General features: G+C 37.4%; 1 pseudogene; it reads right to left on the bottom strand.

Moving 5' to 3' along the window:
* Positions 1-45,066: 45,066 nt before the first annotated feature.
* On the bottom strand, positions 45,067-65,337 carry LOC115899609 (annotated as a pseudogene).
* Between the last annotated feature and the right edge of the window lie 6,752 nt (positions 65,338-72,089).

The raw sequence follows: 72,089 nt of genomic DNA, 5'->3' as shown, positions 1-72,089 counted from the left end.
AGCACTTATGTGTGCTTACAGATTCAGAGCAGTCTTCACAGAGGTGGTAGCGCTTATTTTCTCATGTAGAAGGTTACACCTTTTCTAGCTGACAGGAATGAAAGGCATTGTGAACAGAAAGATTAGACTTTCCAAAGGTCTAAGGAAGCTGTAAGTAGTTCTGTATAATTACAAGGGAGTTATGTAGGTTTCATGTCAGGAAAAAAAAAACAGGCCACATTAAAAGTTCAAAGTTTTTCCTGAAAGTAATGGGTAGCTAAAATCTAATTCTGAGCAGGGAAGTAATATAAATATGTATTTTTACAGGAACACTCAGACAAAGTACTCACTGTAATTGTTCTCAAACTGTAGTGTGCATATGAACCACCGGAAGGGCTAGCTAACCCATGGTTTGCTGAGCCTTACTCCCAGGATTTCTGATTTGCTGTGTCTGAATGAGAACTGAGAAAACAATTTGTAACAAATTATTAGGTGATGCTGATGTTGCACGTCTCAGGACTATACCTTGAGAACTCCTAGAAAAGAAAATAGAATGGAGGCAGGCAGGACCAAACCAGAGGCTATAACTCAAAGTCATCTCTCCTTTTTATAGAAAATGTTTACTTAATCCCCTCAATAACCTTTAACAAAGTTAGGGTGTGCCATCAATGAGTTTTTTACATTATTGTTCCTTTTCTTTTTTTTTTTTTTTTTTTTTTTTTTTTTTTTTTTTTTTTTTTTTTTTTTTTTTTTGAGACGGAGTCTCGCTCTGTCGCCCGGGCTGGAGTGCAGTGGCCGGATCTCAGCTCACTGCAAGCTCCGCCTCCCGGGTTTACGCCATTCTCCTGCCTCAGCCTCCCGAGTAGCTGGGACTACAGGCGCCCGCCACCTCGCCCGGCTAGTTTTTTGTATTTTTTAGTAGAGACGGGGTTTCACAGTGTTAGCCAGGATGGTCTTGATCTCCTGACCTCGTGATCCGCCCGTCTCGGCCTCCCAAAGTGCTGGGATTACAGGCTTGAGCCACCGCGCCCGGCCTATTGTTCCTTTTCTAAAGAAATATATCATCTACTTCTTTTTTTTTTTTTTTTTTTTTTTTCGAGATGGAGTCTCACTCTGTCAGCCAGGCTGGAGTGCAATGGTGCGATCTCTGCTCACTACAACCTCCGCCTACTGGGTTCAAGTGATTCTCCCTGTCTCAGCCTCCCAAGTAGCTGGGATTACAGGCGCCCCAGACGCCCATCACCATGCCTGGTTAATTTTTGTATTTTCAGTAGAGATGGGGTTTTGCCATGTTGACCAGGCTGGTCTTGAACGCCTGACCTCAGGTGATCTTCCTGCCTCGGCCTCCCAAAGTGCTGGGATTACAGGCATGAGCCACTGCGCCTGGCCCATCATCTACATTTTTAGAGGTTAGGGTAAAAGGGGAATTTTTTTCAAAAAACATATATATAAACGTGTGTGTGTGTGTGTGTGTGTATTCAATTCGTTTTTCCTTTTTTTTTTTTTTCACTATTAGAAGTGAGCACCACATGGGTGAAAGTAAGGACCAGGGTTATAAATGATGTTTCCTTTATGGCCCATGAATTCCCTATATGCTTCAATACACCTTTTAGCTTTCTGGAGGGTTAACTGTGCTTAAACTATGAAGTCAGGGAATGATGTCACCCTAAGCCCACCCCACCCCCACCCCAACACACATACAAAAACCCAGTGTGCACATGATTCCTCTGCTCTCATCTGTCGGGGAACCTAGAGAAGCCTTTGTTCTTCTGAGTGGGTGGGCTCCTTGAAGGTCATTAAACCTTAATGACCTTTGTTTCCATAGACGAGTATAACCTGCCAGGCTGTCAGACCAGGACACATGCTCCCTTACTTCCCATCTGCAAGGACAGTCCTGGTCCCATGAGCCTGGAGTACATAGCTGCTCCTTATATTACTTGAAAGGGAAAGAATGACGAAAACCACTTGTACCAGATGCGGTTCAGCCCTGACAATCTGGCTTATGGAGTCTGGTCCTTGCCTGGAAGATTCTGCACGCAAATGCTTACTGGACTTTTCAATCTCGCTGTTCAGGGCTTACACATGAACCACATTCAGTGTCTTTTTGACTGCTTCTGGATGTTATTAGCTGAATCGTTTTTAATCAGATATTGGCAGGCGTCTTACCAGAACTCTGCCAGTTAGAAACTGGTTAAACGCTATAAAGCAAAAGACAGTTATCTAATGCAGCTGTGATGTGGTAGAAAAAGTACTGGAATTGCAGTTTTAAAAAGCTGGTTGTGAGTCCTCAACCTGCCCAATAATTTAGTTGAGAGAATTTGGGCATGTGATTGAGCCACTTCATTTTCCTCCTCTGTTCAAAGGGCACAGTAATACTTCCATCACACTATGAAGGCACATTCAGTGGGAGAATACAAGGGAATGCATATGATGTAATATACAATGTATCATGTATCCTATATTATATACTATGTAGTATACATTATAGAACTATTACATCATCCATCCTTCACTCTCAAACTCACTATGACCACCTAATCCTAGCCACTATTTCCTCCCTTATGTTAGAAGGCATAGTGATAGTTACATCCAGTTAAAGACTCAGTGAGAGACTCCATGTAAAATCACTTTGTCAACTATAAAATAAGGCATATATCATGAGTGTTATTAGTTCTTTAATATATTAAAACAATATGAATAATTATATATTATGTGTTCTGTTATATAGTAGATATATGTGCCATATATGATATGTTATATATTATACCTTAATACCTATAATATATTATTATATTTTATTAATGTGTTATCTATTATATATGAGGGCATATTATATATGCATGGTTACATTTATTGTTGTTATTTGATATAATTATAGCATATTTTTCAGGCAATCTGACCATGAGATGAGGCAAAATAATTTTAAAGTAGCTTTTACTTTTTAAAATAATACTACTATTGATGAGATAAAAGCTTAGACAGTGAGCATGAGCAAATACTTTTATAAGCTGTGTGAACATGGTAATTTTACTAATGGTAGCAGAGTCCAATGAGCAGAGAGCTTTGTAGAATCATTTTGTTGGATCTTATGAAAACTATTCAAAAAGTAATACTCTAAAAAGAGTGTGCTTCAGTCTACAAATTGGGTTCAGTGTATATCACTTGGGTGATAGTTGCACCAAAACCTACAGATCACCACTAGAGAACTTATTCATGTAACCAAATACCACCTGTTCCCCAAAAATCTATGGAAATAAAAACTTTAACGAACAGATCTTCAAAGCATATGTAAAATAACAGTAAAATGCCAACCATAAATAAATAAGTAAAAAGACTGGGCTTCTATAATTTATATCACTCATGAAGTCATGAAGATTAGTTAAAATGAATTTGTTCTAGAAGTTTGTATTCATATGGATCTGCCTCCAAACTCAGCTTGAGTGGATTTTGAAATTAATTATCCCCTTGTACTTTCCTTATCCTCATTCATGTGTGATGTGTACTATAATTTATAACTTGATGTTTGATGAGTTAAGGTCCCTCAACCTTCTGTGTTGTCTCTCCACCGTTAAGGTACACAGTCAACAGGTGGTAGCAGGGGCCTACAAATCTTTTGTAAGGGAAAAGATCCATTCATTTTCTGGTATTACTACAAAAACAAGAACATCTTTATTTAAACAGTTAACATAGAAATGATTAAGCTATAAAACTAAACCTTATATAAATTTCTGCCATCTATCTATTTACAAGAGTTAGAAACATCAGGCGTTATCTTTGACATTTTTCTACACTTCAGGTCATGTGGAATTTATTGCTGAAAGCAGCCAGTTTTTCTATCTAGGTGTTTACAGGCCACCCTCTTCTTTCAGTCTCCCCTGTGGCCGCCAAATCTGGCCACCGTGGCCTCCGTCTGGCCTGCAGCAGTCATCTGCTGAATGTTCTCCTATCATTGACTCTGTTCTTCTCAGTGCAGTGACCTTTTTACCCCAGAAATATGCCCTTTGAAGGCTTGTCTCTGTTCTTAGGACAAAACCGCAAACCTTTAACTCAATCTACAAGCCTTTGAATTGTCTTCCCTGCCTACCTGGGAGTATCACCTGAGCAACTGGTGCATCCTCATTCTGTATTCCCACAATCATTATTTTCTCCAATTGTTTCTGCAGGCCAAAGCTGCTCCTCTTCTGCCATTTACTTTGTACCTGCTTCTTTCTCTGCCGGTAGGATCCCCTACCTCAACCCCCTTTATATCTGAGTGGTATCTATTCAGCCTTCACATTTCATCTCATGTGTCACCTCCATAGGATGGTGCCCCTAAGCTCCCAAGACAATTAAAGGCCCCTTGTTAACAAACTCATATGACCAACTTCATCACTCTCATCACCCCTGCATCTCATCTAATTAATTATAGACTAACAAACTATTCCTGCTCAATGTGTATCTCCAGCACAAAACAAAGTGTCTGATTGGAACCATCTTGGACACGTCAGGATGAGCTGGTCACTCTAGTGTGCACTCAAAAATGTGGTTTTTAAATGAAGGTTAAGGAGCAGAGACTTTTGCTCAGTCTGCTGCTTTTGTCAGCAATCCTTAATTATTAAGGTCCTAGACTTGTCTCTTTTTTCCTTCAAATTTAACAAATGAAATAGCTTATTTCTACAGTTAATTTCTTTTGTGTCACTTTTACAGATTTTTACAGAATTCTCAGACTGAGGTTTCAGTTTGCTAACTGGTAGAATTTATTAGGAAGTAATTTTTAATAAAATCTAGTACTTCCATGAAGAAGAAAGTTCATGTTTTAGTTCCACCACTCACTATATGATCTTAAAAAGACTCAATATACTCTCTCATCTGTAGACCTAAGACTAAATTTAAAGGACTATAATAGCAATCAGATACCATCATGTGTGTAAAATACCTAGAATAGCATTCGCCATATAGTAGATGTTGAATGCATTTATGATTCCGTCTTTAATCAAGAAGTTTCCTGACTAGAAAAGTGAAAACACTGCTTCCTTCCACTTCATTCATTTATGAGAACCATAGGTTCACTTACATAGAGCACAGCATTTCTCTTTATTGCCCGCTATCAACTTGAAACCCTTGTGATTTGCAAAAAAGTCTTTATATATCACTGCCCAGGGAATGTTTTGAATGAATTTTTTTTTTGTTTTCTTCAAAGACATATGTAAAGCGGTTTGGTGCTTTTAGGAAATTTTATTAGTAGATGTTCAATTTTCATTAAGACACGATACGCACGATGGGGCAGAAGGCCACGTGCCAGCTGCAGAGAGAGTAAGCCTTTCTCTGTTTCAGGTGAAAGCTCGTGCTTTTGTTTCCATGAGACCTCAAGGGGAGGTTCTGTGGCAGTATTTATTTGGCTTATGGTAACCTCTCAGATGTATTGCATCTGCTCTGCAGTAAAGGATGTGGGCTTCCTTCTGGTGACTTGCTGCCTGACTCAGACAACAGGCATGTTTGTATTCCTTGGCTTTGATCTTTTCTGCCTGGTATCTAAATGAAGCCTTTCTTGTGCCTTCAAAGCTAAATGGCTTGTTTGGTTTCCAGTTACTAAACAGCTCTGCTCCTGCTACTACTGGGGTTCCCCTATCCTTGATTCTATTCTAACCCCTTCAGTTGGAGAGCTGCAGGGATCCAAGCCAAAGTATAACTAACATGTAAAAATCTAATACCATGTGCAAGAGACGGCACTAGTGCTTCCTGGGGTGGTGCACGCCAAGATTCAACTTAACCCTGTGGTGGGACCTCGGAGTTGAGGTTAGAGGGTCAATAGGAAAAGAGAAAATTATAGAAAACTTGATATTCTTAAAAGAGTGCGTAGCATTGTGGCTAAGGGTATGGATGCTGGATTCAAACAGCCTGGGCTGTGAACAATTAATTATTAGCTGTTGCTAAGCCTGAGATTTCCTGTCTATGAATGAAGAGTGATGATAGTACTTACCTACCTTATTGTGAGTGTTAAATGAGAAAATAGAAATAAAATTCTTAGGACAGCTTTGCACACATAGCCATGACTCAGTGAATACTACCTTTTGGTTATTAGTAGTAGTTATATGCATTTTTATCAGTACTTAAGGTCCAAAAGAAATGGTCTCTCCCCTTCTCTATCTAAGGAAATTGAATTTATTCATAAAAATCAAATTCAAATATCTATTGCTGTGAATATTCTCCAATACCTTTGTCATCATTTATAGCAAATAAATACGTAGTGTGCTTTAAAGGATTATTTAGTCTCTTTTCATTCTTCCTAAAACTCATTATTTATAATTTGATTACAGGACCAATTGTAGTCTGAATCAGTTATTTGGTGAGCTGGCTAGTATATGAGACTGTGAGCTCTTTGAGGTAAGGGCCCTGGTACCCCCTACCACTGCATCTCAGCTCCTGCTACAGACACTTGACCATAAAGAACAGCATAGTACAATGACTAAGTGCTCACGGCCAACACTTTACAGCTATGCTTTGAGCTGCTGCAAGCTGCAAAAGATTTCTTTTCCTCAGTTTCCTCACCTAAGAAATAGGGATAATTAAACTTGATGCTTGTCAGCTATAAGAATAAAGAAAGATAACATGTACAAAGTACCTAAAACATATCAATTGCTCAGTTAACTGTTGCCAATATTATAATAATATAGACGAATGGCTTGAGTCCTAGGATTCTGGTAACCACTGTGTCCTTTGATCACTACTTTGGGTTCCAGTTCTGTTCTACTTTCCTATTTTATACTCTATTTAATCTATCAATTTCATTATGCTATATAGAAGGAGATAGTACAATAACTTCTAAATAAGTAATTAAACAATGACGATATAGGAATTTTTGGATGTCTCTCTCCCTGTGTGTGTGTGTGTGTGTGTGTGTGTGTAAAACAACATATCCATGACATCTGAATGTCAGTAGGTTCCTTACTACATTTTGCTTAGCTTATGTGACAAATACGACTTCTCAGAAAGGTTTATTGGCTGGTTTTACAGTTCCATAAAATTCCTCTGTTATAATTCCAGTGCTTTTAAATCTCCCTTCTCCAAGGTCCTCTTTTCTGAATTCTACTTACGCAAATACCTGGTACTAGTTCAGAAGTTGCTTAGTACTTAAAGTAGAGAAACAAATAGAATATGTTCTAATCTTAGGCCTTCTGTTTTATTTCTCCCATTGAATTGGCCATATAAGGATTTCCCTTTAAAAGGTGACAGGGGGTAGGGTTTTCTGTTCCTACAGCTGTTGTGCAATTTCATCTCATTGATATCTCACTAATAATATATATTATGTATTATTAGATCAGATTTATAGAGAAGTGTCCCCAACTCCTTTAACACAACTGAGTGACCTATTCTCTTTTTTTCTTTTGCTGCAGAGCTTTTCTCAAGAAAGACTGAGTGACCTATTCTTATCATTAAATCTGGATTTTTTGTACTGGCTTATTTTGTTTTTTTACATATAAAGATGTATTTATTTATTTACTCGTATTGGGCTTTTAAACATGATTTTTATTGTGAGTTTTGCTGCATGGTGAGCAGCCCTCCTAAGTTAGTGAATAAAAAGCCTAATTCAATGCCCAGGAACAAAAATTCAAATCTTAACTGTTTTTCAAAATAATAGTTCCTAGTTAGACCCCAAGAAAGAAATACATCACTAAATATATTTTTTAATTTACTTTTCCTTTCTTTTTTTTAATTTCAATAGATTTAGGGGTACAACATATAGAGATTCAAATAAGGCAAAATCCTATTATGAGTATTTGCATGTATATACTTAATTAAATGAAGACATTTGACAGATGAGAAGGTATTAGGAATAAAATGGTATTAGATAATATTAGGTGGTAGAAAGACATTAGAAGGATATTAGAAAAAGATCAAAATAACTTTTGCTCTCTAGGGCAAAATATTAGCTCAGGTCTTTCATATTTGCTTAATAATTATGTGAAGATGATATAAATTATAAATTATGTGTAATTATTCAGTATGTCAGTGGTTCTCATGGTTTTTGTTCAGGACTATGTATGTATATTTAATATGAAGGAACCAAAGATCTTTTGTTTATATAAATTGTATCTATTGATATTTCGTGTACTCAACATTTTTAAAAACTGAGATTTTAAAAATTTTATTCATCTATTTTAATAATACTAGTTCATTGCATGTGAACATAAATAACATAGATATCAATAGTGCATTTTTTAAAATATAAAAGGTTTAGTAAAAAGAGTGGCATTGTTTTACATTTTTGCAAATGTCTTTAATTCCTGGTTTAATAGAAGACAGCTGGATTCTTGTAACTGCTTCTGTATTCAATCTGTTGCAAGGTGTTGTTTTGGTTAAAGTATTTGAAAAAAATCTGGCCCCACACAGACATAGTTGGAAAAGGAAAGAATAGTTTAATAGCCCATTCAGAGGATTGTAGATGTTCTTGCTTGGTACTACCTCAAAGCTCTGCAGATGTTATTTTCTTAAAGGTTCATTACAATGTGCAATCTGAAATTAATGAAGTTTGTATTCTTGGTAGATTTACAGCATGAGGGTGGAAAAGGCAAACCATGTTTTAGTAATACTGTAAAGATATTTTTGTCCCTGTAGTTCCCATAAAAGGATCCCAAGGATACATATGGCTGCCCAGACCACACTTTGAATCTTACAGCCATGCAATATTATAAATTTTAATAATCTTATCTTGGGACACAAAGAACCAGCACTATTGGTAAAATAATGCAAGAAGCCATTAGGTAATTTGCCTAGACTTTGCCCAGCTAATTTAGGAGAAACAAAATTTGAATTCAGTCTTCTCTTTTTATCTCTCCAATAGGCCATATGCTTTCCAAAAAATGCAGAAGTAAGGAAAGACAGAGGCATCCCATGTGATTTTTCCCTGCAGACCATAAATCTTCAGAGATAAATTGGATTTAATAGCTACTGAGCACCAAGTTTTAGAAAGAATCTGATTGGTCTTTTGGCATTGCTATGAAAACACATTGGGTAAGAATCTCCTTAGTGGAAAACAAATTCCAAGGTGAAATTTAAGAAAAAGCAGAACTGAGATAGAGATATGAAGGAAGAGCTTGGGAGAGAGAAAATGACATATTAGGCAGTCCAGAACTGAAGGGGCAAAATCCCAAAGAAAGGCTGATTATTTCATCCAAGACAGAATGAGCCTGCCATTGTACGCCCCAGGACTCAGAGGAGATGTATGCAAAGGTGAATGAAGACCTATTCCTTTACTGACTCCTCCTTGTCCTCTTCTCTCTTTTTGGATTTTCTAGTGTAGGACAATGAATGAACAGGATTCCTTGATATATTTACCAGTGTCTTCACAGTGCTAGCACTGTTCAAATAAAGATAGTAGAAAAGCTAGAAACAGAATAAAGGTAATCAAAGAAATCTAGAACTCCAGAGTACCTGTATTAGTATAATGTGTTTAATATGATACTGTGGTATAGCAGCTATAACATAACAAATGTCTACCTTACCCAGATGGCATGAAAGGAAGCCAGCATCTACTGAACACCTGCCTCATGCCTGTCACCCTGTTCCATGCTAGAGATAAAGAAATGAAAAACTTAGTAAATACCAAGGTGTCCCCGACTTCACCCTAGCAGAAAAACTGGATTCCCTGAGAATGTCTAAGAAATTTTGCACTATCTCCATAAAACCTATATGACAACTCTAGATTTTTCTAAAATTGAAAACTACTTCTAATGTCAAGGAATTAAACATTTTATATGCCCTGACCTACATTTTTGTCTATTTGTTTCTTTTCAAGAAAATATGCAAGGCAAAGCAGAGAGTTCGTAAGGCAAATCTACACAGGTTTCTATTTCTTTAGGTTAGTTTAGCAAAGAGCACAGCTGTGCTGTTATGTTGGGAATAAAATTACAAACCTAAAATCACCACTTAAAGTTCAATTTGGTTTGCAAAATTAGATTTGGTTAAATTTAAACTTTACTAGACCAACTGTAAATAGAAGTATTTTCATTAGGCATTTTAAAAAACATTTTAATTCAAGGCTTGGATGCATGGATATGATGGGGGAAAGGAGAAAGCCATATGTTGACTATTTGAGACTTTTTTTTTTTTTTTTTGAGACAGTGTTTCACTCTTGTTGCCCAGGCTGGAGTGCAATGGCGCTATCTCAGCTCACTGCAACCTCTGCCTCCTGGGTTCAAACAATTCTCTTGCCTCAGCCTCCAAAATAGCTGGGATTACAGGCCTATGTCACCACGCCCAGCTAATTTGTATTTTTAGTAGAGACAGGGTTTCACCATGTTGGTCAGGCTGATCTCGAACTCCTGACCTCAGGTGATCGGCCTGCCTTGGCCTCCCGAAGTGCTGGAATTACAGTCATGAGCCACTGCACCCGGCCTAATTGGAGACTTCTAAACTATAAGAGCTTCACAATATTTTTTACAATGACTAGAAGTAAAAGCTGCCATATAGTTTTCTACTATTAAATTTGTTGTCTCCAATCTGTCTCCCTGGATCTAAAGAAAATTTAACAAAATAAAAATAAGCTTGTTGTCATTTCTATAGCACCAATTCTTATAAAGCCTTTTCAAAAATTGTTTAAAAGTATTGCAAGTAACCAGATAATGCTAGTGATCAAGTATACTAGGCTGTAAGCTTCCCATCAACTGGAACCTGTTCAGTATTTTTACCTATTTTCAGTATTTTTACCTATGGCTTTATGTAGTATTTGGGACATAGTAGTTGCACAATTTTTGTTGAATGTTTTCAATTAGATGTGTAAGACAGTACTTTCTTTATTATTCCTGTTTTAAGAAATTTAGAAATTGATAAATACTGAGCATATTTTGGCCAACCTCTACCCAAGGTTTTACTGCCCAGGCACTGCCCATAAGTCAGGGTTGGACTAAATGGGGTTGTCTACAAAGTCAGAGAGGAGAGATCCTGAGGAATCAGTCAGATCAAGGCAGGAAAGGTATTGCTCAAGGGGTCCCTGGTAAAACCACAGACTGAAAAAGAAAGAAGAAAACCTGTCTAAGAAGATTGCTGAGTTTGGTAGACAAAAGAGCCAAGAGAAAACATAGAAGTGAGATAATATTTAGAAAATGGAGAGGTGAGATAGCCTGTGAGGTCAGTAGGCAAAAAGAGAGGGGAAATTAATACATGAGGAAGTAAGCAGGATGTAAATTTATGCATGGTGAGCATTCAGTGTGCTCTTCCTTTTACGTGGACGTGTCTACACCTTTTAAGGAATGGAAAAACTCCAAGTTGCACTACACCAGACCAGATACCCCCAGTCATTCTGCTTAGTGCTTCACTGGATGAGAACATTCTGAAAGCCAGATACCACCTTCTCTCTGCCTATGATGCTAGGTAAAATAAAAGGAGTGTTCTCTCTCATAGCATGATCCTCTTCTTCCCTACCCTAGATCAGCGGAACCTCCTGCTTGGGAACCTCCTCAATCCTGCTAGAGATACCACGACTATTTATTTAAACCCGGAATGTCTTATGGCTGTCTTAAGCCTATCAACTTCAATTCTTTTTTTCCACTTAGAGAACAGATTTAATGTTGTTTATTTAAATGTCATCCAGTCATCTTTCCTTTACTTCCCAAATTAATAAGACCTGAAAAACATGTAATACCTTCTTTACAAAAAGACTTAGCATATGAATGAACAAATGAATGAATGAATGATTTTCACTTAGGGAGAGAGGTGGTAAAGGTAGCTTAAGATACCTCAACACCTATAGCCGTTGTCTATATATATGAAGATGCATTGCAGTTTCAAGAGTGATTTTAATGACATGAGTAAGGGAAAAGTATTAGGTTGGTGCAAAAGTAATTGTGGTTTTTATAGAAAAAGATGGCAAACTTTGTTACGGCTTATTTGTTAGAGCAAACTGTGATGACAGAGTGCCTAGATCTGAGTACTTGCTCTGCCATTTATAAGTCCTATGAACTTGTGAAATAGAGGGAACAAGAGTTCACCATCTACCTTTTAGCTATTTAAAAATATACTATACATTATTAACCTACTATTTAGAAATATACAATACATTAGTCATGCTGCTGTGCAATAGAACACCAGAGCTTCTTCCTCCTATCTAACTGCAACTTAGTACATATGGATGAAAATTCTCCCCTTTCCCAGTCCACCATCCCACCCTGCCTCTGGCAGCCACCATCCACTCTCTACTTCTATGACTTCAACTTTTTTAGATTTCACATATAAGTGAGATCATATGACATTTGACTCTTTGTGTCTGGCGTATTTCACTTAATATAGCGTCCTTTAGGTTCATCCATGTTGTGGCAAATGACAGAATTTCCTGATTTTTATTGCTCTGATTTGCTCTTTCCATGGTGTATGTGTGTATTAAAATATCACTTTGTCCCCCATAAATATACACAATTATTGCTTGTCAATCAAAAACAACAGTAAACAAAGAACTTCACCTTATAAGGTTTTAGGGGGAATTAAATATTTTAGAGCAATAGCCGGTACATAATGTTTGCTAATATGTTAGGTAGGATAACCTAACATATCCTACCTAACATATTAGGATATGAAGGATAACAGAATGGAAACCCTGACCTCTACTTTCTCATAGCAAACAAGGTATTTGGAAAGAGAGGGCATAAAAGCTCAGTCATGGAGAAGTGGCTGTCTAAAGGTACTCATACAAAAATGCCCAGTGCTATTCAGGGCTTGTGCCTAGGGCGCACTTGTTCATTCTAACACTGTTATCTTTATTAGCTCTTTAATTCATTTCGAAGTTTTAAGTTTTATGGTGACCATATCCTCTGCCACATGTCACAAGTACATGCCACCTCAAGCCCTACCATGTGAGTCAATCATGACTTGATCTCATGCAAAACAATCTGCTTTTCTTGTTTGCTGTGTATTTTAGGCACAATGTACACAGGAAATCTAGTTAGATCTGACTTCAACAAAATGACTTGGCTGGCATTCATGTAAGACATCCAAGAAAAGAACCAATTGTCCTCCTTCATTACCACTATTTTAATAAATACAAACCACTAAGTCGGGCTTAAAATGATTTGCTTTGAAAAAGCTGTGGTTACAGCACCCTCACCTCTAAGAAATAGACCACTCTTCCAGAGCTGTGCCAGAAACTCATCTTTCCTCTCTTGGGCCTGGCTTGAGGCTGGAGATGTAAGGGGATTCCTGACAGAGGGCAGGATACCCATGCCAGTCTTGTCTTTCTCTTGGATTTGGGGTAGGAATTAGTGGGCGTTTGTTCTCCATCCAACAAGCCTCTCAGTCTACCAGAAAATGAGGAAATGTGCTCATTGTAAAGTCTGGATCATTTCAGCTTTGAATTAGAGGATTGCTATTTCTCTTGTGGATTTCAGAACACACACACACAAACACACACACACGTCACTAATACAGACTTTAGGTTAAGACATTAAATGATGTTTCCCTCTCTCTTCATTTCCTATATTCTCCCTCTGCCAACTATCACCCTTTTTGGCCTTTTATTTGTTTACAAGCCTTGCATTTCAAGCCACTGAAGAATCCAAATCTTGTTCACTCGAAAAATGACTTTCCATTAAGGAGGGAAATTCGTAGGAGCAAAAAAGCAAAAAAGCTCCTACGAATTTATGCAAAAAAACAGAACCCATACTAAATAGCTTCGTCTCTCAATGATTCAAGGAGCTGGCACTTGGCGATTCCTCACATTATTCTCTGAATGCCATGACCTATATGTCAAAGTGAGAGGACGCTTCTGGATGCTTCTTCTCTTTGAAATGTAATGCTCCAGGGACAAAGAGGTTCTTTTTCAGGGCAGTAATGACGGCCACGAGGTGGGAGCCATAAACCAGGCAAGCCTGGGCAGTGTGCATGCTGACATTTTTCATTCCTAATATCCCACAAGTATTTCAGCTTCAACAGAGCCTCTGTGCAAATGAAAAGGAACTTTTTTGTTTCTAGATTTTGTTATATTATGTTTGAAAATTCCTACCAACCTTCCAATTACCCATTTGAAGATAGACTGGCAAAACTATTTTTTACCACCTTTATATCCTCCCATTTTACAAGCAAAATGAATTAATAATATTAGTGTTGCTTTCTCTAGGTTAATAAAATTCATGCTTCTTCCTTCCCCAGAGCTTTTTGCCTGTGCATTTAGAAATCCTAGCAGCTATTGTTCAGCCAGGGCTGCCCACAACCCATCCCTAAGCGATGTGCAAGTAGGCAGATTAGATCCCAGACATAAAAATTAAAATTTAAAAGCATGGTCAATTTTTGTAAACACAAATGATCTATTCTGAAAGAAAAGAACTAACATTTTGCACAAAGATGGAGATATGTTGGTTTATTTTTTTCCATCTAGAAATAGTTGATAAGACATTTATTCACTTTACTCCCCCCAAATCCCCAACTTCCATCCCTAAGCACCATATTCTTTTGGTGGTGGAAAAGTCCATTCAGACCCCTTTCCTTCCTACCTGCCTCCCTCTCTCCCTTCCTTCTTCTCTCCCTCTCTTTTTCTCTCTCTCCCTCCTTTTCTCTCTCCCATCTTCAGACATTTTTTGAATGTATGCTATGTGATAGACACTGGGCTCAATTATAGGAACAAAGCCATAAACAGTAGGACACAGTCTCATTCCTCGTAACTTACAGGCTGGATAGTAAGAAATATTAGATAAATCATTACATACATAATATGCTATACATAAATGTACCAGTGATGGTTGGGCATGATGGCTCACACCTATAATCCCAGCACTTTAGGAGGCCGAGGCGGGTGGATCACCTAGGTCAGGCATTGGAGACCAGCCTGACCAATATGGTGAAGGTTTTTTTTTAATCTATACTAAAATTACAAAAATTAGCCGGGCATGGTGGTATGCACCTGTAATCCCAGCTACTCAGGAGGCTGAGGCAGGAAAAATGCTTGAACCTGGGAGGTGAAGGTTGCAGTGAGCAGAGATTGCACCACTGCAGTCCAGCCTGGGCAACAGAGCAAGACTCTGTCTCAAAAAATAAACAAATAAATAACTAAATATACCAATGATAACTACTATTAATGCAAAGTTTAGGGAGTTGTATAAGCACATACTGATGACTTAAACTCATAATGAAGGTTTTCCCAGATGCTGATGGGTGATTTAGAATTTTCTATCTTACTCTTATATTCCTAGAGTTTAAATATATATATATATATATATTACTCATTGCATAATTTTTAGCTTTACCATAATTCATTGCAACTTTTTACAACTCAATGATTTTTTAAAAAAAATAAATATATTCATGTAGCCATCACCCAAATCAAGAAAGGCTTTTTCATGCTCCTCATGCTCAGTACTCCTCCCATTAGATGTAACCATTATATTGACTTTTATCACAAGTAGAATTGCTGAATTGTCATGTATGGGGTGTGTTTAGCTTTAGGAAATACTGCCATACAGTTTTCCAAGAGGAGTTATACCAATTTCCCTACCTACCAGCACTACCTATCTACCAACAACAATTCCATTTGTTCCGCATCTCTGATAAAAGTTTATTTTCAACTTCATTATGTTACACTTTAACCATACTGGTACATATGTATAGTATCCTTTTTGGGGGGTTTTAATTTTCATTTGCCCAGTGACTAGTGATTTATGTATTTTTAGGGTTTTGGCAATTTAAATGTTCTGCTTTATGAAGTTTCTTTCCCATTTTTAAAAAATGTATCTGAGTTCACCTAACTGTTTTATAAGTATTCTTTATATTATCTGGGTCTTCTGTTGAATGTACTAGTGCAAAAATATTTTCCCATTCTATAACTTGCCTTTTCACTCTTGAATTTTGATGAACAGAATGTCTTATTTTAGTGGAGTCAACTTTTGTGGTCAACATCTTTTTGTGAAGACAATTTTTCCCCTTTTTGATTAGGACTTTAAAACAGACTTTTAAATTCTTTGAATATCCAAAGAAATTCTCCTATCTTTATTATTAATATTATTATTTTATTTTCTGAGTCAGCGTCTTGCTCTGTCACCCAGGCTGGAGTGCAGGGGTGCGATCTCGGCTCACGGCAACCTCCATCTCCTGGGTCCAAGGGATTTTCATGCCTCGGCCTCCCGGGTGGCTGGGATCACAGACCTGTGCCACCATGCCCAACTAATTTTTTATTTTTAGTAGAGACAGGGTTTCACTATGTTGACTAGGCTGGTTTCATACTCATGGCCTCAAGTGATCTGCTTGCTTCAGCCTTCCAAAGTGCTGAGATTACAGGAGTGAGCCACTGCTCCTGGCCTCTTTATTTATTATTATTATTATTATTATTATTATTATTATACCTTTTATAGAGAGAGCTGTTGTCCTTCTGGAATTTATTCATTTACCTTTACATGTTTAATTTTATTTATTTAATTTTGGTCAGGGGTGAGATGGACATCAATTCCTTCAGCACTACGGATTGCAAAGATTATCCTTTACTCACTGCATGGCCGTGGTACCTTAGTCATCAATCAGGTGACTGTGCATTTCTTTATGGACCCTCTGTGGTCTTTCATGCTTCAGTTTATCTATCCCTTTACCAATACCTTTCTACTTTTAATTACTGTAGCATATTACAGTAATTATTTAATATTTGATAGTAAAAGTTTTACCTTTGTTCTTCATTTTCAAAATGTTACCAACTATTGGAGATCCTTTGCCTTTCCTTGATGGTTTAGAATCACTTTCTCAATTTTGAAAAAAAATAAAGTTGCTGGGATTTGGGGTTTGATTTAATCTAGCGATAAATTTGAAAATAATTTACATAATTATTATAATAAATCTTGCATTGCATGGGCACAATTTATCTTGTTATTTTCTGGGTATTCTTTAATTTCTACTAGTTTTACTTTCTATACTGTTGCATGTAGACATTGTGCACGTACTTGTTTGTTTCTATCCGATCTATTTAAATTTTGTTGATGATATAAAGTTTGTCTTTTTTTTTTTTTTTTTTTTTTTCAGACGGAGTCTCACTCTGTCACCCAGGCTGGAGTGCAGTGGCCTGATCTCAGCTCACTGCAAGCTCCGCCTCCCAGGTTCACGCCATTCTCCTGCCTCCCAAGTAGCTGGGACTACAGGCGCCCGCCACCACGCCCGGCTAGTTTTTTTGTTTTTTTTTTTTTTTTTTTTTTTTTTTTTTTTTTGTATTTCTTAGTAGAGACGGGGTTTCACCGTGTTAGCCAGGATGGTCTAGATCTCCTGACCTCGTGATCCGCCCATCTCGGCCTCCCAAAGTGCTGAGATTACAGGCTTGAGCCACTGCACCCGGCCAAGTTTGTCATTTTTAAATTTTTGTTTCCTAAGTTCTTGTTGCTGTTGTATAGAAACACAACCCATAACATCCACTAATTCTAATAGTTTACCTGGCGAGGTATTTTTTGGCCATTTCTCATTACATAATCATGTCATCTCAGAATAAGGACAGTTTCGTTATTATCTCTTTACTTCTGACGCTTTTATCTGCTTTTTGATGTTGTATTGGTCATGCTCTCCAGTACAATGTTGCGTGTAAGTAGCAGTAACAGTTCTTGTCTTGCTTACAAGCTCAGTGAGAAATCATTCCAACTTTACTGTAAAGTGTAATATTTGCTGTTGCTTTTCATTTCTAACTACCATTTAATACGATAAGGATATTACTCGCTGTCCTGGGTTTTCTGAGTATTTTTATCATAAATGCATTATACATTTGGTCAACTCTTTTTCTGCATTTATTGAGATGACTGTATGGTTTTTCCCCTTTATTCTGTGATATAACGAGTTGACTTGATTTATTTTCAAATGTTAAATAGCCATGGCTTTTGTGCGGTAAACCCAATTGCGTCATGATGTACAATCTATTTTGTATATCACTAGATTTGATTTGTTAATATTTTGCTTAGAGTTTTTGCACCTTTTGTTCATAAAAGAGATTCATTTTTAACCTTCATATTTTGTAGTATTCTTTTAAGATTCACTAGGAAATGTTCCTTCTTTTGTTAATTATCTAAAAGAGGTATGTAGTATTAGTTTATCTTTTCCTTAAATGGTGGGAAAAATTCACCACTGAAGCCATCAAAACCACAGATGTGTAAATCGAGCCCTAGAAGGTAAAATTATTTCCCCCAAGTAACTCAACTAGTTAATGGAAGAATTGAAACAAGAATCCAGGATTCTAGACTTGCAGTTTACTACTATGCTAACTCTGGTTCTCATTTCTATGCTATTTTTATTGTGCTATCTATATAAATCAGGATTTGTTCTGATTATTGGTGTCTTAAGCAAAATGTTTAATATCTGAATAATGTACGAATTTATTAGATTCATATATCTGTTAATAGAAGCTGTGATGGTTAGAAAGACCACTTTCTGGAACCCTGGAAGTCCAGGGATAGTGTAAAAGCTACTAGCCATCAATGTTCTCAGTTTTTTGTAGCATTGAGGTAGCAGATTCTAAGAAGGAATCGTGGATTCTTAAAATAAACCGCACACCCACTGTCTGCCATGGCCCAATTAACTGTCTATAGCTGCTGCCATAAAATGATGACTCTATCTTCTGCCATCCAGATCTTACATGAGTGCCTCACATTGGCCAACCTAAGAGGACACAGATGGCAAAAAAGAAAGTCTGGGAAATACCATTTCTAGGCATCGTGTCTATGAGGCACAATGAAAAGCTTGGTAGAGCAGGGATACTCGTAACAACAAGCAATATCTGGCATAATATCGGAGTTTTAAGTGCACATTATACTCACTTCTTAATGTAGTTTTTGAATGCATTTGAAGATGAACAATAAGGATAAATTATTTTATTATATTGCTAACTATTTAATAAAATCAATTTTCCCTCTTGAATGCTTTCCTTCTTCTATTTACCCTTTTAAAGTTGTGGTTTCAATGTTTTCGCAGCAATCATTGGTCAAGTCGGTAGTGACACTATCAAATACTCTTGTGTGCATATATAAATTATAGATGCATGTGTGTGAGTTCCATATGATCACATCCTGTCATTTACGTACTTGCAAAATGCCACCTGGGTTTTTCCATATAGACAACAGATACCCAAAGGTGGCACCTGAGTGTTTATATGACTATAAAAGAAAGAAACCTGGGAAGTTTGACATTGTTAATCTCTATGAAATTATTTTATTTATGTAGGACAAACATATCTTTTCATGTACCCCATGTCAAAATAAGTAATGTGCACAGATACGTAAGTAATACATTCATTCCTACATTTGGGGTTAGAATAATCTGGAGAAAATTACGAACCTTCTCTCAGAGGGAAAATGTATATAGCTATGTACAGATAAAAATTAGCTTATGATTTAGGAGTCAAGGATTTCCTATTCAGTCATGAACTTCTTTAATCCAGGTTAATAAGCCCTGATAACAAATAATGAAAAACAATGACCAAAATAAACTGCATGCAAATAAAATACTTTAGCATTTTTCCCTAAATATTTCAAATTTTAAAAAATTAGTTACTTGACTTTTTGGAATTAATATCTCAATCTTATATTTTATTTATGTGTAAAAATTGCCATTGTAACATAATTTCTCCAGTTACATCCAATATGTACAATGCTATTACACTGGTGACTATTTGAGCACTCACTTTGCCTCTTTATATTCATTATCTTATTTAATTTTCAGGGTCATACTGGTGTTTTTCTCTTTGGATAGATGAAGACAGAGAATTTTATATAGGTAATGTAAATCACAAGTTTACACATCTCATTAGTGTTTGAACAAAGCTCTGTTCCTGAGTAGTCCCCGTGCAGACCCCATCTTCCTAACTATTGTGTGCAATTGCCTCCCAGTGAAAGATAGTGGCATGAGTAGAACCAAGCTTTAATGGAAATAAAACAATATTTGGAATCAGATAAACCTTTTTTTTTAATTTTTAAATTGACAGACAAAAACTAAACATTTTAATGGTGTACAACATGTTGTTTTGATATATGTCTACATTCTAGAATGACTAAATCAAGCTAATTGGCAAATCACTATCTCACACACTTATCCTTTTTGCGGGGGAGGAAAACGCTTAAAGTCTACTCGTTTAGCAATGTTTAAGTATATAATATATAGTTATTAACTATAGTCATCATGTTGTAAAACAGATTTCTTGGACTTATTCCCTTCGTCTGACTGAAATTTTATGTTCTTTGACCAATATCTCCTTAATCTTCCCCCTGGCCCCTAGTAACTACTATTCTGCTCTCTGTTTCTATAAATTTGACTTTTTTAGATTTCATATATGAGTGAAATCATAAAGCGTTTGTCTTTCTATGCCTTTCTGTGCACTTAGCCTAATCATCTCCAGGTTCATCTATGCTGTCACAGATGACAGGATTTCCTTCTTTTTTTTAAGGCTGACTAGTATTGCATTGTGTATATGTACCACATTTTCTTTATCCATTCATCCATTGATTAACACTTAGATTGATTCCATGTCTTGTCTGTTGTGAATAATGCTGCAATGAATGTGGAAGAGCAGATATCTCTTAGACCTACTGATTTCGTTTCCTTTGATTATGTACCCAGTAGTGGGATTGCAGAATCATATTGTAATTCTATTTTCATTTGTGGGAGAACCTCTATAGTGTTTTCTATAATAGCTATACTGTTATATTCCTACCTAAAGTGTACAAAGGTTTCCTTTCCCCACATCCTCACCTACACTTATCTCATATATTTTTGCTAATAGCTATCCAAACAGGTGTGAGGTGATATCTCATTATGGTTTTGGTTTACATTTCTCCGATAATTTTATTTGAACATTAAACTTTTTTATTTCAAATTATGTACACCTTGAACTCACAGTCATTTAACCTCTCTGAGCTTCAGACAGGGAAACTTATTTAGAAAATTATAGAACTCAATGTGTCCAGTGTCAATTTGAAAACTCAGAATTTAAATAATTTCCTCTCTCTGAACACTTTTTCCAAACATAGTAGAGGGAGATAAAACTAAGGTAAAATAAAATAATGACTTTTTATTTATATGGTTTAAAACCACATACATTATGTCACATTTTCCCAAGCTATGTCACACAAACTATGAGAATTTCTTCAAATATTTCTTAAAATGTATTAGTTTTTAAAGAAACCCAAATACATACAAAAAATTCTGTCTGTGTGTGTGTTATTTAGCTCTTTTTGGATAATCATAATAAACAATAAAATATTAAATTCATCTCTAAATTAAAGTCCCACAATTAAGAAATAGCTTTAATATTTTTAACCTAGGCCTCTTTTTGCAACTTATTTAATCAAAGATTAAAGTTTAATTTTAAAAAGATCATTTAACATCTAACCTGTCACTCAGTTTCTGCAAAATGTATTTTGGTAAACGACGCTTTACATACTTTATTTGAGCTGTGTATCTACTTTCAAATTACTGAAATGGCAGTTACCTTATTTTTAAAATAGAAAAAAACAGGAATCTGCCTCATAGGTATTTTAAGGGCTAGCTGGGAAAATTCATTATGAATATTGGGCCCTCAGAAAAGACATACCCCATTATTGTTGCTTCTGGGTGATTTATAAGCAGTGCTTGGCTGACTCAAGGAAAAGAATAAGGCTGAGCTTGTGTTTTTATCCACAGATGTATTTTAGTCACAGACTCTAATACCCCATCCAATATTGTATCACAGAAAGATGATTTTGTTTGGTTTCCACCTAAGCCTCCTGAGTCACTATGGTATTTTCTAGAAAATAATAAGAATTCTCTTTACAATAGCTTTAGCCCCTCGTAAACCTTTTTAAAAAATAAATTGTATTTTAATACTAAATGCCATTAGTACAAATATTTTATACTTTCCAAATCTTGTTCAATTATTCTGTCTTAGTGGTGATTTCCCATGGGGTGCAATAATTTGTGTTGGATTAGAGTATATTTTTCTTTAACTTTTATTTTAAATTCTGGGGTACAAGTGCAGGTTTGTTACATAGGTAAACGTGTGTCATGGGGGTTTGTTGTACAGATTATTTCATCACCCAGGTACTACACCTAGTACCCAGTAATTATTTTTCTTGATCCTCTTCCTTCTCCCACCCTCTACTCTCTAATAGACCCCAGTGCCTGTTGTTCCCGTCTATGTGTCCATGTGTTCTAATCATTTAGCTCCCACTTATAAGGGAAAACATGCTATATTTGGTTTTCTGTTCTGTGTTAGTTCACTAAGGATAATGGCCTTCAGCTCCATCCATGGATTACAGTATTGAATAAAATTGTTTTATGAGGCAAATTTAAAATTTTTATTTGAAATAGGCATTTTTAATTATTCTTTTGACAACTTTGCCCTTCTCTCCAAGAAACTCACTATTAACCTAATTAATTTGTGTAATTGTTTATGAAATATTTATTATGTGTGCTGTAGACACTGAGCTATGTGGGTTGTAGATAACTCAGCTATGTGTTAAAGATGGGGAGCCAAGTCAAACATTTTCTGCTCTTACAAGTCTACAATCTAATATGGAGACAGGTATTACTCAAAATAGCAGATAAAAAATGGCTTCCTTAATAAGCATAAGTACAGGGTGTTCTGTGACATTTTAACTGGGTAATTTGAGTTACTAAGGGAGATTCACAAGACTTCCTAGAAGATGTAATAATGGCGTTCTGACCCCCAAAATGAAAATATGATTAGGTGGAGATGAGGTGAAGAGCATCTCAGGTTGTAGGAACAGCATGTGCAAAGTTCCATGGTGGGAAGGAGCACAGCACGTTTGAGAGCTGTTAAAGTCCAGAGTGTCCATAGTAGAGAGAAAGGAGTCTCGATAGGGATAAGGCTGGAGAAACAGGTTGAGATCAATTTATGCAAGGCTATGTTAAGAATTGCATTCTTTTATCCCCAAACAATGGGAAGCCATTAAACCATTTTAAATATGATCTAATATTCATTTTGAAAAGGTCAATCTAGCTGCAATGTGGACAATGACTGGAAAGGCACATGAGTGGATGTCAGTGGATTACTGGAAAGAGAAATGAATTGTAATTTTGCACCAAGATGATGGTGTTACAGACAGAGAAGTGGAGAAACTCAACATATATTTAAGATGTAAAATCAAACTTTCCACTTGATAATGGAAACAAAGATGGGGGCTGAGGGAGAAAGAGTTGCCAAGAATGATTTAAATGATTCAATATCTATTTTGGGGAAATAGACACATATAAGAGGTCTAAACTCGTTTGGGATTTAAGGCTTTCTGGTAGATCAGGAAGGTTTAGCCACAGTGAGCCACAGTGTACACATGGCTAAAGGTCAAAGTATGTGATTCACTAAAAGAGCATGGGCATCAGAAACAAAAAGTCTGGGGCTCACATTCTTTTTTCTTCATCTTTTTTCTTTTCCTTTTTAAAGCCCTGGTCTCAGTTTGGTCTATGTTAAATTTAAGGCAGTGCTGCTAATCTCATGTGATTTTTCTAACTATTTAAAGAAATCTGATATTGACTGCCTCTGGCTCAATTGTTGGAGGATATGTGGTTTGAGAAACCCTGATTCACAATAACCTGGAGAGCTGTTGAAAAGTGAATATTCCTGGACCTTTCTCTGGAACCACTGAATCACACTCTGTGTTGAGGGGGCCCAGGAATCTGCATGATAAATTCTCCAGATATTTCTCTGGATTCAAGTTTGAGTTCCACTAGATAAAAACTAAATAAATCTTGATGTTTTTATTTATTTATAGCCTGTGTTGAAATTAATCATCTTCTCTTTAATGCATACTTACCCTTCATGTGTTAGGTCTGGTTGGCTTGCATTATTTGTTATGTATTGGGCCATATATGAGTTTTTCACAAAAAGTTTTGTTTAAAAAAAACTTCTTGTTGCTAATGTAAATGGTTTCTTAAACTGTATCTCATATTAGAAACAGATATTTGTAAAAACCATTGCCTAAAGATGTTTTTTACATCCTGCAAGATCTTTTTTTGTTGTTTCATTTGTGTTCTTTCTCAAAATTGATTTAGCTTCTCACCTTTTGGTATATGTTGGTGTACATTCAACACTGAAAATACATGAGTATGGTAAAAATGCTACTTGCCTCATTTCCTTCCTGAACAGAGTATAACGTATGTTATTAGAAAAGAACTATTGTGGGCCAGGCGAGGTGGCTCACGCCTGTAATCCCAGCACTTTGGGAGGCCGAGATGGGTGGATCACAGGTCAGGAGATCGAGACCGTCCTGGCTAACACAGTGAAACCCCGTCGCTACTAAAAATACAAAAAATTAGCCGGGTGCGGTGGTGGGCGCCTGTAGTCCCAGCTACACAGGAGGCTGAGGCAGGAGAACGGTGTGAACCTGGGAGGCGGAGCTTGCAGTGAGCCGAGATTGCGCCACTGCACTCCAGCCTGGGCGACAGAGCGAGACTCCGTCTCAAAAAAAAAAAAAAAAGAAAGAAAAGAACTATTATTTGTTTTATATCTAATACACATTGATACAAGCAGTCAGCATCTCCACTTCTGACTTAAATCAATATCAGCTATCTGTTAATTCTCTTAGATAAGGCATATAATATATTCTAGAATTAGCTGTTATGTAGTTGAAAACTAGGAGGCTTGTATGAAAAACAGTCTGGTGAAACCACTAAAATTAAAATACAAAAATATCAGAAAATAATTCACTGGATGAATTTTCAGAAGATTGGTCACTGTAGAAGAAGAGACCATTGAACTTAAAGAAATTAGTAGAAATTACACAAACTGAAGAATATACTTTTAAACAAATAGCAAAATTGATAAAGTGGTAGAAAAATAAGAGATATTTTGAAAAGGCAAAATTCGTTTTTTGAAAAAATTTTTAAAATCTTAATAAATAAGACTAGTTAAAAGACAGAACACAAATGTTTAATTTTGGTGATTAAAAAAAGACATCACTACAGATCCTATAGATATTTAAAAGTTAAAATAACTTTATAAAGAACTTTAGGTTGATATGCTTGAAAACTTAAGATTAAATAGGCAAATTATTTGAATATGACATCAAACCTGATGCAAAAACAAATAAAAACATGAATAGCTCTACCTCTGATTTTCGAAAATGGAATTTTAAGATAAAGCTGCTACTGCTATGTCAGAGAGTTTCACTGGTTTTTCTATAAAATATCTAAGGGAGAAATAACATCAATTCTAGATAAATTCTTTTAGAAAATATAGCAGTACAGAACACTTTCCAACTGGTTTTTTAAATTCCAGGCAAATCTAGATTATCAGATCTGACAAGGATATTACAAGCAAGAAAAATCACAGACCGATATTTCTAATGATCATAGTTGCAAATATTCTTAAATAAATATGAACATATTAATCCTAACAGTAATTTTAAAGGGGAATATAGCATAGCCAAATTGGGGTTATTCCAGGGATGCAAGTTTTGCTTGATAGTCAAAATTTAATTAATGCAACTCCCCAAATAACAAGGGGGTTAAAAAATAGAAAAACAAAATGACTCAACTGGATGAAGAGAAAGCATTTTTAAAATGTCCACATCTACCCATGATTAAATATCTCAGCAAAGACCAATAACAAGAAACTTTATTAATCTTATAAAGGGGATCTCCAAAAGAATGTTAAGCTAACATGATACTTAATAGAGAAAAGGATACAGTGTTTTTCCCATAAGATTGGGAAAAAGCAATGAGGTTTGTTTGTACTATTTTTATTCAACATTGTACTATAGATTTTAGCCAATGTAATAGGACAAGAATAACAAGCAAAACAAAGATTAGAAAGATAAAATTAAAACTTTATTCATAGATGAAATAATCTTGTATAGAGAAAATTCTTGGAAATTCACATACAATCTACCAGAACAAATAAGCAAATTTATTAATGTTACAGGATACAAGGTAAATATACAATAAAATCAAATAACAAATGTATTTCTATATAATAATAGTTACCAGTTAGAAAACAAAATGTTTAAATGTTATTCACAACTTCATGAAAAAGTATAAAACACTTAGGGATAAAATGTTAAGAATGTGTGCAAGGCCAGTGCACTGAAACTTATAAAACACATTTTTTGAGAGAAAATTGAAAAAACTTAAATGAATGGAAAAATATACTGTGTTGGTGGATCAGGAGACTAAATATTATTAAGATGTCATTCCTTTTCAGATTGATCTTTCAGTATTCAATTCAGTACCAGGAATTGACAAGCAGGAACTGACCAACCAATTAAAAATGTATACATATGGAAAAGAGGTTTGAGAATAACCAAAAGAACAGAAAAAATGAACAAAGTTGGAGGTATCACACTACCTGATTTCAAAAATTAGTATATAGTTACAGTAATCAAGACAATAGAATTTTAGCTTAATAGAAGAGAACAGAAAGTTTAGAAATAGATCTCATCATATGTGGCCAACTTACTTCTATAAAGATGCCAAGAGGCCGGGCGCGGTGGCTCACGCCTGTAATCCCAGCACTATGGGAGGCCGAGGTGGGTGGATCATGAGGTCAGAACATCCAGACCATCCTCGCTGGCACGGTGAAACCCTGTCTCTACTAAAAATACAAAAATAATTAGCCCAGCGTGGTGGTGGGCACCTGTAGTCCCAGCTACTCAGGAGGCTGAGGCAGTAGAATGGCGTGAACCTGGGAGGCAGAGCTTGCAGTGAGTAGAGATCGTGCCACTACACTCCAGCCTGGGCAACAGAGCAAGAATCTGTCTCAAAAAAAAAAAGATGCCAAGAAATTTAAAAGGGAAATGATAGATTTCTCAACCCAATGCTACTGAAATAAGGATAAATCTCCATATGGAAAAAATAAGATATTTCAACCTCCACTACAAAAGTACATTAAAATTAACTTGAAATAAATGCTAGAACTAAATGAAAAGCCAAAACTGTAAACTTCTAGGAAAAAGAGAGAGAAAGCATTTGTGACCTTGGAGTTGGAAAATATTCATTAGATGGGACATAAAAAGCATAAAGTATTTTTTAAAAGGATAAGTTGGATTTTATCTAAATTGAAAACTTTTGCTCATCAAAAGACACTTAAAAAAATGAGAAAACATTCCACAGATTGGGGCAAAGAAAAAGTGCAAGAGAAATATCTGATAAAGGATTGTATCCAGAAAATGTAAAGAATGCCTACAAGTCAACAATTAAAAGAATAACTCTATAAAAAAAAAATGGGCCAAATACTTGAAGAATTACTTGTCAGAGATGATATATGAATGTCCTATAACTGCACAAAAAGGTATTCAACATTATTAATCATCCAGGAAATACATATCAAAACAAAACAATAGGCTGGGCATGGTGGCTCACACCTGCATCCCAGCACTTTGGAAGGTCGAGGTGGGCAGATCACCTCAGGTCAGGAGTTTGAGACCAGCCTGGCCAACGTGGTGAAACCCTGTCTCTTCTAAAAATACAAGAGTTGTCTGGGCGTAGTTGTGCGTGCCTGTAGTCCCAGCTACTCGGGAGGCTGAGGCAGGAGAATCGCTTGAACCTAGGAGGTGGAGGCTGCAGTGAGTGGAGGTCACACCACTGCACTCCAGCCTGGATGACAGAGCAAGACTCCATCTCAAAATAAATTTTAAAAATTAAAATAAATAAATAAAATAAAATGATAAACCATTTCACACCCAACAGGATAGCTGAAAGTAAAAGCTGTCAATATCAAGCCTTGGTGAAAATTTGGAACAACTGATATGATAAATTGTATAATAATTTGCAAAATTATTTTGACAGTTCATTGCATTAATCTTTTAACTCAGAAATTCCATTTCTTGAGAAATGAAACATACGCCTACCATTAGGACAAAGGAGATGGACCAATTGTAGTAAAATTATATAATGAAATATTACTCAGCAATAACCAGGTTATAGTAAGACAATCTTCAGCATAATTGTTTCTTCTGTATCAGTAAATGGATGCATTATTCTAGTTTATTTCCCATTTACTCATACAACAGTACTTAAGAATCAAGTTGGTTTTTCATGTATATCCCATATGGAATCTTTCAGCAATACTGCTAATAATATTTCCAAACTACCTGCTAATTCTATCTTCTTTCCATGTATATTGCTACCACTTCAGTGCCAACTGCTGTCATATCTTACCTGGATTACTATAATAACTTCATTTTGACCTTTTTCTGTTCTCCCCAGTGATCCAGACTTTAGTCATATTCTTCTTGCTGCTTCTCTAGTATCAAGCATCTTTCTCTCATCACTCTTCAAACTGAGCATGGTTGATGTATTTATTGCCTTTCAGACAGACCCACACCAAGCATTCCCTGGAGTTAGGACAAGAGGATACATGGAAAGCCACAGACATCATGTCCAAATGAGCAGCTAACACACTATTAAATGGAATGTATTATATCATGTTAATCTTCCAAACATAGCTTTGTAACAAAGAAATTAAATTGTACATATGGAGAGCTACAGAGTTAATTTGTTTGCAGATGGGTGAAATATGAAACAAGTGAATCTAATCTAATTATTATTACACATATGACAGTGTTCGAGCTGAAGGGCTGACAATGTTTAGGTGAGTAATAGAATAAAGGTATGCATACTTTATAAACTATTGTATAATAATTCCATAAATTTAAATTTCTTGCTTTCACTTTAATAATATTCATTGTATTGTTTTAATTAATATGTTCACATAATTTGGAATATATTGATAGTAATGATTACAAGGATCAAAAATAAAATTCAATTTTTTTGAAGTATACAGTATTTGAATATATGTGAATATACTTTTAAAATTGTAAAAAAGAATGAAAATCAGTAATAATATAGTCATTCCTTTGAAGAGTGATTTTTCACTATTTAAAATTATGAAAATTAGACAAGAAGCAAACAGTGGCTAATGATGATCAGTTTAAAATAAAAATTATGTAACTTTTAAATATATTTGTATAAACATTTATATATTTTAAATCTATATTTAAATAAATATTAAATAAAAATACAACTTTTTGCAATTCTAAAGTTCAATGACTATCTAGTTACCAATATAAAGAAACAGTATAATATTCCATGTATATTACATCTAAACCTACACACACACACACGCATATACACACTCATCTGTATAACATATATATATGAGTTACATAGCTATGAGTTACATATTGCAAAATACCATCCTGATTCTTAATTTCGTATAAATTTTCTAGAGCTTTTGCAAATAGCTCTAGAAAATTTAGAAGAAAAATATAGCAAGAAAATGGACCTATTGTAGTATAGGGAAATAATTCTTTTTCTATGCAGAGAGTTTGGACATTTGTTTTTAACTGAAAAGAATTTGTCTTTTTTCTTACCTAAGCAAGTCAGCTGCTCAAATATTTTATAGACTCTAACACGGTGTCCACTTCTGAAATCAACACTGAGCAATGCACAAATCTCCAGTCTTTTTTTTAGGACATAGAGCCAAAGGAGATAGAGAAGCCTTTTCCTAGAAACTGAATGCTGGCCGGGCGCGGTGGCTTATGCCTGTAATCCTAGCACTTTGGGAGACTGAGGTGGGCGAATTACCTGAGGTCAGGAATTCGAGACCAGCCTGGCCAACATGGTGAAATCCCGTCTCTACTAAAAATACAAAAAAAATTAGCTGGGCATGGTGGCGCACGCCTGTAATCCCAGCTACTTGGGAGGCTGAGGCAGGAGAACTGCTTGAACCTGGGAGGCGGAGGTTGCAGTGGGCCCAGTTTGTGTCACTGCACTCCAGCCTGGCCTCCAGACCAAGACTGTGTCTCAAAAAAAAAAAAAAAAAAAAAAGAAAGGAACTGAATGCCATTAATCATGAGGGTAGGTTTTTAAAATTAAAGCTCACATTGTGCCTACAATGATAGATGCAAAGTTAGACATCCATTCATTTAGTTGTGTGTGTTTTAAATAAATGCATGTGTGTATGTGTATGTATTACAATATGCAGGCTCTCGAAAGCACAGAGCCTAAGGTCCTCTTGCCCAGGTAGAAGTTACTACAGTCAGACCACAGTACCTTCCTTGACCTTCAGTACAACTGTCACTTCTTCTGTTTCCTTGTCACTTTCTATCATTCTCTTGTATTATCCTTATAGTACTTCTCATGTGAAATTACCTTATAATTTTCCCTGTTTATAGTCTGACTCCATTCAGTAAGACATAAGTACTCCTATGAGAGGAAACACTTTTTCTGTGTTCACCAAAGTAATTATGACAACCCAAAGCTTGCCACACATTAGACTCTCACTAAATGTTTATTGAATGAAGAAATGAATTACATTTAACTTTGATTTATTGTTCATCGGAAAGAACAACGCCCCTAAAATGAATCATTCTCTCCTCATGAATATGCTCTTCCCTTTTCTCCAGTTTTCAAATGTCATTTCCCACGAATATGGCCTTTCATTCTTCTGAAATGGGTATTAGTGTGAAAGATGAAGCAAACTATTGTTCCTTGAAGCTTGAAGTAAGAGGATATGACATTGTCAGAATATGTGATGGGGGGCGTCATGCACCATTTTTCTTCCTGATGTAAATTATATCACAAGATTTCCTTGTTTTTTATAAGTTCAAACTAGTGAAATATAAGAATTGATAACTTCTTACTTTATTCTTCAAAAATATTCAAAATAGTTACCAGAGGCTGGGAATGGTGTAGGGAGTAGGGGATGAAGAGAGTTCGGTGAATGAGTATAAACATAGACCAAAGGAAGAATTGCTAGTATTACATAGTGCAGTAGGGCGACTATAGTTAATAACAATGTATTATATATTTCAAAAGAGATAGAAGATTTGAAATATTCTAAAAATCATATCAATTGAAATCGTGGACATAGAAAGAAGGAGGATAGTTACCAGAGGCTGGGGAGGGGAGTGGGGAGAGGTGAGGATGGTTAATGGGTACAAAAAAAAAAAGAATGAATAAGAACTACTATTTGATAGCGCAATAGGGTGACTATAGTTAATAATATAACAACTTAATTGTATATTTGAAAATAACTTGAATGTAATTGGATTATTTGTAACTCAAAGGAAAAATGCTTGAGGGGAGGAATACCCCATTCTTTATGATATTCTTATTTCATATTGCATGCCTGTATAAAATCATCACATATACCTCATAAATATATACACCTAGTATGTATCCCCCAAAATTTTAAAAAATAAAAAATAAATTTAAAAAATGAATGATAAATGTATGAGGTGATGAGTAACCTAAGTACCTTGATTTAATTATTATATAATATATTGTGTGCATGTATCAAAATATCCCACGTATACCATAAATATGTATAGTTATTGTCAGTTAAAAATATTTAGAAACTAAAAAAATACCAATTTTGTTTCCCTAAGACATCAAAAAGTTCTTAGAACAATACAGTAAATTTCAGGGAGACCACAGACTCCAAATCTGTGATCATTTGAATAAGCACAACCCAAAATTTAGCTTTGTATTTATCTGTTAAGTAGGAGGTTGCTTAAAATGTAACAATGTCAAGATTGTTTTCCAATAGGAAATTTTGAAAAACGACTGATTTCACTTGCTCAATAGCTGTTTGTACAGCAAGACAATATGCTGACTTCTATGTTTCTTATCTATTTCCAATGCATATCTGTCCAGGACACATCTGGAAAATTTAATCATTAGTCCCTGTTACTGTTTGTGTATGAGAATAATAAGTTTAAGATAGTCCTACCACATAATCTAAGTCATAAATTTAACTTTGCTACTTACACACACACATACACACATGCACAAGAGAAGTGAAGCTTCATTGAGTGTGCGTAAACAATGACTATTCATCTCCTCAAGCATTTTTCACATGTGTGAGAAAATGTGTAATTTCCAGAAAAACTGGGAGCCAAGCCTTTGAGGTATTTTCTTTCAGCTTTTCAAGTTAGGTAGGTAGGTAAAAAGAATAAGATTAAAAGAAGAGCTCTGACACTTTTAAAGTATACAGATAAAATTCATGCATACAAATACATATACAAACATACACATAATTTTTTTCAACTTTGCTAATAATTTTTATAAAATTATGACAGTATTTCTCAAGAATAAATCCCGTATCTGAAGTCAAAAAAATAAATTTAAGATCCTGGTGTAAAATAGTTGGTAAAAATTTTAATGTAAATGGGGCACACGCCTATAATCGCAGCACTTTGAGAGGCCAAGGCAGGCGTATCACTTGAGGTCAGGAGTTCAAGACCAGCCTGGCCAACATGGTGAAACCCCTGTCTTTACCAAAAATACAAAAATTAGCCAGGCATGGTGGCACATGCCTGTAATTCCAGCTACTTGGGAGGCTGAGGCAGGAGAATCACTTGAACCCGGGAGGCAGAGGTTGCAGTGAGCCGAGATTGTGCCATTGCACTCCAGCCTGGGCGATAGAGTGAGACTCTGTCTCCAAAAACAAAACAAAGCAAAACAAAAATCCCAAAACAAATAAATAGGCACATGCCTATGCTAAAATTTTAATCTTTCTGAAAGCAAAATGTAGTTTACTGAAAACTGAATGTGAAATATCTGGCAGCACTGTCATGTATTTGTTGTTGAATTTGATGAAATGACATCACACCACCCATTTTCATGTCCTTTAGCTTTATACCCACTACCCCAATGCATACATAAACACATGATTAGAAAAAAGTTCAAACAAATACATTATTTACAACTTTTATTTCCTTGCCCTACTACGAACAAAGTGTAGCAAAGGGGCCGAGTTTACTCTTATTTCTCTATGCCTTCCTTTAGAGCTGTTCAATCAAACATTCACCATTCACCAGACATTCACCAAACATTGAGAATGTTGTGACAGATATAGTGCTAAATGCTAAAGAAACAAAATCGACATCTTTCCTGACTTTAAGGAGCTCACATTATAGTGGGCTAAATAAGTACTTGAACAAATAGTAAGGCTGGACCCAGTAGCTCATACCTATAATCCCAGCACTTTGGGAGGCCAACGCAGGTGGATCACTTGAGGCCAGGAGATCAAGATCAGCCTGGCCAACATGGCAAAACCCCGTCTCTACTAAAGATACAAAAATTAGCTGAACGTGGTGGTGGGCGCCTGTTGTCCCAGCTGAGGCAGAGAATTGCTTTTACCGGAGAGGCGGAGGTTGCAGTGAGCAGAGATCATGCCACTGCATTCCAACCTTGGTGACAGAGCAAGATAAATAATAATAAATATTTTTTTTAAATACATTTTTTTTTAAAGTAGATAAGGCACTTTGCCTAAATGAGTTCACCAATTTCAGTCATTTGGATACCATCTTCCCGATATTTGTTCTTTTTGGATATATGAACTATAATTTCTTTAACATTCTTTCCATATATAGACCCATGATTTTGTACTTTCTGTCATAAAAGAAATATTGTATAACACCTGTGAGTGAAAACATATCAGTTGCCACAAAGAAAAGTGACTTTAAAAATAATCACAATGCAAGCAGTGTTATAGAGTTCTGGCTAAATGCTGTCACCTGCCCAGGTTCTGAATTTGAGATCTGCTCCCTCTGGGTTAAAGAAGAGAGTTTAGCAATGCCAGGGAATTGTGAAAGACGCCTGTCACCAGACTGAGGCTTCTGCCTGATTTGATGAGAGATTTGAAAGAAATTGAAAAGGGAATCATTGTCTCACAATGTAATTCACAACTATTTTTGTTTTCAGTTTGTTCTCTCTGTTTTTGTGTTTTTCTGTTTGCATTTTTCTATCTTCCTGTAGTAACTGAACATTTCCTCAAATTTCAGTTTAATTCATCTACATTGTTTTTGAGTGTATCTTTTACACTCAAAATAGTGCAATTTTTAAGTGGTTGGTCTGTGTATTACATTATATATATAATATATATATGAATTTATCACAGTCTACTTGTGTCATCATTTTACTAATTCCTATGAAATTATACCTTTATTTACCTTTAATTGCCCAATTTATAAAATAATTTCCTTAAATACTTCCTTTGCATACATTTAGAACCACAGCAGAGCGTTTTATAATTTTTGCTTCAACCGGCATAATTTCGAAATCATACTTTAGAAAACTCAAGAGGAGAAGAAAAATCTATTGTAGTTACATACAGATTTGCTAACAGTGTTCTTTCTCCCTTCAAGGTTTCTTCTCTTTTGCTTTCTTTTTGTTTAGATACCATCCTTTAGTCATTCTTCGTAGGGAAGTCTACTGGTGACAAATTATCTTATTCTCCTTTGTCTGAGAATGTTTTGATTTCCCACTTCATTTCTGAAAGAGAAATTCAGAAGGTGTAGGATTTCTCAGTATTTAAATAACATTGTGCCATGGCTTTGTCACCTTCATGCTTTCTGATGAAAATTCTGCTCCACTGTCATTCAAATTCTATTTTCCCTACAGGAAAGTTTTAAAATACTTTTTTAAAATACAGTCATTTTTCTCTGACTGCTTTCAAGATTTTCTTGTCTTTAGTTCCCAGAGATTTTTTTTTGGGGGGGGGGGGGATTATTCTTTTTTTATTATTATACTTTAAGTCTTGGGATACATGTGCAGAATGTGCAGGTTTGTTACGTAGGTATACATGTGTCATGGTGGTTTCCTTACCCATCAATCGTCATCTAGGTTTTAAGCCTGGCATGCATTACATATTTGTTCTTTTTTTTTTTAATTATACTTTAAGTTCTAGGGTACATGTGCATAATGTGCAGGTTTGTTACATATGTATACTTGTGCCATGTTGGTGTGCTGCACCCATCAACTCGTCAGCACCCATCAGGTCATCATTTATATCATGTATAACTCCCCAATGCAATTCCTTCCCCCTCCCCCCTCCCCATGATAGGCCCCAATGTGTGATGTTCCCCTTCCCGAGTCCAAGTGATCTCATTGTTCAGTTCCCACCTATGAGTGAGAACATGCGGTGTTTGGTTTTCTCTTCTTGTGATAGTTTGCTAAGAATGATGGTTTCCAGCTGCATCCATGTCCCTACAAAGGACGCAAACTCATCCTTTTTTATGGCTGCATAGTATTCCATGGTGTGTATGTGCCACATTTTCTTAATCCAGTCTGTCACAGATGGACATTTGGGTTGATTCCAAGTCTTTGCTATTGTGAATAGTGCGGCAATAAACATACGTGTGCATGTGTCTTTGTAGTAGAATAATTTATAATCCTTTGGGTATCTACCCAGTAGTGGGATGGCTGGGTCATATGGTACATCTAGTTCTAGATCCTTGAGGAATTGCCATACTGTTTTCCATAATGGTTGAACTAGTTTACAATCCCACCAACAGTGTAAAAGTGTTCCTATTTCTCCACGTCCTCTCCAACACCTGTTGTTTCCTGATTTTTTAATGATTGCCATTCTAACTGGTGTGAGATGGTATCTCATTGTGGTTTTGATTTGCATTTCTCTGATGGCGAGTGATGATGAGCATTTTTTCATGTGTCTGTTGGCTGTATGAATGTCTTCTTTTGAGAAATGTCTGTTCATATCCTTTGCCCACTTTTTGATGGGGTTGTTTGTTTTTTTCTTGTATATTTGTTTCAGTTCTTTGTAGATTCTGACAATGTGTCTAGGCATGGATTTCTCAGGGTTTATTCTATTTGGGGTTTGCTTCTTGAGTCTGTTGGTTTATGTCTTGGCAAATTTGGGAAGTTTCTTTTAGTACTTCTTAAATAATGCCCTCTTTCTCCTTTTTTTCTGAAACTCCAGGGATGCCAGTATTATCATTTGCTATTGTCCCACAGACCCTTGAGACTCCGTGTTCATTTTCTTTTCAGTCTATTTTCTGTCTTGTTGTTCAGATTAGGTAATGTCTAATGCTCTTTCCTCCAGTTTACTGATTGTTTTCCTCTGTCTCCTATATTCTTTTGTCGAACACATCCACTGATACTTTACAGACAATTCCTGACTCAGATTTTTTTATTAAAGGGTGCCAAAATGATGCACATTTAGTATGTTCCTCCACTTACTAAGGGGCTAAGTTCTGATAAACCATTCTCAAGTTGACTTATGATAGGTTTATTGGTATGTGACCCTATCATAAATTGAGGACATTTGAAATTTATTATATATGTCAATTTTAGTATCAAATTTAATATTACTTCGGTTCTTCTTTATTTAATCTGTTTCTTTGCTGAGGATTTCGCTTTCTGTGTCAGGCATATTTATCATTGTTCATTGAAGCATTTTTATGATAGCTGCTGTAACATCCCTGTCAGATAGTTCTATCATCTGTGTAATCTCTATTTTGGCCTCTGTTAATTGTCTTTTTTCACTTGGTTTCAGATCTTCCTGGTTTTCAGTATGCCCCATGATTTCGTATTAGAATCTGAAAATGTCTGTATTATAAGACTCTGGATTTCATTTGAAGCTTTGGTTTTACCTGGCATTTTCTGATACCACCCTGGCTGCAGAAGAGGAGTGGCACATGGTTACTTCCAATGGAGATAGAAATCCATGTTCCTCACTAAGCCTCACACATGAGAAGGAGGACTCCTCATGACTGCTGGTCGGAGGTGAGGATTCCTGATTCCCATCTGGCCCCCACTGACACCAGTATGGTAGTGGCCTCATGACCACTGGGTGATAGTGGAAATCTTGACTCTTTACCGGGCCTCATGTGACACCACCTCAGTGACTAAGCAGCAAGGTGCCTCATGACTATGATGTGGGAGTGGAAGTCCAGGTTCCCCAGGAGTCTCCACCAACAGTCCCTACCCAGCCTTCTCTGACCCCACACTGGTGGAGCTGCTGGGAACCTCACTACAGCCTCACAAAGGTGGAAGTTTACATTTCCCACTTGGCCTTTGCTGATGTGAGTGCAGGAAGTTTCCAGAGGGGTGTTCAATCTTTTGGCTTCCTTGGGCCACACTGGAAGAAGAAGAATCGTCTTGGGTCATTTATAAAATACACTAACACGACAGCTGAGGAGCTAAATAAAATCACCCCAAAAATCTCATCATGTTTTAAGAAAGTTTACACATTTGCGTTGGGCCACATTCAAAGCTATCCTGGGGCACATGCCACCCACAGGCCACAAGTTGGCCAAGCTTACTATATTCTATAGTAAAAGTAATCTTACCTATTTAAGGGCGAAGTGCCCATTTAGAAAAAGATTCATTAAAAGGAAAGTAGGTCCAAATGACATACTACTTTAAAAGACATCATGAGTGAGAGTAAATAATATTAAAGAATTTAGGCAATACACTCACAGCTGATGTGTGAACTAATGGTGCTTTAAATAATTTGGGATTATAAGTTGGAATGGGGCTGTACTAGGAGGCAGAACTGAATAACTTCTGTCATTTCCTTGGCCAACTGAATCAGAAAAACAAATTGGAGATAATTCTGCTTGACCACCTGTAGCAATCATAAGCTGATATGCTGTAAAAACACAATCTCAGTGGCTCAAAACAGTGAAGGCTTATTACTCACTTGCTTATGTTCCGCTGTATGTCTTTCTGGAAGACTCTCCAAGGGAGATGTCTTTCATAAGGTGGCTCAGCTTTGTATTTCCGTTTCAACCCTAGCTACCACATGTCATCGAGCTAAGAGAACGCTATCGATTAATCATTAAATACTGGCCGGGCGCGGTGGCTCAAGCCTGTAATCCCAGCACTTTGGGAGGCCAAGACGGGTGGATCATGAGGTCAGGAGATCGAGACCATCCTGGCTAATACGGTGAAACCCCGTCTCTACTAAAAAAATACAAAAACCTAGCCGGGCGAGGTGGCGGGCGCCTGTAGTCCCAGGTACTCCGGAGGCTGAGGCAGGAGAATGGCGTGAACCCTGGAGGCGGAGCTTGCAGTGAGCTGAGATCTGGCCACTGCACTCCAGCCTGGGCGGCAGAGCGAGACTCCGTCTCAAAAAAAAAAAAAAAAAAAAAAAAAAAAAAAAAAAAAAATCATTAAATACTTGCTGCCCAGGAGTAGGACATGTCATATTTACTTAAATGTCATTGACTAAAAGGAGGTGCATGACCTGACTCAAGAGGCATGAAATTGTAATTCCTTTCTGCGGCTAAAAGGAATAGAACCATACATATTGGTGAGCATCATCAATATCTACCACACTAACCTTCCTTGCTGGACCATTGTAAAGGGTAAAAATGAATAATGTATTTAATTCCCTCTGCCTTGTTACTGAAACAGGATTTATTCCGGTATATACAGGTATATGATTAGAAAAGACAAATCATCTTTTGCTCCCGGAGGTGAATCTCAATTAGTCTTGCAATAATGGTAATTAATTCCTCTGGCTAATGAGTAGTGAGGGACTTCTGCTGTACATTTCTAGAAAATATTCATCGCCTTTAATGAGGAACTTAGAGACAAGATATATCCTCTTTTCCCCTCCATCCTTTCTGACCTGGTTATAGGAAGACATGAAGGTGGAAGTTGCAGGATTCACCTTGTGATTACAGGAGAGGAGCTAAAGGACAAAGTCCATCATGCTCAGAGAGGCAGAGCAAAGAGCTGTTAAAAACCTGAGTCCTTGGTGGTGGTGTCGAGCCACTGACCCTGTATATTGGCTATGTTGCTACACGAGAACACAAATTTTCTTAGATGTTTGAGTCTCTTGTAGGTGAGCCTTCTCTTATTTTGGACAGAGTTTGGGGAACATCTTGTGAATTACTCTAAATATATAAAAAGAGTTATTATACAAGCCATTGAATATATTTGCCTAGTATGAAAAGGTTTTTGAAATGACATCTGAAAGTATATTATTTTCTCAATTTTGCCTCCAGTAATAAAAAGAAAATGGCAGCATAGCCCCATGTCCCCATCTTTAGGGCTGTGATAATTTCCTGTCCCAAAGCTGAACAGTTTTCATGGAACTAGATGGTTCTTAGTAAAGGAAAGTTCATGGATGCTTCTGCTTTTATGAACTGTGTGAATCTAGAGAGGTTCTGTTACAGAGGCCAGTTGTTGACTGATTAGCAAGTGGTAACATCACTGTGTTAAGAAAAGGGTGGGTTGTTTTATGAAGATCCCCAAGGCCTGAATCTTCTGGCACCACTAACTGCTGGTGCTCCTCCCTCAAACATTAGCTTTAGCCTTTGGAAGGTTGATACTCCCAGTGGGTGAGCATTGACCTACAGACGAAATAGTGTGTGAAGTCAGTAATGCACTTTTAATCATTTTGGAATTTAGCTTCAAAGTTGAAGCCTCAATTAGAGAGATTAAAGGTAACTTAAACATGACTTAAGTCATCCTTCCCTGCTCTCTTCTAGTATAAGCAGAGCCATTCTCGTGTCAGGCTCTTTGAAATTCCACTGAGAGAAGTGTCAATCAATTCAGTTATTTATTGATCATTTATTAGGTAGAATGCTGGGCCTTTTAAACAAGATAAAGTTAATGAGACTTGGTCCTGGTCTTCAAGGAGGTCACAGACAGCTCATCAAGGAATGTAGAAAGTAAGGACAAATAATGCAAGAGAAATGACAAGGGTTTCACGAGTGAAATAAGGAAGGAAATAAGAGGTTGAAATCTAGGAGTGATATGCTTGAAGGAATTACAAATGTTTGTGCAGAAAGTGACCTTGAGATGGGTCATGAAGAAATGGCTGGATTTAAACCTAAGAAGCCATAGTCATGGAGAAATTTATCATTGCAACGTAATTTAGAACGAGGGATTTGTGTTTGAACCAACATGGGTTTGCAAACTTTGCTCTCTAGGAAACAAGTTAATCACATTGAGTCTGTTTCTTCACTTTCAAATGGGTATGATAGGCCAGGCACGGTGGCTCACACCTGTAATCCCAGCACTTTGGGAGGCTGAGAAGGGCAGATCACGAGGTCAGGAGATTGAGACCATCCTGGCTAACACGGTGAAACCCCGTCTCTACTAAAAATACAAAAAAATTAGCCAGGTGTGGTGGCGGGTGCCTGTAGTCCCAGCTACGCAGGAGGCTGAGGCAGGAGAATGGCGTGAATCCAGGAGGCAGAGCTTGCAGTGAGCCAAGATTGCGCCACTGTACTCCAGCCTGGGTGACACAGTGAGACTCCATCTCAAAAAAAAAAAAAAAAAGATATGATAATACTCACCTTATAAACTTAATTAAAAAGTTAAATTCTATGTGTCATGTAAAGGTACTAGTGTCTGACCTACCCTTTATTTTAAAAATAGTAACTATTATCATTATTTGCATCTAGCTTCCCTGAAAACGTGACATTGAGATGAACTCTTAATATAGCAGATGAAAATGTGGGTAAAATATATTATAGATGACTGAACAATAAAACTGAAGACCTTTTGGTTGGGTACACAGAAGAAAAAGGTAAAATACAGGTGCGACTCTAAGAATGGGGTCTGGGAATACCAAAGTTGCAGTCAAGGTGCCATAATGTAGTTTAGTGAGCTGGTTGTATCAGCATCATAGAACTATACCACAGACAATGATTTTAAAATAAAGTGTCAACCTAAACAATCTTAACAGTGAGATACAAGAGAAAAGCTATATAGCTGCTCAGCATCACTAGAGAAACCTTATTTTGATATAATTTTCTAAGTATCTCCAATATAGAAGAGAATTCAGAGCTTTATGAACATAAACATTTGGGTCTGTTCCCAGAGATACTTGTGGACATTGTAGTTGTATGTTAGGTGCTGTGCTGCAAATGCATGACACACATGCTGAGACCTCCTTCTTCACCCACCAACTCTAGCTCCATCCCAGTACACACAGAGAGCATCACTACATACTCTTAGTGGATTTTGCATGACACATATGCTAAGACCTCCTTCTTCACCCACTGACTCTAGCTCCACCCAAGGACACACAGACAGCATCACTACCTACTCCTAGTGGGTTTTGAATGACACACATGCTGAGACCTCCTTCTTCACCCACTGACTCTAGCTCTACCCAAGTACACACAGACAGCATCACTAAGTACTCCTAGTGAGTTTTGCATGAAACACATTCTGAGACCTTCTTCTTAACCTACCTACACTAGCTCCACCCAAGTACACATAGACAGCATTACTACATACTCCTGGTGGGTTACATCTCACTGTAGACTTGAATCTCATTGTAGACTTGTATCTTTCCATACATAGCATGCTAAGTGACCTGCAGCACTTGAGTTGGAGATGAAACTAGTTGCATACCTGTTTTAGTCTCTTGTTAATTTGTTGGATCTTGAATGTAAGAAGAAATGGCAACATTAAAATTTTTGAGCTGTGGAACTGAAGGTTGGGCAGAAAGATGTGACAGAAGAAGGCAGGAGGGATGAGGCAGAGAGAGAAGTTAGAGAGACCTGAAGCTTAATCTAATTTGCCGTTGCTGACTTTGAAGATGGTGGTAAGGGGCCATGAGTCAAAGATTGTGTGTAGCCCCTAAAAGAAGAGAATGGCCCCCAGCTGACAATTATCAAGATCATTGGAACATCTCGGTTATACAACCACATGTATTCTGCCAACACAGTGAATTAATTTGGAAGTGGACTTACCTACAGAGTTTCCAGAAAGGATCACAGCCCTGCTGATAACTTGAAATCAGCCTTGTGAGACTCTAGGGAAAGAACCAGCTAACCCATACTGTGCCCAAATTCTGACCTCCAAAACCTGAAATAATAAATTTGCATTCTTTTAAACTTATGAGTTTGTGATTATTTGTGACAGCCACAAAAGAAAACTAACCTACAATTTAATAACTCCCTAGGAAATTTGTCTTGACAAGTGAGTACCATGAGAAAATACCCTGTCTCACTACCTTCAAACCACAACAAGCAACAGAGTACTCACTGAACACGCAGACAGGCAGAAAGCTTGAGTTTCCTCCAGTACAAAGTAAGGATTAATATACATGGAAATTAGGTTTCTGAAATCATGGGGCATAAAAGGCCTCTCTGTACCCGAAGCATAATAGCATGTGAATACAGCTGCAATTTCCTGGTCTAAACTTCCCAGTGTCAGTTCTGAAGGAATGCAAAGAAGGAATCAAAGGAAATAGAAAATCTAATTAGCAAGATTAATCATGATAACCCACAGCTAGTTTTCTGCTCTGTATAGTCATAGATAATAAGGACACAATGCGTAAAACTACAGCTATATTCCCACATTCATGAGAATTATTACATAACAGGTGTTTCCCAGCCAGGGGATACAAGAGTGTAGAGGGTGGGGTGGGGCGAAAAGAGCTAGGAATAATAATTTTATGGCTTCTTTCTATTGGCTAGATGGCTAGATTGCAAGAACTCCAGCTCTTCTTGCCACTCACCCACAGTTCTAGTACTTTCTGCTTCTGTCAGATGACTAAGGGATAGAGACCAATATATTTCACTTTCACTTTGATGCTAGCATTAAACGAGTGATATGCACATATTGTCTGCCTTATACAATGCTGCTATTCCTTGTCCTCCTCCTCTGCCCCTTCCTAACCTCCTCCCTCATATCCCTCCTTCTTCTTCTTCCCCCTCATATCCCTCCTTCTCCTCTGTGTTGGAGCTATTATCTTATTAGCATATGCAGAAAGCTCTGCCTTACTTTTTAACAGCCATCTAAAGAGCATTATTTACCTAGCTGTACCCTAGTTTTTTTAATAAATCCCGTATTAATGGACATTTAAGTTGTTTGTTGCTTTTTTGCTATGATATCATTATTTTAGGAAATATATTTTATATATTGTGTGTGTGTGTGTGTATACATATGTATATACATATAATGTCTCTAACCAGTATTTCAATTTCCGTTCTCTCTATTCCCTTTATATTATACGCTTATGTAATCACGTCTTTTTTCTTTTTTCTTTTGGAGACAGCATCTTTTTCTGTCGCCCAGGCTAGAGTGCAGTGGCACCATCATGGCTCACTGCAGCTTCGACCTCCCACGCTCAAGCAGTTCTCCCACCTCAGCCTCCTAAGTAGCTGGGACGACAGGCACATGCCACCATGCCCAGCTAATTTTTATTTTTAGTAATTTCTTTTTCAAAATGGGGTCTCACTACATTGCCTAGGTTTGCCTCAAACTCTCTCAAACTCCTGGGCTCAAGAAATCCTCCCTCCTGGGTCTCTTAAAGTGCTGGGATTACAGGTGTGAACCACCATGCCCACCCTATTTATTTCTTAACTCATTTATTGATCCTCTGCTTTCTCCACTAAACTGTAATCTCCTTAAAGGCAGGAACCTTATTTTTCTTTCATTGCTATATTCCTGGAAACCCAAATAGTGTCTAGAATATAAGATACATTAAGTTTGTTTTTTGAATAAATGAATCAATGAAGAAAGACATTCTTATATAGAGAGTATACTTGTGCGATATAGTCCTATAAGCGGGGATGGAATTTAAAACATTTCCTGGTATTGCCACATGTCCCTTAAGAGAGGCTGTGCCAATGTATAGTTTACCGTGAATGCTGGAGAAGGCTTGTTTTCAGTCATCTTTTTTAACCCTTATGTGACACTGAGGCAGGAGAATAGGGTCTGTGGGCAAGGAACATAAGGCCAGTTCACGCTGACTTACTAGAACTAAATCAAATGGAAACACTTCAGTTATGACAGGAAATACCCTTTCCATTTATACAGTGTGTACACCGAGTAAATGACTTGGTAACTTTACTTCATCCTTTTGTTGACATAGGGCATACACCAAGTAACCAATGGAAACCTCTAGAGGGTATTTAGACCCCAGGAAATTCTTTAACAGGGCTCTTGAGCCCCTATGCTGGGGCCTGCTCCCACCCTATGGAGTGTAGTTTCATTTTCAATAAATCTCTGCTTTTGTTGCTTCATTCTTTCCTTGCTTTGTTTGTGCATTTTGTCCAGTTCTTTGTTCAAGATGCCAAAAACCTGGATACCTTCAACCGGTAACATACTTTGGTGAGCCTTCAACCTGTAACAACACTTTTTGATCTCTGCCAATCCTACAGGCAGTTTTATGCTAAATACTATAGGGTCAAAAGCTTTTTCCCACCCACTAACCAAGTCCTTTACCTCTAGCACTTCAAATCCCTATTCACAACTTCCCTCACCTCACAGATCTCCTTGGCCTCCCCGCGGGACTATGGTGCTCATTCTGGTAACCCAGCAGCCTGCTAGATGACAGACTCAGGGATGGTGGCCACACAGGCCTGGAAGCAGGCTCTAGCCTTTGGGGCAGGGAACCCCAGGGTCCCTCATTCCCAGAGCATGATCTAAAATGTTGAATGTGTGTGTGTGTCCCCTGGGTGAGCACATCGCCTGGAGGTAGCCAAGAACAGGGATCCTACTTGTCCAAGTCTAATTTCAATACTACTAATATAAGTGTTTTAGGTTCTTTCCTTAAAGCTGAGGTGAACATTTTTCATGTATGTCTTTCTTTTGAAATAAATCACTGAGCACCCAGCCTAGTTCTATCACAGCCCCTAACAAGAAACAAAATAGCAGTGTTTACAGACATTGAAAACACTGGAAAGAATGAAGGAAATGTCTTCTTTAATAGGAACATTACTATACTTTTTAAAGCCAGTAAGTTCAGAAAAAATCCAAATGATTTAGTGTGCTGCTACTTTGTAGGTAATGGGACCTCTTACCCCAAGGGTACAGTTTGATAATACAAAATGCTGTATATTCCTCTCAACTGAGGGACTATATTCCCAAACGTATTGTTGCAAAACAAATTGCTGTAAAAAATTACATCATTTTAAGATAAAGCAATAATTAGTAAATAGAAACATAATTGCAACTATCAAAGAAAGCCCTTATATAGTTGATGTTTGTCAAAATAAAAAGGATACATTTTCAACACATTACCTGATAAAATTGTCAATGACATTTTGCCCATCTTAAATTAGGAATGTTGGACAATATAAAATTTATTTTCATATATTATGCTTTACTTTGAAGAAAATTTTCTATTTCCTTCTCCTACAGTTTTAATGAGATGGTTGTAAATTTGGTACATTTTGTAGGGGAAAAAAATTCATTCTAAGTAAGACAGTACTTCTCAAACTATTTGTGGAAAAGGTCACTTTTTTCCACAAATCCATCCTTAATCAATATTTTTGTAAAACAAAAGAACAAATCACTAGAAATGTAAAATATAAAAGGTACAAAATGACAAAGAAAAAAGACATACAAATTATATCAATAGGTTTTATAATCAGAAGAAATGAACAAATATATATATATATATATATTTTCTTTTCACAAGAGCACAAATCCACTTTTATTTATGGACTTCTCACTAGTTTAAATCCTTGAGGGGTACAGCATCACTTGGATTCTGTGTCCAATAGCCTAAGCAGGAAGATTGCTTCGGAATATGGCACGAACCATGCCACAGTTTCCATGGGCCCTGGTTACCTTTCCCCAGATGACTCTGGTTTTGTTTGGATTGCCACCAGCAGTCACTGTGCTGTTCTTTGCTTTGTATGCATAAGTACATCTCTTGTCCAAATAGAATTTTGTTTCATCTCAGGCATAAACACCTTCAATTTTAAGAAGAGCTTTGTGTGCCCTTTGGTTCTGGAGACCCCACTTATAGACAGCAAAAATGGCATTGGACCACAGGCTTCCAGGCAATATTTCCTTTTAGAAGCCCTGTTCCCAGCAGGCCTCCACAGGATCCAAGATGGCAGAAAGAGAAAGACGAGCTATAATTTTCCTAAAGCTTGTGCTCGATGTCTGTTCTTCTCCAGCAGACAGATAACAAACCTTCAGAAATCAGTTCTGATCCACAGAGCATAGACATCTTCCAGAGCTGGATTCCTTGTCCGTATGTTCCATTCCTTTTAGACTTTCTATGAAGTTTTGACTGTCACCTTTGGGAACCTGTTCAAATTCTTTCTTTATTCATCCTAGAAATTGAAACTAACTTGTGATAGATAAAGCTTTGGATGACTTTGATTTAATCTAATAGCTGGAATTTAATTGGTAAGTGCTTTTCCCGATTTTGACTCTCTGCTGACTAGCAGATTTTGGAAAGCCACAGAGCACATGTCACAGCCCTATCAGGCTCCCTCCATTCATCCCCAGTTCATCACCCCAGACAGACCCTCAATGGCATTTCTAGGACTCAGGAATATTTTTACTTAATTTCCTTTATTTTTCCCAAAGCTGAAATGTAAAACCATTACCCCCACTCTTCTATTCCCTTTCCCTCCGTTTTTATCTCTCCAATATTTTATTTCCATTTTTTCTAATGCTCTACAAGAAAAGCAATGTAAAAATTACTACCTAGTGAACACAGAAACTGTCCCAGCTGCAGATGTAAGCTGAAGAAAACCTCTATAAACTAGAATCTTAGGGAAGAACTTATGGTTCACAAAATTAATTACCTAAAAATTAACTTTAGATATGAAACATTTTCACTAAAATTTCTGGAAGATAGATCTTTAATGGACTATAACAAAAATCCCATGTCTGAAGAACTTTCCTAAAGCTTTAGTGTTTTAATCGGGTAACTAGGCATGTCTGCACTAGTTAAACGGATCTTAGGTGACATGATTTATCAATCATATTTTTATAGATAGGTATAAGTTAGCATTTAAGCTCTTTACAACTACACAGCCAGCAGTGAGTTCTCCCTTGGAGATATCCAGTAGAAGGCGCTATTGGAGGATCAAAGCCTCCCTGCTTTGAGGCTAGTTTGGGCGATGACAATCTGTGTGAACTTTATCACACCACTTGGTTTGGAGCTTCTGACTTGCCATTTGTTAAGTAAAGAAGACAGTAAAACCTTTCGGGTAGGAGTGCAGATCAAATGAAGCGGTATGGTTGACATTTAAAAGCAAAATCACCTCCCTGCAATGAAACCGTCACTAGTGACTAATGACTTCATGAGAATTTAATCTGAGCTTTTCCTTGAGCATATGCTGTCTGCCAGGCTTTGTTCTAAGTGCTTTACAAGCATAAACTCCTATGATTTTCAGAATGACATGATGAGGCAGGTACTGTATTCATTCTCATTTTGCATTTGAGCAAACCGAAGAACATTGAATGCCAAAGTGGATTAAATCATTGACTCAGGGACACATGGCAAGGGAGTCAGAGTGCTGGGATTTGAATTAAAGGAAGTTCATAGTTAATATTTTTAACACTATGCTATGCCTAACCCTGGAGGTTCATTCAGTCTAATTAATACAGGCACCCAGGGCCAGGGGTGGTGGCTCACACCTGTAATCCCAACACTTTGGGAGGCCAAGGTGGGCAGATCACTTGAGGTCAGCAGTTCGAAACCAGGCTGACAAACATGGTGAAACTCCATCTCTACCAAAAATACAAAAATTAGCTGGGCGTGGCGGTGCGTGCCTGTAATCCCAGCTACTCTGGAGGCTGAGGTGAGAGAATCACTTGAACCGGGAGGTGGAGTTTGCAGTGACCGAGATTGTACCACTGCACTCCAGCCTAAGTGATAGAGTGAGACCCGGTGTCAAAAATAAATAAATAAATAAATAAATAAATAAATAAATAATTTAAAAATACAGGCACTCAGATGTCATTGTCAATTTTTGTTGGCAAGTCCTGGAACATTTACCTCTTGAATATTTTAAAAACCTAACCCTTGCTCTGAACTTAGTCCCATTGTTTTCATTCAGGCCACTAGCTCCTACATTATAAACAATTATTCAATAATCAGTCACTATCAGACATGTGTGAGATGTCAGAAGGCATCATGGTGAAGAAGTCACATTCACTACCACAGTGCTGTTTATTATTTCCATAAGGAAGACAACATTGAATGCATATGTACTATATTATTTGACAGAAAATAATTATTTGACAGTGACAAGTGCTATGAAGGCAAAGGGCACTATCATCTTGTGCCTAGACTTCTGTAACAATCTCTTCATTGATCTGCCTGCTTCTAGTATTGCTCCATTTCAATCCTTTGAGCACAAAATGCAGTCCGATCCATCCAAAAGCAAATTTGACTATTTGATGATCTTGCTTAAAGTCTCCCATGCCCCTTTGCCATCACTCATAGGGGTCAATCTACTGGTAACTGGCTTCTACTTTTCTGTTCAGTTACTTCCCATATTCTTTGCTTCTGGATTTTATGCTACATTAATTAGAATTCCCTGTAGGCACTACTCTCCTATGCATACAACATGTTCCTACTTCTGTGCCTTTGTGCAGGTTGCCCTCTCTACTTGAACCCCTTTCCACCCTTCATCTCCCGTCTGATGTTTACCTTTCAAGAATCACTGCTTCTAGGAGGACGACCCCCACACAAGTTAAGAAGGACTAAAAGCAAATGACATTAGGGTTTTCATTCCTTGATCAAGTATTGTGTCTTTGTATTAATTTCATCATTGCATAGAGGTGCGAAGGGCAATACCTAGAATGCAATTGACACTCAGCACGTGTTTGCAGAAATGAACCAGAGAAGTTAGCAGATTCCATCCTCTCTCCCAGGTCGGTAGTTCCTATCCCATTTCTTTCCCACTTGCCTACTGAAGGAGGATATTTATAGCTATGTCTCAGTAAATATAATCAATATTTTTTCCAAGTATCATTCTCCAGTAAACGCTGACTCTTGCTTCACCCCAGATTAGGCACCTCAAGTCCACAGGTCTGGGAAAATTCTTGGTCTTTATAATACTTATTATCCACACATTTGGAGATACAGAAAACAATTTTTTTACTTTCAGCAGGCGTAGTGGTAAAAGGAAAAAGCATTGAAATGATTCTGCAACAATATTGCCTTCTATTTTTTATGTCAGAGATAGGTTGGAGGAGTTGAACACATAATGCAGCATGAAACAATTTTATTATATTTTGTTATATTCTAGAATCAGGTTTTGCATACATTCTGGGTGTTTAATAAGCAGATTCTTTTCACTTCCTCTGAATAAACAGGACATAGTCTCTTGTATGTTAAGAAAGGCCCAGGAACACTATCCAGTAAAGACCACAGCTGAAATACAGTTTCTACTGATACATGTGATAGAAATTACAGGTGGGAAAATGAGTTGAAATTAAATATTTGTAAACAAAGTAAAACTCCCCAATTCGTTTGTCAATTTTGTTTCTTTATGATTACATTCCTAAGTAGAAAGGATTTTTTTGGAGTTAATTTAGATTTCCAAGGATATTTCCCAAAATTGCCATGAGATTCATTACTCAGTATGCAAGAAAAATTAATGTACTAAGTTTTTCCTTACATGAGAGCAGTTTTAATATTTAAAGATTATGGCGAAGAAATATCATTGTGCTTTTCTACCATATTCTGTGGAAACAGAAATTGAGAGCATTTTCTGCAAGTTTTAGAAATGTCTTATTGGAAAAGTTAATAAAACCGAAAAATCAACACAATTCTGTAGTATTCTTGAGGCTAAAATTGTGAGCTATGTGTTTCCTTTTTAAGACAGAAACAACTCAACGTTAAAAGTACACTCAGCAAAGAATCATTCCCTGAGAAATATGTTGCCTCCATCCTTCTGTTCCCTGCAATAAAATGTAGCACAGGCAAATAAGAGTTTATTTACTGCTGCATAAAACTTTGGAGGAGCAGGCAAGGAGAGGAAGCCTGCTTTCGATTTCTACCATCTGGAAATATTAGAACTCAAAGCTAAGATATTTCCAGTTTTCTTGTAGGGTAAGAAGTAATGCGTCTTCTCCATTCTCCAGCTCTGCAGACCAGAATAGCTGTCATAGGAATGATGACTATCACAGGTGAATTTCTCCACGTAAGTACATCGTCCCTCAAAAGCTTGAGAAAACTATTAATTTGACTTTCTTGAATGTGCAACCCCCACACGTTTTAAATTAGAGAAGTTATGTGCAAAGTCATCGTTATTCTGTTTAGTAATCCCTTGTAAACATAGAACTTAACTCTTGAAAATAAATAAAATTATTCTTTTCTAAAGAACATCTGAATAAGGAGATTAGCCCTGAGTTTCAGAATCAGCCCTCTGAAGTATTGCTTGACATTTTGCAAGTCACTTAACCCCTCTGGAGCTTCTGTTTCTCTTTCTGTAAAATAATACTGACCACCCACAAAATTTAGCGACCTGAAGGCAACCCTAGACTCCAGAAGTGTGCCAGTGCTTAGCATGAAAGTGTCATATAACTTCCAAGGTGGCAGTGTAGTCTGATGTGGAAAGGGTTCAATTATCCCGCAGGAAACCAAGGTTTTGTTTTGTTCTCAATTTGGAGACTAAGTGACTTCTGAGAGGCCATCCACTCTTAGAGCTTTGTTCATTCTTAGGGCAGTGTCCAACCTAAATCACCACTGAATTTCAAACTCTTCTTTGTCTTGCTGACGGTTTTGTTTTGTTTTTCTCCTGTACTCTTAACATCTCCTTCCGTGAACTTCCTTGTCCTAACTGCTATGGTTTGGATGTGTCCCACGAAGTTCGTGTGTTAGAAACTAAACCCCCAATGCAACAGGGTGAACTGTTAAAGAGGTGATTAGTGCATGAGGGCTGTGCACTCATGAATGGATACATGACATTATGGTGGAAGTTTGTTATAAAAATGAATTCAGCTCCTGCACTCTTTTTTGCCATTGTGATGCTGTGTCTGGAATTGGTAGGTTCTTGGTCTCTCTGACTTCCAGAATGAAGCTGCGGACCCTCGTGGTGAGTGTTGCAGTTCTTAAAGATGGTGTATCCGGAGTTTCTTCCTTCAGACGTTCAGATGTGTCTGGAGCTGCTTCTTTCTGGTGGCTTCGTGGTCTCGCTGACAGGAATGAAGCTACAGACCTTCCCCATGAATGTGACAGCTCTTGAAGGTGGTGCGTCTGGAGTTGTTCATTCTTCCCCATGGGTTCGTGGACTCGGTAGCTTCAAGAGCAAAGCTGCAGACCTTCATGGTGAGCGTGACAGCTTATAAAGGCATCGTGGACCCAAAGATTGAGCAGCAGCAAGATTTACTGCAAACAGCACAACAACAAAGCTTCCACACTGGGAAGGGGAACCTGAGCAGGTTGCCACTGTTAGATAGGGCAGCCTGCTTTTATTCCCTTATCTGACCCCGCCCACATCCTGCTGATTGGTCCATTTTACAGAGAGCGGATTGGTCTATTTTACAGAGAGCTGATTGGTCCATTTTACAGAGAACTGATTGGTCTGTTTTGACAGAGTGCTGATTGGTGCATTTACAATCCTTGAGCTAGACACAGAGTGTTAGACAGAAAAGTTCTCCAAGTCCCCACTAGGTTAGCTAGATACAGAGTACCAATTGGTGTATTTACAAAGCTTGAGCTAGAGGCAGAGTACTGACTGGTGTGTTTACAAACCCTGAGCTAGACACAGAGTGCTGACTGGTGTATATACAATCCCTTAGCTAGAGGTAAGTTCTCCAAGTCCCCACTAGACTCAGGAGTCCAGCTGGCTTCCCCTAGTGGATCCTGCACCAGGGCTACAGGCGGAACTGCCAGCCAGTCCCCAGCGGCACCTGCACTGCTCAGCCCTTGGGCGGTAGATGGGACCCGGTGCCATGGAGCAGGGGCCAGTGCCCATCCGGGAGGCTTGGGCGTGCAGGAGTCCACCATGGAGTAGGGACTTGGACATGGCTGGCTGCAAGTCCTGAGCCCTTCCCAACAGGGAGGTGGCTGAGGCCCTGTGAGAATTCCAGCTTGGTGCATGTGGGCCGGCAGTGCTGGGGGACCTGTGGCAACCTCTGCAGCTGATGGCCCGGGTGCTAAGCCCCTCACTGCCCTGGGCCTGCCGTACTGGCCGGCTGCTCAGTGTGCGGGCCACTGAGCCCACCCACACCCACGCCTGCCATTACTCGCGCTGGCTCCTGAGCCCCCCGCGCAGCCCAGGTTCCCGACCACGCCTCTCCCTCCACACCTCCCGTAAGCAGAGGGAGGGGGCTCTGGGCTGGGCCAGTCCAGAGAGGGGCTCCCGCAGTGCAGGGGCGGGCTGAAGAGCTCCTCAAGTGCCACCAGAGTGGACGCCGAGGCCGAGGAGGTGCCGAGAGTGAGGGCTGCTAGCACATTGTCACCTCTCAATGCCTTCCACCATGTTATGACATAGCAAGAAAGCTCTCACCAGATGCAACCCCTTTATCTTCAGCTTCGCAGCCTCCAGAATTATGTGTCAAATCGAATTTTATTGTTTATAAATTATCAAGTTTGTGTTATTTTGTTATAGCAGCACAAACCAAAGACACTAACATATTTAATATTTTTTCACTAAGAAAATATAAAAATTGTCGGCCGGGCGCACTGGCTCACGCCTGTAATCCCAGCACTTTGGGAGGCTGAGGCAGGTGGATCACAAGGTCAGAAGATCAAGACCATCCTGGCTAACACGGTGAAACCCCGTCTCTACTAAAATACAAAAAAAATTAGCCTGGCGTGGTGGCAGCGCCTGTAGTCCCAGCTACTTGGGAGGCTGAGGCAGGAGAATGGCATGAATCTGAGAGACAAGCTTGCAGTGAGCCGAGATCGCGCCACTGCACTCCAGCCTGAGTGACAGAGCGAGACTCTGTCTCAAAACAAAAAGAAAAAAAAAGAAAAGAAAATATAATTGTTGTGAGATCCTTGTGTTCTTCTTCAAAAAAGTCACTCAGAAAGACAAACATAAATAATAATAAGTACTTGGTAAATTCCCAAGATAAAGTTGTTTTGCAGTTCCCAAGCAATAGACCAAAGCTAAGTCAAGTTTTAAAATTTCTCCCTTTTACTGTTCTTCAACCTATTTTGACCCTAGATGAAAGGCATACATTTAATTATCCATGCTATTTTAATCATAAATTAAACCGAAATTTTCATTGAGAATTGAGAAATGAATTATACTCAAGAGAAAATGGACAGTTTATTCAAGGAAATTTAAAGATAAATAGCAACAATAAAGTTCAGATAAGATGATCATATAAACGACATATCACTACAATTAATTCAAAGAAGTAATTTCCATTTATTTATTGTCTTTAATTGTGATTAGAGGAAATATTACTTAACAGGACTTTTTTACAGTGCTTAACAATTCTATTGTTATTCCGTAATCTGAGGTTTTCATGGTATTTGCTAGTTAGAAACATGATCTTTAAAAAAAAATAACTGGCAGTTATCTTCCTAATCCAAAAAAAAAGAATGGGAATGCAGACTTCATGGTAATAGATATAGTACACCTTCAAGATGTTTCTGCTAGGTGCATCTCTTTTGCTTCTTGGTATGTTGATTACACTCAGTCCTGGACACCATTGGTAGACTCCCAAAAGTTGAATGAAGTATGGAATAGGCACTTGTTATATAGCTTCAGGTCCGTGTCACAGTGCTTGAATGACAAGCAGCAAAAAGTGACCAGCAGCTCATTGGCAAGAGATTTAAAGAGGCTGTGTTCACCTGGATCCAGTGAGTTTTTCTGGGGTTGGATCAATTGGATCGTATTTTTCTATTAAGAAAGGAAAAAATATATAAGGAAGACAGTGAAACTCGAGGATGTTTTTAGTTGATATCAAGAAGTATACATTTAAAAATAAAATAGACATGTATTTGACATTAAAAAAGAAACAAACAAAATAAAAGAGAGTCTGTTACAGGGCACAGAAGTAAAAAGGTCGTCTGCAAAAAATCACAGTGCATAATTCAGGGCTATGTAAATTAAATACTTTGTTATGGAGAATTTGCTATGTTATTCTGTCTTGCTGATTAACTCCAAAGTATGAATATGCACAAACCAGAAATACAAACTGGTCACAAAGATGATAGCAGCTATAAAAATAAGTGGCAAAAACGTAGCTAAAAAACCAGAATGGCTCTAGCATAGTGCTAGAGGAAAAGAATTTTTAAAGAATGAGATATCTACATCCTTTAGATAAGAAACAGACTAGAAAAGTTACAAAATATCCCAAACAACCTGAGGAATAAGAGACTTCAAAATACTGTAGAAGAAGAGGATATGGGAAGAAGGACAACTGTCTAGTGAGATCTTTCAGATGGAGTCCGGATGAGAAGACCTAAGGTACCTCAGCTGACAGACAGCATTAACTACCAGACATATGAATAAAGCCACCTTGCACCTTTCAGCCCAGTCCATACAGCTGCCATCTGACAGTAACTACCCTCGTGATTCGAAGTAGGACCAGGAGAACCACCCTTCAACTCACAGAGTTGTGAGAAAAAATAAATTATTCTTTAAAGAATAGATCTCTTTGTAGTCTGCGTACCCCAAACAAATGGGAGGCAAAAAATTATTTGAACCCTGTTATCCTGTGCCTAATAAAAGCAATGTTTGCTTTATTTTATTTTACATCTATAGTTAATACTTTTGGCAAAATATCCATAAATTCCAAATATGATAATTTGTCACTAAAGTCATTAATTTTTCATTCCTCCAGCACACAAAGTGGATTGATTATCAAGGAGTGTACTATGTTTCTTTTACAACAGTTGCTTCAGCTTTGAAAATTCCACTGATTCCAGTTCTGTAAGAAATTTTGAAACCAGGACATTAAGGAATGCATTTTTCCATGAATCCTAGAGAAAGTTCTGAACTTCCTAATAAAACAATCTCCATATTGTTAAAAGATCTAATGATATGAAATGATAAACAAATGCTTTCATCAAAAATGCTGAGGCTGATTAGGTTATATTATAACATAGGACATTGATTAATGACCATTTATCCATACTTCCTTAGATGTATGCAAATCAGGTGTATTCCATACGTAAGTAGCGGTTCTTTGCTCTTCATTTAAATTGTTGAGTTCTTTAAGTCAGCTTGAAGAGTCATTATTTTCTTTTTGAAATTGAAATTATGGTTCTCATATTACACAAGACTTTTACTATGACAACATAATAGTTACAGAAAGAAAAAAATCCAATCTTAAACTACCATAACATGCTTAACCTATAATTGCAGAACCCTCATAGTTATAACACGCAACAACTGAAATGATGGTGGAGGAAAGGAGAATTTTTAAGACCAAGGCTGAAAGAGTATGGAAGACTGGGTCCAGAAGACAAAAATAAAGATTTTTCACAGAATTGCCATTTATTATCAGTTATTTATACCGGTTCAATGTAAAATGTACCATTGTATAGCATATTCTACCTCTTCTTCTACACTTTTTTTTCATTTTTAATGTCTTTTTTATGCATCTTTTTTTATGTCTTTCATTTTTAATGCATCTTTTCCAGCAGCCCTGCCTGTATACCCAACAGAATCTCTCTTTGTGTGTTAGTAGCTATAATGCTGTCTTTGCACAAGCAGGTCTTAAAACAAACAAAACAACCACTATTCATTATTTTTTTCAAAATTACTCTGGACAAGCCCTACCCTAATCGTTGCAACAAACAAGTCCAATTCATAAAAGAATAAAACCACTCAGGTGATCAACAGCAAGCCTTGAATGCTGAACTATTTTTTTTTTTTTTTTCTAATATTGGACTGACTATGCAGTTTGGCACCAGTAAACAGGACTCATAGTGCTGACTTCCCTTTAACAGTGTTGGCTATAAATTCTCCTCTAGCTGTTACTGCCATCGAGGATTTGTCTGCATATTTGAGAAGGAGAGCCAGGAAAAACAGTTGTGTTTGCCCAAGAACATAAGTCTATCGAATAGTGAAATAAACTGGGGATATCTAAGTGAGCTTTGGGTTTTGCACTCAGCTTAATAGTGATCCTTCTCTTGATCTTCTCAATGCATTTTCTTAAAGGTATTGAAAACTGAAGTTGTGTGAAGAAAGGTTTCTGCAAACAAGGCCAAGAACACTAAAACCTCAAACCCATGTAAATGGATCTGCTGTTTGCTCTGAATCTGTTTCTCACTAGTAGCCAGTCAGCTACTTGCACTCTCCCACATACGCCAGTATGTCCTTAGAATAATAATTATGTCTCAAGAGAGTTAAATCAGTGGCCTGAAATCATATAGCTAGAGATTGGACTAACAGACTGAGGATGAGAATCTATCCCAACACCCAAGCCTACTCCTGTCTGCCATGTTGTTTCTCTATGTACAAAACAACATTCTGAGTTTTTCAGCAAGTTAAAAGATGTGTGAGCTAGATGACCGTCCTGAAGGGGTTTCATTCTCATTCAGGAGACAAGTTGTAAACACATAATTGATTAAATAACAATGAAATATTGAAATAGTCTAAAATGTCACAAAGCAGCAGAAGTGTCTGTAAACATCAAAATTTCAAAGAAAATTCTGACTGTGGAAAATACTTAATATATGTTCTGGAAGTGAAAATTCAAATAGGTTAATTCCTAACTGATATTTCACTTAGAGAGAACAGAGAGAAGAGAGAGTTTGGGACTGGACTAAGGAAAGCCTTGATCCATCACTTCGGGTCTGAAATTTCTGATGGGTGCATCCTGCTGACTTGGGGAATGCTTACTTTGGAATCGTCTGTGCATATTCTCGATTGCCTGTCTTACAGTCAAGGATTTCCCCGTTTTTTGTTTGTTTGTTTGTTTGTTTGTTTGTTTGTTTGTTTTTAGATGGAGTCTAGCTCTGTCACCCAGGCTGGAGTGCAGTGGCACGATCTCAGCTCAGGGCAACCTCCCCCTCCCAGGTTCAAGCGATCCTTCTGCCTCAGCCTCCTGAGTAGCTGGGACTACAGGCACGTGCGACCACCCCCACCTAATTTTCGTATTTTTAGTAGAGTCGGGGTTTCACCATGTTGGCAGGATGGTCCCTATCTCTTGACCTCGTGATCCACCCACCTCGGCCTCCCAAAGTGCTGGGATTACAGGCATGCACCCCTGTGCCCAGCCGACTTCCCCGCATCTTTTTTCTTTCTTTTTTTTTTTTTTTTTTGAGACGGAGTCTCGCTCTGTCGCCCAGGCTGGAGTGTGGTGGTGCGATCTCGGCTCACTGCAATCTCCGCCTCCCGGGTTCACCCCATTCTCCTGCCTCAGCCTCCCGAGTAGCTGGGACTACAGGCACCCGCCACCACGCCCAGCTAATTTTTTGTATTTTTAGTAGAGACGGGGTTTCACCGTGTTAGCCAGGATGGTCTCGATCTCCTGACCTCGTGATCCGCCTGCCTCGGCCTCCCAAAGTGCTGGGATTACAGGCATGAGCCACCGTGCCCGGCCTTCCCTGCATTTTAAGATGATAGTTGTTAGCTGAATAAATAGAGATTAAATGTTAAAAGACTAGGAAGCCATGTACTCACTGATAAAAACATTCATAGGGAAGATGAGTACCTTTGAAAAAGAGGTGGTAAAATGTTGAGGTTAAAGAGACCCTCCTAAGGCCCCTGGGTTATATTCAGAAGCCTATTTTGTGCATAATATCACCCTTTATACCACTACCTATTGGTTTCTGAAGTTTTAAGCACACATGACAACTGACATAACATTTTAATGTGGGGTTTATTAAACTAACACAGAAATAGTCATTTTCTTTTTGGTAGCCAATCCTTGAGTTCAGAAGCTTTAATTTACAAACAGGGTTGCTGGACCATACAGTCATCCCTTCTTATGATGAGGTCTGTTTGTGATAAATTATTTAACCCGTATATTTATTTATTTACCCTTTTACACAACTCTAAGAATTGCAGATATGGTTTAAGTCAGTTGTTGCTCTAAAGTCCTCAAACTACCTTTTAAAATGTGTAAATGGCCGGGCGCGGTGGCTCAAGCCTGTAATCCCAGCACTTTGGGAGGCCGAGACGGGCGGATCACGAGGTCAGGAGATCGAGACCATCCTGGCTAACACGGTGAAACCCCGTCTCTACTAAAAATACAAAAAACTAGCCGGGCGTGGTGGCGGGCGCCTGTAGTCCCAGCTACTCGGGAGGCTGAGGCAGGAGAATGGCGGGAACCCGGGAGATGGAGCTTGCAGTGAGCCGAGATTGCGCCACTGCACTCCAGCCTGGGCAACAGAGCCAGACTCCGTCTCAAAAAAAAAAAAAAAAAAAAAAAAAAAAAAAAAAAAAAAAAAAAAAAAAAATAAAATGTGTAAAATAAAAACAAAATTAAGTATTTGGATGGCGAACAGACATAGGAAGAAAAAGCCTCTTTGTATCCATATTATCTGAAAATGTTGGCATTTTCTTTGGGTTAAAAGCATGCATGGTAGTGTACCTTTCTAATAAGCAAAGGTTAGAAAATAAAAATCATTACTTATTTTAGAGCTATAAAATAACAATTTTCGGCCAGACACAGTGGCTTACACCTGTAATCCCAGCATTTTGGGAGGCCGAGGCAGGCGGATCATGGGGTCAAGAGATTGAGACCATCCTGGCCAACCAACATGGTGAAACCCTGTCTCTACTAAAAGTACAAAAATTAGCTGGGTGTAGTGGCACACACCTGTAGTCCCAGCTACTCGGGAGGCTGAGGCAGGAGAATCGCTTGAACCCAGGAAGCGGAGGTTGCCACTGCACTCCAACCCGGGCGACAGAGCGAGACTCCATCTCAAAAAAAAAAAAAAAAAAAATTGTGGTGTTTAACTGATTGAAAGTTTTATTAAATGTGATTGGCCTACGTTATGTTTCATAGAATCACTTTTACTAAATAATTGATTTGCATTTATTCTCTAAGCTTCTAATAAGAAATATACTTAGACCCAATGTTATTAAGCCAGGCTTTACTTTAACTTTAAAAGTATAATTGAAATACAGAAAATATCTTTCAGGCCTTGACTCTAAGAAAAATTTTGTTTCTCCTGAGCAGCAAATAAGAGTTTATTGACATGGTGGGCTCTATAACTGATGGTGTTTACCTCTTGGTCTTGGCCATTGGGTTCAGAATTAAAGTTTAGCCGATGTAAGTTTGGTCAGAACCTTACAAGATACATGTACTTGCATAACTTAACCCCTGGCTTCATTTGCTATTTTGCCCTTTTATTCTGTAAGGTTTTAAATCATTTACATATGATGTCTCCTGTTATCTAGAGAATTATGTCCCCTCAAAATGTATATGTTGAAGTCCTAACCCCCAAAGTGACTGTATGTGGAGACAGAGTCTCTAAAGGGCTAATTAAATGTGAATGATGTCATGGGGTGGGGCCCTCATCCAATAGGGCTGATGCCCTTATAAGAAGACAAAGAGACACCAGAGATCTTTCTCTCTCTCTGCACTCACACAGAAGAAAGGCAATGTGAGGACACATCAAGAAGGCAGTGCCCTAAAAGCCAAGAAAAATGACCCCATCAGAGGAGTGTAAATTAGTTCAACCATGTGGAAGACAGTGTAGTGATTCCTCAAAGATCTACAACCAGAAATGCCATTTAACCCAGCAATCCCATTATTGGGTATATACCCAAAGGATTATAAATCATTCTACTATAACGATACATGCACATGTATGTTTTTTGCCACACTATTCACAATAGCAAAGACTTGGAACCAACCCAAATGCCCATCAATGATAGACTAGATAAAGAAAATGTGGCACATATACACCATGGAATACTATGCAGCTATAAAAAAAAATGAGTTCGTGTCCTTTGTAGGAACATGGACGAAGCTGGAAACCATCATTCTCAGCAAACTAACACAGGAACAGAAAACCAAATAGTTCTCACACATAAGTGGGAGTTGAACAATGAGAACACATGAGCACAGGGAGGGGAACATCACGCACCAGGACCAGTCAGGGAGTGGGGGCCAAAGGGAGGGAGAGTATTAGGACAAATACCTAATGCATGTGGGGCTTAAAACCTAGATGACAGATTGATAAGTGCAGCAAACCACCATGGCACATGTACACCTATGTTACAAACCTGCACATTCTACACATGTATCCCAGAACTTAAAGTAAAATTTAACAAAAAAAGAAAGGAAAGAAAAGAAAACATACCCCACCAGAAACCAATCCTGCCTGCTGGCACCTTGGTTGTGGACTTCCAGCCTACAGAACTGTGAGATAATAAATCTCCATTCTTTAAACCACCTAGTCTGTGGAAATCTGCTATAGCAATTTGTGTAGGTCAATATATCTTTTTCTTTTTCTTCAGCAGTCAATCCTCTAAAGTAGGAGAGATCTATTGCACTATGCAGCCATCTGGCCATCCCTTCTTTTCCTGCTCCCTAAGAATATCTTTTTTCCCCCGAGCCCCACCTTAAAGAGATTGGTGTGAGTGGGAAACACGTCTGAGAGATTTGTCTGGATCATTCTAATGTTCAGAAATTCTCTTTCCTTTTGATTAAATCTTCCTCTTGTACCTGTTGTGTGAATGTGGGGTGGGGCAAAGTGAGAGGTGTGTGGAGGACAAATCCTAAGGACTGTGACTCTTTTTTACACAAATAACATCTCAGTCCATGTTAACACACATACTCTTGTTTTGAGAACGCCACAGCCTTGGTGGCTTTCTTGGCTATTCCTTCCTGGCTTAATCATCACAGTTCCGTAAGTGCCAGAGAAGCATGCTGAACTCAGTGATTTGTGAATCCTGTTCCTGTATACAGGGGCACGTGCAGAATGAGGTGAATAGTCACTTGGGGCTACAATTGATATTTTATAGAGTACCTAAAATCAAGCACATCTTGCCACTTCTTTCTGAAATAGCATACATCTTCCCTAATAATCTAGGCTGTAAAAACTTCACATGCACTCTAGTGTGAAAACTTGTTACTTGTTCTTATGAATGATTAGCCATGACCTTATAATTCCAAGAAAGCATTTATCCCTTCCTTGACTGAAATTACATTATGCATTACAAAGATTCCTACACTGACTAATAATACATGACATCCCTAAATGTCATCTCTCTAATCAATAGGCAATTCCACTGACCAAGAGAGATGAAGAGGAGATTTAGAGTTCACCTTGCCAGATGTATTGATATGGACTGAATTACCCCCAAGAAGTAATGATGGCAGAGTTACTATTGACCTACGACATTTGACCTAGGACATTTACAACATAAATTTCATACCTATGTAGCTTGCTATGTTAAAAGGGTTGGGTTGCTTAACCACTACTTGTCTTAGTTCAGGCTGCTATAACCGAATACCACAGACTATGTACCTTACGCAGCAAACATTTATTTCTCACAGTTCTGGAGGCTAGGAAGTGGAAGATCAAAGTGCTGGTCGATGAGGTTTCTGGGAGGGCCCTCTTCCTGGTTTACAGACTGTCACCTACTTGCTGTATCTTCACATGGTGGAGAAAGAGATCATCTCTCTCATGTCTCTTCTTATGAGAGCACTAATCCCAATTCATTACATTTCTACCCTTATGACCTAATTGCCTCCCAGAGGCCCTATATCCAAATACCATTATATTAGGGATTAGGGATCGCGTACAAATTTGGGGGGAACATAAACACTCTGTCCATTGCATGACTGGTTTGACAAATAATGAGTAAAAGAGCTATTTTGAAGGGTTTTCTCTGCAGTTGAGAGGGAGCCATCACTTTCCTCACTTTCGTGGAGGTTTTGTGGTGTTGAAATGTTGGCCTTGGCTTTCTAAAAAGTGTTTGAAACTGTCACAGTGACCTGAAAGTCTAAACCTCTGATTGAATGATAGGGCGAGAGATGCTGTGGTATGTGGCCAACAGCACACACAGGAGATATTATGGCCATGAGGTCCCAGGGAGCTCATAGCTGTCAACAGTTTCAAATATTTCAAGGGCCACGCCTCCTACTGCTTTTAATCCTACTTTTAAGAGTCTCAAACTTCTCAGAATTAGTACATTTTGAAGACAGCCCACAAGAAGACATTCTCCTTGAGCTTACCAGCTACATCTGCAATGTGTATAGGTGTTAAGAACTAGAAAATGAACTGTCTGGCTTTGGTATCTAAGAACAGAACATTTCTATTGAGACATTGAAATGAACATGTGATCTTGATTTAATTCAACAAAATGAGACCGAAGATTTTTATTTTGTTCTGCAGTTAAGGCTTATTTTAATTTCACTTCTAGTTACTTTCAGTCTGGATAGTCAAATAGGCTCTAGGATTAAAAAAAGTTGGTGTGACTCTTAACAAATAAATACCCACTCTATGTATATATGTATGTTAAGCATATACACACATTTGTGTATGTGCCCATCTATCTATCTATACAGATGCATGTGTGTGTGTGTATATGCATAGATATATCCTAGATAAAAATTTGGGTTTACTTGTTTTTAACTTTTTTCCTTGTGAAATTTAGTGATTGTATTTCTCAGACATATTGCTTTGAAGAATATTCTCTTCAGCTACACAGAGTAACTGGTTTAATTCCTTGGTACTAATACTCTCTACTTTTAGTAAATCATTGGTTTGGGGTGTGGTAACCCATATCAGCTAAAAATTAGGAGAGGTGTGTGGATGTAAGATGCAACTGTCATTCATTTCTTGTTGCTTAGGGCTTAAATATACAGTTTTATGATAATAAGTCTAAAGATATCCTATAGCTATTTAAGTAGTTGGTGATGAAAATTTGATAATAAAGCATATATTTAATTTAATTATCTCCAAATGTTTTTTATTATTTAGTTATCAAGAAAAAGTACCTTTGGCATGCAACCCAAACAGATGTATAGTTACGCTACTGTAGAAATACATTACATGTAAGACATGGAAAATGGAAATTTTAAATTGTGACAAAAAGATGAAATAAACAATATTACATAAATACTTTTATTATATTTAATGGTACAAAAAATTTGGGTCTCAATATGCTATTAATAATTGCATTAGTCTGTGTAGAATTGCCTCACTCGTGGTAGCAATACTGAGCTCTCGCTAGCTTATCAATACAAAGTTTATTTCTTGTTCACATTAAAGTCCAATGTGGGTTGTGCTTCCATAGGTTATTTTCTCTCATGTAATTCCAGATGAGTTTATCTTATAATGTTGCCACATTTGCCTCCAAAGTCACTTTAAAAAAGGAAAGTAAAATCTGAAATACTGCACATGAAGGTTTAAGAGCTAGGCTCAGAAATGATACACGACTTTCCAACTTACATTTCAGCACCCGGAATTCAGTCATGTGATCCAGATCTTACTGCAAATGAGGCTGAAAAATGAAGTCTTATGTGTCCCAAGAAAAAGATATAATAAGGTAAACACCATCAGTTTGAAAATATTATTACTATATTATTAACATGTTTTTTATTAACTTAATGTGAGCAAAAAAGTTAACAAGCTTAAGGTTTTAAAAAAATATTGGTTTAATATACTATATTACAGAAATTCCAAGATCAGGGTTTAAATTCTATTTATTTCTAAACTGTCTTTAAAGGCTGTGATTATTGAAAAATTTACTTTATGAAGATACGTAGATTCAAATGGGGGAAGATAATTTGAAAACTATATTTTTATGCTTTATGGGCCTTAAAACTCTTTTGTCCAACCAAGGAGTGTATTTTAGCTTCTGACCATATTTTTGTAGGCAGCAGGCAAAATAAGCATTTCTCTAATTGAGATTAAGGAATTTCAAAAGTGATTCCTAAGCATTTATTTCACCTTGAGGGAAATTTTGCAAAGTACTTGTTTTAGTACTATATCTTAAAGCACTTGTTAGAGAAATTAAATAACTTCCTCTTAGTCATGATGGCATCATACTGTTATTTACTTAGAAGCCATCAAGGCACAATAGGTCCTTAGGAAGAGGTTCATAATTAATTAGAATAAACACAAATCCATAGATTAAATAGTCTCCCTAATAATCTCAAATGCTTTCAGGTTAATGCCTTATTTTTACTTTGCAGCATGGCTAATGAGGAGCTTGTTCTATTAAATGGTTAGATTCTCTGTATTCTCAATTTTGTTGGGCTTGCATTGTTAATGTTAACTTCAATCTGCAATTTTTTAATAGACACATTTTAAACCACTTACTCATTTTATTATCATTAAATTGTTTAAAACTAGATAATATAATTTATAAATTCACTTACGTGAATACAAGTAAACTACACGTGATTGCTATACACTAAAAGAGAGAAAAATGAGTGAAAATTCCACTTCCAATCCCTACACATTTTGGGCATCCTACTCTTCCCTCTGGAGGTTGAGTGAATAATATGTGGCCATCTGATACGTGGTCTGGATGAGATCTTCCATGTCCATCTATGTTTTAAATATGTATAAAATAATTGACTTATGATTACAAATAAATACAAATAGAAGTTCTAACATTTCCTTCCTTTAACTCAGTGGGGCATCTTGAACATTCTCTGAGTACGTACACCCCACGGTTGAGGACTCAGCTTTAGGAACCAGCAGATGGGTATCTCTCTTAAAGGATAAAAGATGTTACAATGGATTAATCCCAAAAATTTTACACAGAAATGCTTGAAAAATAAACGAAACTGTTTGTTGTTGCCTGTGTGTGAATATTAGTTTTTCAGTTTGATATTATTTTCATTACATGGTGTACCATAACTCTTTAAGAATTTAAGTATCCTCAAGTCCTAATATGGCCCTGGATCTTAGCCTGGGTGAATTATCTCTTTAGTGAAAAGTTTAAGGGAGGGAGAAGAAGCATAAGGGATAAAGCATGGGGCAGGTGTTGGTCAGTAAGGCTATTTTCTACCCAGGTATCAAAATCAAGGTTGCTTCAGCTTTTGACTGCACATTCACGGACAAATTTTGTAAAAAAAAAAAAAAAAAAGTGCGGTCTTGTGCTGTATCATCCAGCCAGCTTGATGTTAAAAAAGAAGTAACCATTGTTCATAGTATTCATGTACACAGTGAATTTCCTAAACTTCCAACTGGATTTTACAATACTTTGGGTAAAATGTTATTGTATCTATTAAATATATTGTAGTGATTAAGACCGGGGGCCCTGAAGTTATAATTTATAGGTTTGAATACTGCCTTCCTATTTTGTATGTGCACAGTTTTCACAATTTATTTAGTCTTCTTTAGATTCAATTTTCTAGTTCATAGATTCATTTTGAGGATTAAATAATATAATATGCAAGGCTGAGTACAATGCCTGCATACAATGTATACCTAATATATTACTTACATTATTGCTATTAATAGATCTATGATTAGTACTACTGAATAGGGTAGAAAAATATACATAAATACATAGATACATATAGATAGATAGATAGATAGATAGATAGATAGATAGATAGATAGATAGATTCAAAAATTTTATTCTATTCAAAAAATTAAGTGTCTTGATTCTTTCTTAGGCCATTCATACTGAAATCCTCTAACACAAATGATATCTGTTGTCTCTCTCATACTATACAAATCTGAGTGTAAGGGTATGGATGTCCAAGTGTGGGTCTCAGTTAAGATGTTGGAAGGTTCTGCTAAGACTATGGAGTGTTTTACTTTTTAAGTAACATCGTTTATATATGTATTTTTATGTATTTATTTATTTTGATTTTTACCATAATATTCTAGTATGTTTTTTTCTAGTGAGCCATTGATAAGACATTCTGGATTTTAGTGTAGAATGTAAAAATATGGGAATGAAAAATTGTCCTCTTTGTATGACAGTCTGGCCTATGACTCATGGTCAGTTTTGAAGCCAATTAAAAAAAAAAAGAAAGAAAAACAAAGGACTGAATTCATATTTGGACTGTTGCATTCTGGGCGTGGTCATGAAGCTTCACAATCTTTTAGGTTAGATTACTTACTCTGTCCTCATTTCCCCATGCTCTGTGTTTCTCAGAAGGAACTTCTGGATGGAAAAGGCTTTGGTCCATATCAGTGGCAAGTTTGTTTATAATGATTGATATAAATGAGCGGACAGTGATTGAACACGTATTATATGACTGAGTCTGTGCTAATTTGTGGGACACAAGACAAAGAACCAAATATTAGATCAGCCTTTTAAAGGCTCAAACTGCAGTTGTAGAGAAAGAAGAAAAAGAGAGAAAGAGAGCGAGATCAAGAGCAGGAGAGGGAGGGCAGGGGAGAGTCAGGGAGAGAGAAATACGGAGGGAGAGGGATCCCAAATGACTTCCACAGAGATAAGCATTACAACAGCAGAACAAACAAATTGCAACAGAAGAGGAGGAGCTATGAGCTAAATAGCTTAAGCATTTGAAAGCTAGGATTCTTTTTTTGAACCTAATTTATAGCTACCTATTTTATAGGTAATATATACTATATAGTACCTATATTATAGGTAACAATACAATAATTTGCTACTCAATTTTGAAACAGTAGTGGGACACACAAGTTTTCCATTTCTTATTCTTTTATTTTTAAATTAAAATTATTTATTAACTCTTAGAGATGTGATGTTACAAATAAGATTACACCTGCTGGGTTTGCAGTGTATGTCCTTGCTTTCAATATGCCTGCCTGGTTTTATACACACTATTAGTGAAGTTCTTTTACATTTCCCTTAGAACCCTTCTAACTTAAAGCAGATAGAAGGCGCTGGGACCTGGACTGAAGATACTGTAAGGGCAGTTTCCTGGCAGCAAATGGGAGTTACTTTGGGAAAGAATGGGTCAGAGAAAAACTCTGGCAATGGCTGCCTAGGCAGAGTGGGAAACAGGCCATCGAGATATGCATTTATATATTACCATTTTACAGATGAGGATACTGAGTTACAGGGAGGAAGTGCATTGCTCAGGTTCATATGACTAGGCAGTTCAGAACTGGGATCTGAACCAGGTATATCTGATTCCCAAGCTGGTCCTTATTTTTATCACCTCTTTGCCAGAAATACCTCTCAATAAAGACTTCTTGGATATTGAATTGTAAATAACTCTTCGTATTCTATGTAAACTATGTTTTTGTAGATGATAGTTTATTATGAATGAGTTTTTAAAGATTGGCAATAACAATTTTTTAAAAATTTAAGTAGGATTCCATCTCTTAGGAAGACAGGCACAGAATCTAATTTGATGGAAAGTTTAAGCTCATTAGGTCCAGCCTCCTTAATCAATTGATGCAGTCCAGAGAGGTGATATGTCTTCTCTTTCTTGGCTACCTTGTCACAATGCTGGTATAAGAACCTGAGTCTTCTGATACCTAATCCACCAGTTTGCCAGCACATCTTCTTCCTGCAGTCTTTATCTGGTAGTTGTAGCAGCAAAGTTAAAACAACTGACAGTATTTCTATCTTTCTTAAGCATTTCCCTGGCTGAATAGGTCTGTCCATTTATGAGCAAGTAAGGTTCTATTCTGCAGAATTGTCTTCATCCTTTATTTATGATTGCTTGGAAGCAATGTGTAGGTAGAAATTTTATACCACAGTTTCCAAGATACCCATTTCGTACTACACGCCACTCCATGGATTTGACTGTTTTAGATGAACATAGGGAAGTACAATATATTCCTTAACAGCAAGCATTTTGCACTACACCACCAGTATTTGAGTTCTGGTACCCCTCACTAGCTATCTGACCAAGTTAAAGAACTCTGTGTGTCTGTTCCTCATATCTCAAATAGCGGGGTATAATAATACATCACAGAGTTGTTATGAAGATGGAAAGAAATAATACATGGAAACATAGATTGTGTGTATACTGAGTCCATTCTTTCTCATTGATGAGTCATAATTCATTATATTCATTAACCTATTGATTGGCACGTAGGCTATTTCTAGTTTTTGGCTATGATAAAATTGAAATGAACACTTTTTTACAAGTCTTTTTTTGTGAAAATGTATTTCGCATTTTTTGAGGATCTATTTAGGAGTAAAATGTTTTAGTTATAGGGTAGGTGTATACTTAACACAACTAAAAATAGCCAGATCTTTTCCCAAAGTGGTTGCTTCATTTTTTATTTCCACAAACAACATAGGAGAGTTCAGCTGGATTTGTTAATTTTCTCTATTATATGAATATTCTTTTTTTTTGAGGCAGAGTCTCACTCTATTGCCCAGGGTGAAGTGCAGTGGTGCCATCTTGGCTCACTGCAACCTCCATGTCCTAGGTGCAAGTAATTCTCCTGCCTCAGCCTCCTGAGTAGCTGGGATTACAGGTGCCTGCCACCATGCCAGGCTAATTTTTGCATTTTTAGTAGAGACAGGGTTTCGCCATGTTGGCCAGGCTGGTCTCAAATTCCTGACCTCAGGTGATCCACCCACTTCGGCCTCCGAAAGTCCTGGAATTACAGGCATGAGCCACTGCACCTGGCCTGAATTTTCTTTTTCATTGATTTTTGCTGTTGTCTTCAGAAGTTTCTTCCTTCTACTTGTCTTGGATTATTCTGCTCCTTTTTTTTTCTTCTTCTTCTTCTTCTTTTTTTTTTTTAATTCTAGCTTCTTAGGGTAGCATCTTAAGTCTCTGATTTTAGATCTATTTTTAAAAGTGTGTAAAGCTATACAGTTCCTTCTTTTTAAGTACTGCCTTAGCTATATCCCACAATTTTTGTTTTGTTTTGTTTTGCTTTTTGTTTTTTGAGATGAAGTCTCACCCTGTCACCCAGGCTGGAGTGCAGTGGTGCGACCTCAGCTCACTGCAAACTCTGCCTCTTGGGTTCAAGCGATTCTCCTGCCTCAGCCTCCCAATTACAGGTGAGCACCACTATATCCAGCTAATTTTTGTATTTTTTTTTTTTTTTTTTTTTTTTTTTTTGAGACGGAGTCTCGCTCTGTCGCCCAGGCTGGAGTGCAGTGGCCGGATCTCAGCTCACTGCAAGCTCCGCCTCCCGGGTTTACGCCATTCTCCTGCCTCAGCCTCCCAAGTAGCTGGGACTACAGGCACCCGCCAACTCGCCCGGCTAGTTTTTTGTATTTTTTAGTAGAGACGGGGTTTCGCCGTGTTAGCCAGGATGGTCTCGATCTCCTGACCTCGCGATCCACCCGTCTCGGCCTCCCAAAGTGCTGGGATTACAGGCTTGAGCCACCGCGCCCGGCCTAATTTTTGTATTTTTAATAAAGACGGGGCTTAGCCATGTTGGCCAGGCTAGTCTGGAACTCCTGACCTCAAGTGATCTGCCCAGCTCAGGCTCCCAAAGTGCTGGGATTATAGGCATGAGCCACCACTCCAGGCCCCATAATTTTGATGTGTATTTTCATTATTGTTTAGTTGAAAATACTTTCTTATTTTTCAAAGCTCATTTTTTTATTTTGGGAAAATTTTGATTTACAGAAAAATTGAGAAGATAGTATAGAGAGTTATACAACCCCCAGTCAGTTTTCCCTAATATTAACTTCTATGTTAATAGGTAAATTTGCTACAAGTATTGAACCATTATTGATACATTATTGGCTAAAGTTAATCCTTTGTTCAAATTTCCTTAGTTTTTACCTAATGTTATTTTTTTGTTCCAGGATTCCACAGGGTCAGGTGCGGTGGCTCTTGCTTGTAATCCCAGCACTTTGGGAGGCCAAGTTGGGCCGATCACTGGAGGCCGGGAGATCGAGACCAGCCTGGCTGACATGGGGAAACCTCTTTTCTACTAAAAATACAAAAAGTTAGCCCTATCTCTAGTAAAAATACAAAAATTAGCCAGGCGTGGTGGTGCATGCCTGTAATCCTAGCTACTCAGGAGGCTGAGGCAGGAGAATCGTTTGAACCCAGGAGGCAGAGGCAGTGAGTCGAGATCACACCACTGCACTACAGCCTGGATGACAAAGCTAGACTCTGTCTCCAAATAAATAAATAAATAAGAAAAGAAAAAAGATTGATCCCACGGGATATTACATTACAATTAGTGATCATGCCTCCATAGAGTCCTCTTGGCTGTGGCAGTTTCTCAGACTTTTCTTACTTTTGATGACCTTGACAGTTTTGGGGAGTACTAGTCAGTTATTTTACAGAATGTCCCTGATGGAAATTTGGCTGACATTTATCTCATGAATAGACTGAACTTATACATGAATTCTTTTTTACTAAAAGATTCTTTTTAAACTTGCTATATACTATCCAAATATTTTGGATTATTTCCTGAATATACAATTAATAATTTCTAATTCAATTTTATGGGTAAGTAGAATATACAATTAATAATTTTATTTTTAAAAAATTATTGAAATGTACTATGGCCCCTGTATAATGCCACTTTTGAAGAGCCTTTTTAAGTACATTTTTAAAATCTTGATGAATGTACCATGAGCAAAGGAGAAGAGCATGTATTCTGCAATTACTGACTTTATTGTTGTGTAATTATTGGTTAGGTTCATATTAATATTGTTCATTTTACTCTGTCTTTACTAAATTTTTTTGTCTGGTTGATTTGTTAGAAAGGTGTAACAAAATTTCCAACTATGACTGTGGATTTTTCTGTTTCTTTCGTTCAGTTTTTGAAGCTTTGGTATTAGAGACACAAACATTGATGATCTGCAGTGAACAGACATCTTTATCACTATGAAGTATCTCTATTTTAATTTTGTAATCTGTTCTGCCTTGAGATGTATTTTACCTGATATTAACAACACAGCCACTTCTACATTCTAATGCTAACTATTTTCATGGTATATATATTTTCATTTCATTTGTCTTTTTAAGTAAAATGTATCTCTGATAGAGTAGAGGGTGCACAGTTGGGTCTTACAGTTTTATGCATTGAAACAGTTCCTGCCTTTTAATTGGAGTGCTTAGTCCATTTAAATATAATCATTTATATGGTTGAGTTTCAGTCTACTATTTTATTATTTATTTTCTGTTTCTTCTTTCTAATTTGTATTTCTATCCCTTTATCCAGCTTTGTTTTGAATTATTTACATATTTTTATAATTCAATTTTAATTTATCTGCTACTTTTTATATATATTTTTCCATTATCCTTTTTAGACTACAATATGCATCCTTAACTTTACAGTCTAATAGAATAAGTGTTGTATTAATTTCACATCAAATATGAAAAAACCTACATATGTTCATTTACCCTTATTCAACCTTTATGATATGGCTGCCATTTGTTTTATGTGCTTTAAATCTCCACAATCCAATAATATAATTTTTTCATTAAAAATACTATTTTAAATAAATGAAGAGGGAAAAGGTAGTCATTCTCATTTACTCCAAAATTTACCCTTGCTGATGCTCTTTATTCTTCCCTGAAAAATGTCATTTCTACCAGGTATCACCTTCATTTGGTCTGAAGAAATCCTTAAGTATTTGTCCGCTGATGAAAATTCTATTGTTGTAATCTAAAATTACTCATTTCTCCTTACTTCTTGAAAGACATTTTAGCTAGATTTAGAATTCTGGATTGATTATTTTTCTTTCCACACTTCAAAGGTGTGGTCCCATTGTCTTCTCACCACAGTTCTCTTGAAAGGTCAGTGATAATCCAAATCATTGTTTTCCTGTATTTGATCTGTATTTTTGTCTTCTGGCTGATTCAAGGGGTTTTCCTTGTTTTTGCTTTTCAGCCTATTGACTATGCAGGGTCCAAGTGGGCCTTTGTTTCATTTTCCTTTTTTTTATTTTTTGAGACAATGTCTTGCTCTGTTGCCCAAGCTGGAGTGCAGTGGCGAGATCTCGGCTCAACGCAACTTCTGCCTCCCAGGTTTGAGCAATTCTCTTGCCTCAGTCTCCCAAGTGGCTGGGACTACAGGCACATGCCACTATGCCCAGCAAATTTTTATATTTTTAGTAGGGCCGGGGTTTCACCATGTTGGCCAGGCTAGTCTCTACCTCCTGACCTCAAACCATCTGCCTGCCTCTGCCTCCCACAGTGCTGGGATTACAGGCATTAGCCACCATGCCTGGCCCTTTCACTTTCTTAATTAGAATGCATTGAGTTTCTTGATGTCAATCAACAAATTAGGTTAGTGTTAAGCTATTCTCTAAAACAAATTTTTTTCATTTTCCTCTTCTTCATGGACTCCAAATACATATATGACACATTTGTATATTGTCCCTGAGACTCCGTTAATTTTTAAAAATGGTTTTCTCCTCTCTGTTCTTCAGGCTGAATAATTTATATTGATCTATCTTCAAATGTGTTCACTCTTTTCCTTATGTGCATTCACTCTCAAACAGTGAATTTATTTCAGATATAATTTTTAATCCTAGAATTTCCATTTGGTTCTTTTTATAGTTTTTCTTTGCTGAGATTTACTATATATCTTTAATTGCAAGCATTGCTTCTTGTTTTTCTTTATATCATTGAGTATAATAGTTACTTTAGGCTGGGCGCAGTGGCTCACGCCTGTAATCCCAGCACTTTAGGAGGCCGAGGCCGGCGGATCACCTGAAGTCAGAAGTCTGAGACCAGCCTGACCAACATGAAGAAACCCCATCTCTACTAAAAATTACAAAACATTAGTTGGGTGTGGTGGTGCATGGCTGTAATCCCAGCTACTCAGGAGGCTGAGGCAGGAGAACTGCTTGAGCCTGGGAGGCGGAGGTTGCAGTGAGCTGAGATCAGGCCATTGCACTTCAGCCTGGGCAACAAGAACAAACATCTCAAAAAAAAAAGTTACTTTAAAATACTTTTCAGGCTGGGCGCGGTGGCTCAAGCCTGTAATCCCAGCACTTTGGGAGGCCGAGACGGGCGGATCACGAGGTCAGGAGATCGAGACCATCCTGGCTAACACGGTGAAA

This window comes from Rhinopithecus roxellana, chromosome 9, assembly GCF_007565055.1.
Source record: "Rhinopithecus roxellana isolate Shanxi Qingling chromosome 9, ASM756505v1, whole genome shotgun sequence".
Classification (NCBI taxonomy): domain Eukaryota; kingdom Metazoa; phylum Chordata; class Mammalia; order Primates; family Cercopithecidae; genus Rhinopithecus; species Rhinopithecus roxellana.
The sequence above is the reverse complement of the archived record's forward strand: the minus strand, read 5'-3'. Positions and strand labels throughout refer to the sequence as shown.